Source organism: Orbicella faveolata, unplaced genomic scaffold (genome assembly GCF_042242905.1).
Source record: "Orbicella faveolata isolate gen_17 unplaced genomic scaffold, um_ofav_v1 contig_34, whole genome shotgun sequence".
Lineage (NCBI taxonomy): Eukaryota > Metazoa > Cnidaria > Anthozoa > Scleractinia > Merulinidae > Orbicella > Orbicella faveolata.
Window position 1 is genome coordinate 32,810,868 of NW_028301563.1, and position 60,948 is coordinate 32,871,815.

Below are 60,948 nucleotides of genomic sequence, written 5' to 3' on the forward strand. Positions count from 1 at the left end.
AGAAAGTTGAGGAATATCTACTACAGGCAATTATTTGATATTGATATGTCTTACCAGAACAAAAACCCAAGGGAGGTATGAGTTTGCTTTTTCTTCCCATGATTAAATATTCAGAATATTACCGGAAACGAAGTGAAAATTATCTTTTGGACTAAAAGTTCAGCCGAAGACCACCGATTATATTTGTTCTTTTTTTGCAGTACATCAATAAGACCGGTGTACGAGTTTGTTTAAAAGAGTTGTATGACACAAAGTATGATCCACTGTCTATCTCATACACTGTCCTGTCAGGTACGGACAAAATAATTCATTTTTAATTTTACTATTCTCAAGATCAGTAGTTTAGCTCTTTTGATATTCATATTTTAGTAACTTCTATCTCCTATGCTTTTTAAAAGAGCTACGTCGCGGTTTGCCCATTTTGAAATGTTTAGGTTAAATATTTCAAGTTCGTCGTTTGCAATCCGTGTTAACCTCCATTCTGGCCATCCTTGTTCCTTGATTGTTTATTATTACTTCTTTGAAGTCTGTATCTTAGTATGCGACGATTTTCAGGTTTCCTCCAATTTAATGGTAATTTTTTACGTGGCCAAAAATAACTCAAGATACTGTGACTGTTAACGTCTGCATACGAGGCAAGTGGCCCACCAGGACGGAGCTTATCCCGGTTTCTGTAGCATGAAGCGACTAGGAGTATAGTTATTCCCCCCTGGATGGGATGCTAGTCCATCACAGGGTTACCCCCAGCATTAAGTTCGCCGGTACCCATTTATACACCTGGGTGGAGAGAGGCACTGTGAGAGTAAAGTGTCTTTCCCAAGAACACAACACAATGACCCCGGCCAGGGCTCGAACCCGGACCGCTCGATCCGGAGGCGAGCGCACTAATCATGAGGCCACCGCGCCTCCCTGAGACTGAGCCCCTTTAAAAATAAGATCGTATCAGCCTAAGTTTTTTGCACATTTGATGGTCAGAAGTTGATTTCATAACAAACGAGGTCCAATGTTTCAGTCAGGAGTAAAATGCCAACAGATGTGGAGGTTTTTCAGAAATATGACAAGCAACTATTTCCTTTAAAAACACTCGAGACATTCTTAATGATTTCTCTTACTTTATATGGATTTATTGTTGTTTATATCTGCAGACATTTGCCAGCCCGGATGGACTTACTTTGGTGGTTATTGCTACTTATCAAGCCCCGCATGCGCCACATGGTTGACTGCTGAGTCAAACTGTTCTGAGATGAACTCTGATCTGGTTACAGTGCACAACCAGGAGGAAAACGTATTTATTCAGCACCGTCATGCTGGCGATAGATCATGGATAGGGCTGAATGACCGCAGTGTTGAAGGCTCTTTTGTGTGGACAAACAAAGAAATTAGCAGTTTTAGGTTCTGGGCTCCAAAGCAACCAAACAACTGGAACAACGAAAACTGTGTGCACACTCTTGGCGTGAGGCATAGATACACTTGGAATGACGTGCCATGTGATAACTGCTTCAACTTTACTTGTTTTACAAATGATAAATCTCTACTTTTGAAAAAAATTGTAGGATCATCTTGCGCACTCAAACCGGATCTATGGTTAATTCTCAAAATAATTCGTTTTAGTATTATTTATTTGATATCCATTTCAATTTTTTTTTTTTTGAAATGTAATTTTGCAGACCTGGATGAGTGCACTACCAACACTCATAACTGTGACATGAAAGCAGATTGTGTGAATACCGTGGGCTCATATTCCTGTAAGTGTAGAGCTGGATATACCGGGGACGGAAAAACTTGCAACGGTACGTAAGAGACAAACAAACAAACAAACAACTTCTTCCCCCCACCTCCCTCCCGCCAGCTTAAAAAAAATTTGATGTTGATGCTGAATGTAATGACACAAACTTTATTTTCAACAACTATGAAATTTGTCCTGCATTGACGGGTTAAGAAAAAACTGTAACCAACCGCTCTTGTGCAATGAGAATAGTGCTAGAGAACTTGAAGAGTGTAACCCCGTAATAACTTTAATTTTTTAAACAATTTCGAAGCCGGCGCCAGTGGCTTAGAACCTTGGTAATAAAAATTGTTCAAAAGCTAAGAATGAACAGAGATTGTGGAAAGTAAAATAAATCAATCGTGTTCATTAAAAGATACTGTGCTTACCATAAACTTTCGACGGACTGTCCTCAAGCTGTTTGCTTCTTTGGTTAAATGGTCAGACTAACGATTACTCAACGTTTATCCATATTTAATCCTTTAATCTTGTTTCAGACATAGACGAGTGCTCTTCAAATTCCCATAGCTGTGGTGTGAATGCTGTTTGTAACAATACTCGTGGATCTTACACTTGCGCATGTAAACTTGGATATTCGGGCGATGGCAAAAATTGCACTGGTAAGTTATTTTCACTTAACAAGAACTACAAAGTTATCAGTTGAAAACAAGAACAACAACAACACTGCGAAATGAGTTCCGACGTACTATCATAAAGTAATACTTACATCAATACGAACAAAAACACCTTACTCAAGAACATATAGAGCACTTTTGGTGAACATGCACAACATAATTTATGTTTGTTTACTAACTTTGCCGTGTTTCTTATTCCCCCAGTCATCGATGAGTGCGTCAGCGGCGCACACGACTGCCACCGTTTAGCTTCATGTACAAACACCGTAGCATCCTACACATGTACGTGTAGCCAACCTTACACGGGAGATGGGAAAACTTGCAGGTCATCTGCGCCAGGTGAGTATTTCATGTTAATTGTGCTTCAATTCAGGCTGAAGAAGTTAGAATTAAGCTCAAATTGTCCACCAAACATGATGTCTAAAAAGCAATCAAAAACCTCAGACTTCGTCAAACCCAACAAACTACTTTCTTTTGTAAAACTGTTTTCAAGAAAAGCAATACACCAAACTAATTAGGGAACCAATCAGAATTCTCCTTTCCATCTTGGATCAGTTTGCCATATTGGAAGGACTTACTGCTGAAAATAAAAAAAAGGACACGACGCAGTAATGTTGTTTGCTATCTCCTCGCTACTACGGCACGCTTTGACATTAACAACACTTAGAAAGGACAGGGGTGGGGTGTGGAGCTAAAAGAGCCCACGTGGACTTAAACAATTAAAAACACTTTTCAAAATTTCAATATTTACAAAAGCTGTCAAATTTCGTGACTTTATCTGCCGCTGGTTTTTCCATTGAGAATTCTGACGTCGGCGCGGAGCGTTGGTAATGATATTACGTTTTCCTGATAAATACTCTCCGAATATTTTCCTGTTCAGGATTTAAAATCATCTATTAAGAGTATTGATCACTGCGACCCAAAATTTAAAACGAGATATTCCAGGAAAAAAAAAATTAAGTCGCACGGTGGAATATAACCACCACATATAAAATATCTTTCCGAACAAACAGTGCATCCAGTTTAGTTAGCGTCACATTTACGCTGCAAGCAATGATGGTCATCTTATAACTGGTGAAGATGGCAGTGATATTTGTTCTTAGCAAAACCAACTTTCAACATAGTCCACCAAAACAAGTGCTAAGTACAAAATTGATCCAAAGAACGTTCTTATATGTTATTTTTGCAGCGGGTCTTAAATATTCCAGAATTGTGGGAAACAGCCGGAATTTTTTGACATGGCTGGATAAATGGTTGAAGCCTGTGACTCGCCAATCCTCTTACTGGAATCGCTGTTACCGGGCAACTGTAAATGGCTGGTCTTCCTATACCTTCCATTCAAACTGTGACGGCAAAGGTCCAACTGTCACAATCATCCGTGTTGGGAAATATATTTTTGGAGGATACACAAGTCTCTCGTGGAGTAAGTGACATGATCAATTTCATCTTATCACAGACAAGCTGTGAGTCAGCTGTGATCATATTTCGCAGTAGTGGTCACGGAGAAATATGGGAAACGAGTTTTAAAAAGAATTAAAAAAAAGAAATATTTACAATATGATGTGGGATAGTTAAGTGCTAGAGAAAATTATTAACAAAATGCCTTATCTTACTTCCATGGTGTATTACTTGCTGTGTTTTCGTGCCTCTTTTCTGATTCGTGACGGTTTTAGAGAGATATCGGGATGGAAGAACTTTATAGGAAGCGGTACAACCGCTTCGAATCATTAAGCAAGGAAACAAAAAAGGCAAATAAGTCAATGATATTAAGAATTTTCTGGATAACTCATCGAGACAAACAGGCCGATAGAAACACTTGCATTTTTATATGGCATGGTGTTCCTGGCTAACTGACAGCTTTAAAGCTCGATATTAATTTATAAAACAGGGCGTGGAGATCATGTTCAGTCTGGAACTGGGGCAGCTGTTTCCAGTCTCGCACCGGGCTTGCTTACCCCAGAATTGAAATTATTAAAAACTTAGGAGACAATTAACATAAAGGAACCGGAGAACTTAAGATTAACACTACAAGAAATAATGCCGAGCCAGGAATAATAGTCAAATTTTGCGGGCCAATCAAATTAACGTTGTCGGTAATGCGTCGTTACTAAACTGTCCAAAGTGTCAGTAAACATCATTGATGTTGGACTTTTTTTTCCATTGTGTATTTCAAATTAGGTTACAGTTGTTCCTGGCACTACGATTCAGCAGCCTTTCTCTTCTCATTGGTTAACAAGCCTGGTTGGCAGCCACTAAAGCTGGATCAAACAGGACAGTATAGTTATCGGAGAAGATATTCCATCTACAGCTGCTCTTCCTATGGACCAACATTTGGAGGAGGACACGATATTTACATTGCCAACAACGCTGCATCAAAAACCAACTCATACGCCTATAACCTTGGACACACCTACAGCCCGCCACCTGGCAACAGCTATGGATCCTCCTTTGCTCAATCATTCCTGGCGGGTAGTGGCAATTTCCGACCTGACGAAGTCGAAGTCTTCTATGAAACTACCTGAAGAAATCGCGGAGCTTGCAGTCTTAGTTTTTTACACACACCCTGTACAGAGCAACTAAACCTTTGCAATTATTCAAGTATATATAGAAACTGTTAGTAAATTATAGAAGCGCAATATAATCAGAAAATTTCAATATCACCGATGATATGTCAATCAATAGGTTAGTACAAAATCGAGTAGTCACGTATCCTTAGTCGAAGATAAACAGTTTACTTTGAGCGGCTTACTTGTTTGGTAATTGCCATTAAAGGATAGTTTCATGGCTCCGTGTTATAACAAGCTCTAACGGTAGCCGAGCTACTGACTTCTGCGAGAACTGAATTTCCTTTCAGACTTTCCCCTCAGTCACAGTAACACGGTGATAGCAGTAATGTTTCTCATTAGAATTTCTTACTCTGTGTTTTAATTAATACCTTTATTGTTTATCCACCAATCGAATAAAAGTAGATAACGTGTGTGTGTGTCCAGAGTAAGACCTTAGCCGCCGAATGAAAAAATTTAACGTTTAACTGACTAAACTGAATTCGAAGTTTTGCTTGATAAATCCGCTGACATCTTGATAAAATTTGGGCATCAGTCTTTCTGGTTTCACAAATTATAGTCTGTAATTGCTGAACTACATGTGGCTCAGTAAAAAAAATGAACAAGGTAGTAGTTTATAGTCACGCTACAACTTGTACACGCGCTGAACCGTGAAACTATCCCTTAAGAAGGAGAATCTTGATGCTGAGTTTCAATTGATTGAATTCCACGAACATCATACCAGGATAAGTTGCAAGTTACAGGATTCCAGCTGGTTTTGATTTCTTATTTTATTCAAGTAAAGGATTTAGAAAAAGGATATTGAGAAAGTATAATAGAGTAAGGATTTTTTTTGTGTTTTTTTTTGTTTGTAGTAATTATGAATTGTCTTTTGAGAGTGCTAACGTAGAAAATAAATACGTGTCAGGCACACCGTTATAAAAGCTTGTAACAATAAAATAGAGCAGGGTGAAAATAACGCGTTGTTTTGTGTTTGTGTTCGTTCTTATCTAGGCGAAAAGAAATCTTTTTTATCACTGTTATTGAGAATTGTCAAAGTCTAATTGCCTCTGCTATACCTGCCTTTAGGGAAATCATGGTAGTTGTATCTAATGGCCTCTGTGAAACCCGCCTTTAGGGAACTCGTACTAGTTGTATTTAAAGTTTGCAATGAAGTTTTGAACTTGTTTCGGTACAACATATGGAAAGAACTCTTCAGACGGTGATCAGAGTGATCACTGTGCCAACAATCGCTGAGATAGACCTCAATTCTATCTCACCGATCGTAGCGCGACGGTTGACAATGTAGTTTATCACCAAGTGTCCTTAACTTTTATAGCAAGTAAAAGTTTAAAACTTTCTTTTATTTTAAATTTTGCATCAAAACTTGCTTACGACTTAACAACGATTTCAAATTGACTCGTTTTGCTCTCGACGTCGTGTGTCAGAAATTTAAAGCCCTTAAGAAATGAAAGTGATGTTAACAACTACCACAAAAGACTTTTCTTGGAGTCATGACACTCAACTTTGGACACTGTCGCCTTCCACGGGAGGAAACCGCTCGTACGAGCTTACTTGCCGTCGATTTAAAAAAAACAAACAACAACAATAACAATAAAACGATCGACAGCAAGCGGGGTTATAGCACGAGCAATGACGAACAGAAGACAACGAAAATTCAGTAAAGAAAAGCAACCGGATCTTATTACAAAAGATCTTGGAGAAATATAAATAGCCTGCATGAACAGTTCGCCCGGGCAGGATGTCGTGAGAAGAACTGCCTTAGGTTACCGGGAAATGCTCGAAGATTCTCTTTGCCCATTTAATAACAGTTCAAAATTCAATTGAGACATAATAACCAAAACCCTTCTGGTTCGGTCTATGCTTTATCAAATCGCTGAACACGCGTTACAGCGAGCAAATGATTTCTCTAGTAAGTCGATCAATTGTCACTTTGTTATCGAGGTTTCAATCAAGTTAAAAATTACATGTGTTCGTAAGCTAAACAACTCCTTAAACTATGCAGTCCGCCGTCATAAAGTGCTTTCTTTTCTTTCCCTGAGCTTCGAAAATATGTGTTCTATTTCTGGCTTTTAAAATAAGTAATGTCTTCCAAAATGTTTCTCTACCACTTCACAAGAGACTGTTGTCTGCAACTGCGACTACTATTTTCATATTTTCTCAGAAAACTGTCCATAAATGGGTATTCTTAGGTCAAAGACTGTTCTGTCACAGCGTGTCTGTTATCCTTTGGGCTGCAATAATACTAAGAGGATTTCGGATCAATTTTGGAACGTTTCAATATCTTTTCAGGGTGTCAATCTCAAAGTGATTTTACTTAACCCGTAAAACAGTTGCTACAAAATTAGATCATACTATTAGATTATAATTTCCTAGTTTTCTTGCGTTAATTTTGACTTTTTGAACTAAATATTAGCTATATTTCACGGGTTAAATAAAATCACTCTAGCAAGAAAAATGTCAAAGAATTGAATTAAAATGCGTGACGATAAAAAATGCAGCAATGCAAGCTGATTAAGAAGGCGAGCGCTCATGGCACGGGTACAAAATTTAAAGAGCTTCTACAAAGAAAAAAATACGGCCTAACCTAGAGCATGGATTTCATCATTCATGAACTGACAAACTATAAAACTGCGAGAAAGAAGAAAATAGAAAACCATTCTTTTCTACCCCCTTAAACACTTCCCCAATACTATGTTAACTAGTCCACGTGAGTACCTAGTGCATCATCAAAATGCAACAAGCTAAGATAACCACAATTAAACACGGTGGAATTTCATCGGACACCAGCCCCAAAGTAGAGGCTTCCTGATTGTCTCAGATCCATGCAAACACTCAATCTTTAACCTTGCATAAGTTCTCTCGTCACAGCTCAATTATTTAGTGTCCCCACTGAAGGTCACCGCTTACAGAAAGCTCGCTCGCTTATATATTTAGTTAAATCCACGCAAACTAGAGTCAAAATGAAACAGAACACACATCAAATGAATAAACAAACTCATAAATGATCAAATTAGCCAAGAAATACATCAATCAATTGAAATCCATCTCCTAATGTGATGACCTGGTGTCTTCAAACAATAATTAAGAATAACCGAAGAACTTCAGAAGGTCTACGAACAGGAAGAACAACAAGCGAGTCTGATGACAGCAAAATAATGACGACTCTGACGAAAATAACCCTTTTCAGATGATTTTATCATCTATGGAAGAAAATGATAGAAGAGAACGCCTTCGCAACTTTCAAATCTCCAGTTACTTTACGAGTTTTCCTCTTTGAAAAGATAAGCTAGAATTCGACATAATTTCCTCTATAACGGGGTTGAAATTAAATTGGCATGAAGACAATTCAAAATAGAACTGAACTGAAAATTTGCTGCAAAGTGTAAATTGGAAAGGCGAAAATAAGAACGTTAATCGATCAGAATTGAAATGTGGAAAGTTTAAACTGGAAAATTTGATAAACTTAATTTTGGTTTCTTGTGAAATATACGCGGGCACCGCGGAGGACTGGGCAGAGGGGACATGATTAAAGAGGTGAACGCTCGTGGCACGCTTCCTTACGAGTACAAAATTTAAAGAGCTTCTACAAAGAAAGAAATACGGCCTAACCTAGAGCATGAATATAATTATTCATGAACTGACAAACTATAAAACTGCGAGAAATAAGAAAATAGAAAACCGTTCTTTTCTACTCCCCTTAAGCACTTCCCCAATACTACGTTAAGTAGTCCACGTGAGTACCTAGCACATCATTAAAATGCAACAAGCTAACGTAACCACAATTAAACACGGTGGAATTGCATCGGATACCAGCCCAAAAGTAGAGGCTTCGTGATTGATCCATACAAACACTGAATCTTTAACCTTGCATAAGCTCTATCGTCACAGCTCAATTGTTTAGTGGCCCCACTGAAGGTCACCGCTCACAGAAAGTTCGCTCGCTTATATATTAAGTTAAATCCACGCAATATCTGGCAGAGTCAAAACTAGATTACTTTGTATTTTTAGATTTTGTTTCCTTGTTTCTGTTTGCCTGTGTCTCGTTTCTTGTACCCGTACACAAACTCCTTCCGTCTCCCCATCTTCCATTATTCTTCCCATCTTACCCTAGAGCACTCAGCCCCCAGTAATGACAATATGTCACGAACATATAAACAGTCCTGCACCCTATAGACTAAACGCGATTTTACACAGGAAGCTACAACAAAATAAGCGTACAGGAAGGCAATGGGAAATTCCGCCATCAGCTTCGAGCCAAAGTAAAAGAAACAACTATGGTCAAAATGAATAGAACACACATTAACTGAACAAACTGGCAAATGATCAAATTAGCTAAGAAATACATCAATCAATTGAAATCCATCCCCTAATGTGATGACCTGGTGTCTTGAAAAAAATAATTAAGAACAACCGAAGAACTTAAGAAGGTCTAAGAACAGGAAGATCAACAAGCGAGTCTTATGACAGCAAAATAAATGACGACTCTGACGAAAATAACCCTTTTCAGATGATTTTATCATCTATTGAAGAAAATGATCGAAGAGAGCGCCTTCGTAACTTTCAAATCTCTAGTCACTTTACGAGTTTTCCTCTTTAAAAAGATAAGCTAGAATTCGACATAATTTCCTCTATAACTGGGTTAAAATTAGATTGGCATGAAAACAATTCAAAATAGAAATGAACTGAAAATTTGCTACAAAGCGTAAATTCGAAAAGCGAAAATAAAAACGTTAATCGATCAGAATTGAAGTGCGTAAAGTTTAAACCGGAAAATTTGATAAACATAAATTTTGGTTTCTTGTGAAGTATACGTGGGCACCGTGGATGACTGGGCAGAGGGGACATGGGGTAGAAAAAAAATGTATCTCTACCACGTCACAGGAGACTGCTGTATGCAACTGCGACTTCTATTTTATATTTTCCCAGAAAACTGTCCTTAATTAAATGGGCATTCCTAGTTCAAAGACTGTTCTGTCACAACGTGTCTGTTATTCTCTCGGCCGTAATAATACTAAGTGGATTCAGGATCAATAAGGTGTCAATCTCAGAGTGATTTTACCTAACCCGTGAAATAGTTGCTGCACAATTAGATGCTATTGAATACCAATTTCATGGTTTTCTTTTATTAGTTATGACTTTTTTGACTTACTGCTACAGTAGATGTTGTTTCACGGGTTAAATAAAATCACCCTCCTGCGGAAAAATTTTACAGAATGATTAAAATGCGTTACCATAAAAACAAAAGGGAAAAAAGCAGATTAAAGAGGCGAGCGCTCATGGCACGCTTTCTTGCTGTTACAAAATTTAAAGAACTTCCACGTGCACAAAGAAACAAAAACCACCCGACACTTACAGAATGAATTTAATTATTCTTGAACTGAATAACTTTACAACAGCCGAGAAACAAGGAAATAGAAAACCGTTCTGTTAAACTCCCCTCGAACACTTCAGCAAAGCCTCTCCAGCCGCAAAAAAAAGACACCTGATTATGTTCAGTAGTCCACGCGAGTACATAGTGCATCACCAAAGTACAATAAGCTAAGATAACAACAACTAAACACAGTCGAATCCCACTGCATACCATAACCCGTAAGTAGACGCTTCGCGATTGTCTCAGATACATACAAACACTGAATCTTTAACCTTGCATAAGCTCTCTCGTCACAGCTCAATTGTTTATTAGTGACCCCACTGACGGTCACCAGTTACGGAAAGTTCGATTGCATATAAATAAAGTTAGTCCACATTTCTAGCAGAGTTGAAACTAGATTTTACAAAAAAGCTTTCAATGAATACAAAATACAAAATGCGTCAGAGGAAGGTAAAGGCAAATTCCGCCATTAGCTTCGATCTAAATTAAAAGAAAACGAGACTCGGCCAAAATGAAAAAAAAAAAAAAAAGAAAAACCTAAAACCTAAAATGAACAAACTGGCAAATCACCAAATTGGCTAAAAAAAAATACGTCAATCAATTGAGACCCATCTTCTAATGTAATGACCTGGCGTGTTCAAACAATAATTCAGAACAACCGAAGAACTTAAGAAGGTCTAAGAACAGGAAGAACAAAAGCGAGTCTTAACACAGCAAAATAAATGACGACTCTGACGAAAATATCTTGCGGCCCTTTTCAGATGATTTTATCATCTATACAAGAAAATGATGGAAGAGAACGCCTACGAAGCTTTCAAATCTCTTTACTTTATGAGTTTTCCTCTTTGAAAACATAAGCTGAAATCCGTCATAATCCCCTCTATAACGGGGTTGAAATACAATTTCCATGAAAACAATTCAAAATTGAAATGAACTGAAAAAGCATAAAATAGAAAAGCGAAAACCGAACATTAATCGATCAGAATTGAAATGTGTAAAGTTCAAACTGGAAAATTTGATTAAGTTAATTTTGGATTCTTGTGGAGGATACGGAGGCACTGCTGGGAACTGGGGAGAGGGGACATGGGGTGGGGTCGGTAGTTTTCATTCACAAAGCAACAGCGATAATGATCAGTACAGTGTTATTTAAAACAATTCTTGTATTGTAAATTGATGGAAATAAACTACGCTCCTCGGATAGGAGAAGTATCGTCAATTTCTAAGGAATCCGTCATATTTTTTTACACTGGTCATTTTCCTTCTGCCTGTCATCCTCAACCCATCACTTATATGCGTCATCCCCAAGATAACTCATTTTTGTGAACGTGCTGTTTAAAATTTGTTAATATCCTATAATTCGACATGTCCTAACAGGTACATTCCAGTCACGCATTGCCCTTGTGATGATTATAATGTGCATGAGAGTGAAATTCCCTTTCAGTCGAAGCAAGATGTCGTCTGAGCACCAATACGCTATGCACTTCTTTCTCATTTTTTTGTTGGTTTGCCTGGGCGCTCCAGCCACTGAAGGTACGGTATCTACTCTCAGTTGCATTCTCTGAATGTAAACCTTAATTCAACTTCTCACGGCAAGCTCAGGCGTTTTTATCCCTTGTTTATCGGAGAAGAAGCGAACTGAAAGATGGGGGAGGAGCGCACAGATCAAGGAAATTGAGAATTAAATCTCTTCCTCAAGCAATCAAAATGTCCATTCCTAGGATATCGGCTGCGCATTCAGTTAAAACTTTCTAAGTGCGATCATTTTAAAGAAAAAAATTTTACTTATTCCTTTACAGCACTCGGATTCAAGGCCGGAAAAGAAAACGTAACAACAAGCTCACCAGGGCTGTTCGGTTGTAACAAGATTTACTTCCAAACGCCATTTTACGGCGGACAGCAAGTAACGGTTCTCGCCTCAGTTGGCCATACCGTGAAGAGCCAAACCCCTCGGAACGGCGCTGCAGTCTGGGTAGAAGATGTTAAAGCGAGTGAATTTACAATCTGTGTTCTCGAATATGCTAACGGTTCAAATAAGTCCATTGAGGTAAACTATCTTGCATTTGAAACGAAACCCCATGGATCTCAAACTGGCACCACATCCTTAAACTCTTGGACAACTGGAACGGAATGCAAGAGGATCGATTTCCAGCAGGTTAGAATCTGTTTTGTTAAGTGATATAGAAAGTAAAGAGATATATAAAAATTTCATGAAAAAGGGAGCCTCGATTGCGGATATGTGGACGTAAGAAAGAAAAATACAAAATACAAAATATTAATATCGTCAGTTACCCCTAAAAAATGATGATTGCAGTATACCAGTTAATCTAATCAGTATGACAAAAGATGAAGAAATAGTGTGTAGAAATTGTAGATCAAAGAATTAAACCTGGCCATCCACTCAGAAATTCCTCAAAAATGCAAAAAAGACAAACAAAGAAATGCCAAAAAGTTGTCAAATATATGCAGAAACTGCCTAAAACGGTTTGCCAGTCTTTTTTGTGTGCAGAATTTGTCAAAAAGTTGCTAATATTTTTGAAAGGAATTAGGGCGAAAAGAGCTTTACTTTACGTAAAGAGGTTGTTTACAGCATCAAAAGCGCCAATCTTGGTTACCAAGGCGAGGTATTTAGCGTGAAATTACGACTCTAAAAACGGGTCCTAAAAACGAGAGTTTGCGTGATTATTCACTGGTGCGACAAAAAAAAAAAAATAACAAAAACAAAAGTGACCTTTTAATCATGTTGCAAAATCATTACGCAGTCTACGGAGCTAAAAACAAGCAAGTCTTTTTCAAAGCGAAAATGAAGTTTCTCCCTGCTTTGAACTGAAGTACAACTTTTTAGAGAGAAATAAGAAGCCGCTTACGATTCCGAGTACCAGAAAACGACAAAATCATAACGGCTTGGACACGAAAATGGCCGAAGTAAACGAAGGAAATCCGCGAGGCAAAGTTCAGCAGCCGAAGAAGCTCCAGTGCCAATTGTGACATATGTAGAAGACGAAATGGCAGCTTTCAAGGCGAACACTACCTCGCTAACAACAAAGAAAACCACAGCTACAGTACAGCATTCATTTTGAGTATGTAGGCCACCCCACAATGGTCACAATTAATGTTTCTGGTATCATGTTATCCTCACTCCAGTTAAGAGGCCAACATCAAAATATCTTGTATCAGATGGTTCCACTCGGGCGAAATACACTTGCAAAGTAGACGAACGACATCGCCCCATGGCCAACCGCGTCCTTGGATGGCAAATTCACAAACTCAAGCGGCTGTAAAACAGTCGTACTCAAAGCCTACGCGACGACTTTCATCCGCTTAAAATCTCGGAGCTGACAGGTCACGCTAACCCAGATTCAACTGCAAGTTACAGCCTCTGGAAAAACGACGAAGGATGTCAAACAAGCTGGCTGGGTTTGCATTTAGTGCTACTTCTTAACTGGAGCATCGTTTAACAACTCCCCAGTTAATATTTCTATCAACTTCCAATCTGGTACAACGGCAGTCCACGATCGGAAAGCTTTTCTGCTACGAGAAATACATTTCAACTTTTTATTCTTGACTTGATGTTATTTCGAAGAATTTGAACATTGAAAATTTGGCTGGTATTGAAATTTTAATTTGAGTGTAAAAATAGTTCTTACTTAAAACTGCCCGTTTGCTCAACGTTGTTGAATACCAGTGAATGCTTTCTGGTTACACTTCGCGATTTGTGCGATATCGGTTCCTCGCGTGAAATTTAACGTGGAAATCACGAGTCAGGTAATCAATCTTCTTTACTGAAACTTGTCAATCATCTGCCCTTTTCAAACGTGATTTGTGCAAACGCTGACCATTAAAATATAGCGTGATAGCTCAGCAGAAAGTATTGGAAACAAATAGCGTCAGGGGATAAATATCTAAATTCGGAATATTTCTCGATAACTGAAGAAACACACTAAAGAGCCTCTCTTGATGAGAAGTTGCCTCAAATAAAACAATTGTAATTCAAAAGTTGCCAAGCAATATAAGGCTAAGCCTAAACACAAAACTGTTTCAATGCAATCGAACAACATGATGTTACTATGTTGAAATTTGTTGAAATTAAGAAGCGCTTATCAATTGAGACTAACTACAAAGATTATTTTTTCTCATCAAACACAACTGTTCCTAATGCGAAAGATCAAAACTGATTAACAATAAGCTGATTAGTGGTTTTTGGACTTAGGCGTATTTTTCTCCTTTTGAATAATTAAAATATCATCGGCGGGCTCTCATTGTGAAAACTTTTACACTTTCTACGGCGTGTAACGGGTTGCGTGACTCACTTTTGAATATTAATTTGTTATTTGAGGCATTTTGTATTTTTACCATCCGAAACGTTCCGTCAGTTTTTCAAAAGATCTGTTGCAATCTCAAAATGTCTGTAAGTTGAAGACCATTTGAAGGCTCAAGCAAGCATTTACGTCATTTGCATATTCTATACTGTCCCATACTTACAGCATCACGTTACTTATTGCGTTACTCTTTTTGCCTTGTTTATCTACGTGATCTTTCCTCGCGTTTTCATTGGGCAGCGCACTCAGCTTATATTATGGTCTGTATTAGCGCAATGAGGTAGTTGGAATTTTCAATCGCTAGCGTTCTAAGAGCTTTCTTTTTCACCATAAAATGAATCTAAATTTATCTGTTACACTGGATTCGGTGGACAAGATTCGCTCAGCGATAAGCGAGTTGCGTGGCAGCCGTAAAGAAGGCAGAAATGGAAAAGAAAATGCGCGAAACCGAGGCCCAGTGGGCCCTCCTCTTAGAGCAAGAAGAGAAAAACAAGAGAGAGGAAGAAATGGCCTTCGCCCGAAAGAAACGCGAGGAAGAGGCGCGGATCGCGTGTTTTCCGTTGGAGCAAGATCGAGGCAGCCGTGGCACTGGCTAAAGCGAACGCGATGGATGAGGAACTCGCTCCCACTTTTGCCAACGAATTCCAGCAACCAGATTTGCCACTCATGGATCCATCCCAGCGTGTGCGAGATTTCATCGAGGCACATATAGATGGAGAAAGCACTCGAGGGACTCATCCCAACATAAATTTCAAGGAGGAGCAAACCACCGCTGAGAAGTTAAATCCTTGAGCAGCACAGCATATTAAATCAATTTTCAAATAGGAACTCACCACCCCCAAGTAGTTAGATCCTAAAGCTACAGAGTTTACTCCATTGAAAATTGAAAGCACTCTTTCACCCATGCCTCTCAAACGCCTGAAATCTTATATTCAGTTTATGGCTAGACGGGACGACCGGCCTGAAAACTATCACACTTGGAAAGCGTCATTTGAAAACATGGTGAGAGATGTGAACAACACTGCAAGAGAAACATTAACCCTGTTAATCGAGAATACCACCGGCCAGAGAGTCAAAGAGACTTGTTCAGCTCCTGTGCAATGCCTATGTAGAGGATCCTGACAAGGGTTTAAAGGAGGCTTGGAAGAAATTAGGTGAGCGCTTCGGTTCGTATGCAGTCGTAGCTCAAATGCACATTAAGAAACTGACAATGTTCCCCAAGATCGAACCCGAGGATGATAAAGGCCTTCAGGAACTTGGAGATTTGCTGCTTGAACTGGAATGTGCAAAGAATGATGGAGGACTCAGTGGTCTGAAAGTACTTGATGAACCGGCTTTCCTAAAACCTTTACTCGTTAAACTTCCTGATGACCTTCCAGGAAGATGGCAACGTCACGCTTACCGATATAAAGTTCAGAAAGCCGCAGACTATCCTCCATCAGTTAAGTCAATTCGCTAAGTTCATCCAAGAGATATCACGGGAAGGAAACGACCCTTACCTGGCAATAGAGAACCCTGATGAGAAAAATCTTCACTCCCCAAGAATTCCCTTCAAGCCACCTGAACTTCCAAATTCAGGTGAGGGCTTCACAGTGCAAAACACGGAACTCTCTGAAAACACTCTCAGCGACCTTTTAATCATGTTGCAAAATCATTGCCGCAATCTACGGAGCTAAAAACAAGCACAAGTCTTTTTCAATGTGAAAATGAGGTTTCTCCCTGCTTTGAACTGAAGTACAACTTTTTAGAGAAATATAAGAAGCCGCTTACGATTCCTAGTACCAGAAAGAGACAAAATCATAACGGCTTGGACAAGAAAATGGCCTAAACAAGCAAAGGAAAGCCGCAAGGCAAAGTTCAGCAGCCGAAGAAGCTCCGATGCCAATTGTGACGTATATAGAAGACGAAATGCCAGCTTTGAAGGCGAACATTACCTCACCAGCTACAAAGAAAAGCACAGCTACAGTACAGCATTCATTTTGAGCATGTAGGCCATCCCATAAGGGTCACAATGTTCTAGTTAAGAAACCATCATCAAATATCTTGCATAATATGGTTTCTCTCGGCTGAAATACACTTGCAAAGTAGACGAAGGGCATCGCCTCAACCGTGTCGTTGAATGGCAAATTCACAAACGGTAGCGACCGTAAAACTGCAGTCATATTCAGTAAAGCGTACGCGACGGCTTTCTTCCGCTTAAAATCTCGGGGGTCAAGGTCTAGCTGACACAGATTCAATTTTAAGTTAGGTGACTGGTTTTGCATTTAGCGCTTCTGCGTACTCTAGAAGCGGCTCCGGCTCCACGCAAGGTTTACGAGAAATTGCGACGTCAACAGTGGACCTGCTTTGCCACCAGCAGTCAACGCAACAATCACTTGTGATTTACAGCGAGAGCTCTCAGTTGACTGTGTACTGACTGGGCATCGTTTAACAACTCCCCAGTAAATATATCTATCAACTTGCAATATGTTACAACGGCAGTTCTTGGTAAGCTTTTCTGCTGCAAGAAATACATCTTGTTCAGTACTCGTTGTTCTTTCGAAGAACTTGAACTCTGAAAATTTAGCTGGTATTGAAATTTTAATTTCAGTGTAAAAATATTTCTTACTTAAAACTGTTTGCTCGACGTTGTTGAATATCAGTCAGTGCTTTCTCGCTTCGCTTTCTCGAATTCGCTTCACTTCGCGATTTGTGCGATATCGGTTTCTGGCGTGAAATTTAACGGGGAAATCACGAGTCAGGCAATCAATCTTCTTTACTGAAAATTGTGAATCATCTGTCCATTTAAAACGTGACTTGTGCAAATGTTAACCATCAAAATATAGCCTGATTGCTCAGCAGAAAGAATTCGAAACAAATAGCGTCAGGGGATAAATATCTGAATACGGAATATTTCTCAATAACTGAAGAAAAACACTAAAAAGCTACCTCTCTTGAAGAGAAGTTGCCTCAAGTAGGACAATTGCCTTGTAATTCAAATAAAATTGCCGAGGAACATAAGGCTAATCCTGAACAGAAAACTGCTCATGTCAATGCAATCGAAAAACATGAGTAGAATGTCAGTATGCTGAAAATTGTTGAAATTAAACAGCGTTTTTAATTTATCAATTTAGACTAACTACAAAGATTATTTTTCCTCATCAAACGCAAATATTCCTAATGCAAAAGATCAAAACCGATTAACAATAAGCCGATTAGTAGTTTTCGGATTTAAGCGTATTGTTCCCGTTTTGAATACTTAAAATATCCTCAGCGGACTCTGATTGTGAAAATATTTACACTTTCTGCGGCGTGTAACGTGTTACGTGACTCACTGTTAAAGATCTATTTGGTATTTGAGGTATTTTGTATTTTTACCATCCCAAACGTTCCGTCAGTTTTTCAAAAGATCTGTTGCAATCTCAAAATGTCTGTAAGTTGAAGAACCTTAGAAGGCTCAAGCAAGTATTAACTCATTCTCCCATTATCGGTCATTTGCTTTCCCCTGATCTGTTCAATCGATCATTCACCCACTCACTCGCTTAATTCACTAATCATAACTTCTCTCATTATTTCATTTCAGCGGTTTTCGACTCCACCAACCATATTCGTAACTGCTAGTCACCAAGTTCCCAAGAGACCTCAAGATGCCATGGCCGTGTGGGTGGAGGAGTTGCGCGTGGACAATTTCAAAATTTGTCTCAGAGAAGCGAAGATTTTCGATGGACCCCATAAAGGCATAAAGATAGTGAGTAAATTTAAATTTCGTTTTCTGTCAGTTGTCATTCTAATCGACTAGGCTTTGCCAAAGATATGCACTTCATCAAAGTTGAATGAAAATCATGATGACCCCTGACTAAAGAGCAGTATTCTGAAATATTTACATGCGTTACAATGTTCCAAATATATCAGAGGTCAACTTCCCATGTGACGTGCCTGATTATCGTCCATTTTCAAGCTGTTCCAGATGAGTCTTTTTTGTACCGGTATTAAACATCAAACTCTGGCTTCCAAAAGAAAATAATAGAAAGAAAATATGTTTTTGGTAGCTATCATGATAAACTCTAAGCTACTTATAAGGGGTGGTGAATGGTAAATGCGAGACTTTGCGAGACGGCGAGACCAGCGCTTTTCTTTGCGAGCCCAAGACATTTTGACTATTTTGATTGCGAGACCGAGACTTTAAAGTGTTTTAAGAGCGAACGCGAGGGGCTCAGACTCTTAAAATTCGAGCCCCAGATTTAGTTGAGAGCTTTAAGAATGAGCGAGAATGAGCTTGTACAGAAGTCTTACAAAGGAGTCTGTTGTCGTAATTACTTGTGCCTTTAATTACACAGTTCCACAGGGGACAATAGATATTAAGAGTGGATGTCTCTAAAAATCAAAGAAAAATAAAAAAATCGCGGACATGGTCAAAAATTCGTTTCGTCCCATTTTTTGTCTACAGGTAGCTATAGGTACTAGCTAAAGTGAAATGAGGTTAGTTTGTGTAAATATTCATTTTGACGCGAATAAACCGTTATGAATTGCATGATCGAAAATGAGTGCGTGCGAGCTCGAAATTATGCAGTTTTCAGGCCGACCTTAGATGAACTAAAATGCGACAGCAGGAATTGTCTAGCTATAAATATATACAGTTGGCCTTACTTTACCAAGATATACTTATATTTTTTGTATTATGTCTTTCCTGATGAAACCACGGGTTAATTACCAGAGGACGTCTACGCCATTTTTAGTTCACGTCAAACCCGGCCTAATATATTGTGGCAAAAGTGCATGTGGTAGTGTCTCAAAATTTCCAGCAATACTATCACGAGGGCTTATAAGGTAGGTCTTCAAATTTATCGTTTCATTTTACTGGTATCTTCTACTGTTTCAATATACCAACCAACCAAACTTCGGTAAAATTGTAACTGGCGCCATATTGAAATGAACAAAATCAACATTGCAGTGACACAAGCAAACCATTGTTTGAGTCGCAGCCGCACTTAGCTTGTTATGTTTGCTTTGATATCAATAGTTCCTTACCTTAGAAATCTTTTATAGGCCCTTATTATGCCACTTGGAATATTCTTTCGAAATACTGTCCTCTGCAAGTTGGTGTAAAGGGGGCCGACCGGCGCACTCAATGAAGCCACTGAGCCGGTGATGAGTAAACTTTAAAAGTTACTTGTTTTCGTCATTTTCTATAGCGTGTCGCAGCCCAGTTTCGTTTAGTCTACTTTGATCCTAATTTTGGCTTTTTTTGACGTCCCACACACAGAAGATCCCATACAAGCACGACAGGCACCGCTAGCGATTTGCACAGGTTCCTGTCTACGTGTGGACTGCGTGACATGTGATAATCTGTCACGTAAACAGATCAACTAACAATACATTCTGCAACACGAATAAAAGCTAAACAAAAATATTGCCGTCATGAACAAAAAAGATACAACAAAGAAACAGACTTTACAAAATGTCACAAATTTAAAACGTACAGTGAAAACTTTATGGAACGAAAATAACGATTTAATTTTCCCACGGGATACAAATGTAACCAGTTAACGAAAGTAAACAAAAAGCAAAAGCGTAATGATCGTCGGTGAAAGCAATAAAGATAACGGTTGCTTTAACTCCAGCAGAAAAAAATGTCTTGTTCTTCCCTTGATATTGTTGGTGGCGTTTGTGGTGCAGAGGAACGCGCAAGGCATCCGTCCACTCAGACAGTATCACTGTCATCGTGCAGCAAGGATATCAGAAGCCACAAGCGTTTTTTACAGTTTTCAGGTGTTGAGACAGAAATAGAACTTATCTTAGCGAGAAGCGGGATTTTCGTGAAGCCCGTCAATTTTTCGGAAATGTCTGTTTGCCCGTTACATCGATCAAGCCTTGGAATCGGATGGAGAAGAGCTAGTAGATTATGTTCTGTGCCTCAGGATGTCTCCGGTCACAAAAAGGAATCTGAAAGAGTACCTGCAGCAGAAAGGGGAATTAGTTTGCAGCACTCAATACACATTTTTGAGCTTACGAAAAACCTCGTACCCGTCGGACCAGGTAAACGATTACAATGTTTATTCTCACTTTATGCAAGGATAAACACCCGTATAACTTCTCATTTCACGCAGGGTACTTGGCGGGAATCACAGACTTCATATCCTTACTTCAAATCACTTCACTGCCGCCTAAAATAACGCCAAGTTTAACAGCAAAATTATTTTCATGTCTCACGAGTTTTCAGGATTTTTGCAAATACTTTTACGTCGAAATCTTGTTCAAACACTGGCATCTACTCAGCATTTTCACCTTCTTCAAGACTTATTCAAAAGGGGAACACTCGAATTGAAATATTTTACAAATATTAGAATTCCTTCCAACAATGCTCCGGAAAAAAAGGAAAGGAACTTAAAAGACTGACTTGTGAAAAGGTAAAATACAGATTGCGTAATCAATTTGAGGTTTGTGGGGCTTTTTTCCTGGGCTAGGTTTGTTCTTTTGCCACATTCAGAGCTATTTGTTCAAGGGGGATGTGTAAAGTAGAAAAGAATAAGTTAATCCTTTCTCTCCAAATATTAAAGGAATTTGTGTACGATGTCGACAGTCCCTGGCAAAAACAAAAAATCAGTTAGAATCGCAGGAATTGGGTGCCACAGGAGGTGTAGAAAACATCGTAGAAGGTCTATGTGGTCTAAGCTTGGTGAGTTTCTTCAAAGTGTTTATGAAAAATTTCGATCCAATATAGTTAATGAAAGTGGAAAACCTTGACGCATTCTCTGAATTCTCCCTTCTCTGCCCTTTTCAGGGGTTCAACCCATGCGGGAGAAGGGCGTATCCAGGATAACTTGCATGCGCATCCTCAAAATGCCGCCATTGCCGCCCGTCAACGACTGGGCAAGACCATACAAGGCACAAGAATTGGAAAAGCGTGCCCTGCCCGGATAGCCAATCACATCCCAGAATATAGCCAAATCATAAAGGTTTTAAATTAATATATGGCTTCTCAACTTTTTTTCTAAATGCTCCAAATGGAAAATAATACTGAGTAGTAACTGGATAAAGATATCAGGATAGGTTAACAGTCAAATAAATTAATTATCGAATATTACTTTCCAGCTCGCATGCGACTTGCGCTTTTATACACGACACCCCGCGCTTGCACACGGTTGATCTCATTTTGAAGCCATCCAAAGCAATGTGTCCACTTTTTGTCAGGTTGATGAACAAGCGAGTGACTTTAATATTCCTACCATTACTTGTCCTGTAACTGTTGTTGATGAATCACTGCCAGAAGGTTCCACATCCAGACGGCAGAGCCTTTTTTTTCCGCAAGAAGATTCCGAAGAGAGTGATGAAGGCTCTAGTCTAGACAACGAGTCCCAGGTGCAGCTTAATCGCTTCTTACAGCTTCGAGACGTCAGTCCAGTACGTCACACGTTATAAGTACCGTGGAATACAGCGCACGAGCGTACTAAACGCAGATACCTACGGAAAGCTCAACAATGTATATCTGCAATGCTTGATGTCCTGGCACCTGAAAATTCGCAAGAACTGTGGACGGAGCTTTGTGATCGTCATTTTGTAAGCAGAGAGAGTCAGGTTGTGGTCGAAGGCAGAAGTGAAAAAGAGACGGAGCTTCTTAATGCATTTGCTGAGAGCTACTTGAACGCGCAACACTGGAGCACCAGACGACAAATACTCTCATTGATGGAAGATAAGTTATCCCTTAAGGAGATGAGATAGTTTATTCCAACCGTTACTAGCTATCGCTAAAACATTGCCCAAAGCCAGAGGCTGTTACCTGGAAGAGCTGCTCCTCTTCCAAACCAGGAGAAAAAGAGAATGAGGATTGAACCTGAAAAATTAGAACATTTTGTTTCTTTCATAACGAGTCCACACGTAATTCAAGATGTTCCTTTCGGGGAAAAACTTCTGAAATTGTCAACTGGCGAGATCATAAAAACTGGCGAGATCATAAAAGCACCCAATGTGATCAGAACAATGATACCAGAGCGCATTGTCCAGCAGTATCAACAATATTGCTGTGAAACCAACTTTGAGCTTATGAGTAAGAGAACCCCACAGAGAGTTTTGGCGGTGTGTTCTTCATCTGTTCGCAAGTCTCTGCAAGGACTTGATAACTTTTCAGCACAAGGAGCGGACGCATTTGATCATTTAGAGAAACTCGTAGACAAGCTTGTTGACTGTGGCAAGACTCAGCAATGGGCGAGGGAAATTAAGCAGCAACTTCGTTTGTCGAAGCAGTACCTAAAGGGCGACTATAAGGTGGGTGCATATTTTATAATTATGCGTTGCCTTTGCGTAAGTGATGTAGTAGACTTCTTACTATGATACACGGCTACCTTTTTCTTTCTCTCCAAGTCCTTTTTATGCTTAATTCACGAAACAAGAGTTTGCAATTCACTGTAATACACTTACACACATGTATACAACGCCGAGAATCGGTTAAGTAATCTTTTTGAAATGTCGATGCGCATGCGTTGCTTTGCAAATATGCACTGAATCACGCGGTTGTCATTTTACTTTTTTTTTTAGGTATATGCAGTGGAGTCCTCAGAGGTTCCCGATCATTGTCGAATTTATGCGCTAAGTGATCCAAGCAATGCAGAATTTCAGGGCTCCTGCGACCATCTCCACAATGAGTCATGTGTGCAGTGTTATGAGTTAGAGGAAGTCATGCGTACCATAGAAGATGAGTGTTCAATTGCGCTTTCGTCAGCAGAAGATCAAGCTGACATGCTGCATACTGTCAAACAGGCAAGGGATGATATCATTAGCTGGAAAGCCCATCAGCTACGTTCAGTCCACCAAGCTGAGGTAAAGCATTCAGTTTTAGCCAAACTCGACAGCCGATCGGTGCTGTTAGTCCAGGACTGAGCAATGAAATATATGTCCCGAAAATATCGAGAGGCACAGTCAGATTGGTTTGCGAAGCGAGGATTGCCATGGCACATTAGCGTTGCCATAAGACGGTCAGAGGGCTCTGAGCACTTTGAATCGCAGACACTTGTTCACGTATTTCAAAGCTGCGCCCAAGACAGTGTGACTGTGGCTTCGATAATGCTTGACTGCCTCACTACCCTGAAAAAGGAAATTCCAGACCTGGAAATGGCTTATTACAAACAAGATAACGCTGGCTGTTATCACAGCGGAAATTCAATCATCTCAGCTAAGCTGGCCAGTGATGCAGTAGGAGTGGCTGCTGTAAGAAACGACTTCTCGGACCCTCAAGGTGGAAAGGGGGTATGTGATCGCAAAGCAGCAACAATCAAAGGAGACGTTGGAAGGTATGCAAACGAAGGCAATGATGTCATCAACGCTTTACAGCTCAAAACAGCCATTGAATCTGGCCAAGGAACCACAGGAGTGAACGCAAGCTATGTTGCTGCCAAGCCGTCAAGCACCTTTAATATCAAATGGGATGGCAAAAGCTTACTCAACAATTTTGAGTACGATGAAACTGGCGAACGAGTGTGGAGAGCATTCAATGTGGGTTCCGGTAAAGTAGTGCCATGGGCAAAGTTCGAAGGATTCATGAAGCAGCCCGAAAAATTGGAAATCCTAGAGCCCCCATCGCAGAATGTAAGTGGTGCACCGCCGTTCAAGATTGTGAGACATCGACATATCAAGAAAAGCTCTGTCAAAGCAGATTTCTCAACTGAAAACGAAAACCAAGATCGAAGCAGCACTGGTCAAAATAAGCCAGATGACATGCTTTTCCCGTGTCCAGAGGATAGATGTGTAAAAGCATACAGTCGCTTTGCAAAACTCCAGACACACCTAGATACTGGAAAATACCAAATGATGCTCGAACAGGAAACTCTCTACGATAGAGCTAAAAGAGAATATTCTTCCAAGCAGACGGAGGGATGAAGTCGAATTCCAAGCATTCAGGTTACTGTCCAAGCAAAGAGTGACGCCTTGCCGCCTCTTCCAATGGGATGGGCCCTGAAGACAATTAAGAAAAAGGTGCGTTTTACAAAGAAACAGACCGAATTCTTAACTGACCAATTTCAAAAAGGGGAGCAAAGTGGACGGAAAAGCGATCCACAGGAAGTTTCGAAAGCAATGAGCTTAGCAAGAGACCAAGCGGGGGAACGCCGATTTCAACCTGATGAAGTCCTTACGTCGCAGCAGATTAGTGGCTATTTTAGCCGTCTTTCAGCAAAGAAGCGATTAGAAGTTACAGCCGTCGGTAACGAAGCAAAAGCTAGTGAGGTCTCAGAAGTGGCCATGGAGAGTGCCGACGAGGACGAAATTTCGCCGATGCTGAGAGTCATCTATCTGCTGTGTGTGCAAATGTGATGAAAGATGTGGCTATTCGCCATCCGAGTGTATCTTTCGATCTTAACATCTGCGAACTTGCACAAAAACGTACACTCACAACTTTAAGAGTGGATAGGCTAAGAGACATGTGCATCGACCTTAGGCTGGATATTTCTGACATTGCACCTCAGAAGAGGAAAAAGCCATACATCGCACGACTCACACAATTAGTCCAGGAGTGTACCTGCACTTCCAAGTAACTGAGCACTATACGTTTCACTAATAACTGATCCGCTGATTATAAAAGGCGGTGCGTATACAATTTTTAAGAGGGCGTTGCGTGACAGCAGAGTTCTACATATCGCATTTCAGTCACTCGAGCTCGCCACAATTTGTGGCGTCTCTTGCCATTTGTGTTGACGAGTTTCAGTATGTTCGAAACTGGCGAGTGCAGAAGGCGCAGAAGGGATGCAAATGCTCGAATTCATGTTCACTGGATGCGAAGCAAACGTAAACTAACGACTGTGTGGCAAATTTAACCTGTTGTGTGCAATTCAATTGTTCAACCTGTTGTGTGCAGAATTATGCAGAATTATGGCGCGATTCACCGGGTAGGAAAAGTCGAAATTTGTTTCTCCTGTCTCAGTATATGAAAATAAAGTGTAGTTGTAGACATTTTAATATGTTTCTAGTCATTTCAACGGCCAGTGAAGATGTAACTGACCAAAACAGTTATTTGTGTACAACGCGTTTAATTTTGTTATTATGCATCTCATTACGGCGTCACAGTATTTAACCGAAATACGGCCGGTGGTCATCTTTTGATTGTCAAAGGTCCCAAAGAAATAAAACCCAAATCGTAAAGAACTATCTTTCAAGGCTTCTTGGTAGTGTTATTGTAAACTTTGAGACACTACCACATGTATTTTTGCCAAGCTATTCTAGGCCACCTTTGCCTTAATTTCAGAAGGCCAAAGATGTCGTCTCTTAACAGAGACGTAGCTCCTCCAGGAATAACACGAGACAAAAACTATCACTTTTTCTTGTTAACGCAAGTCCAACTCTATATTTCTATAGGTAGAAAAGTCCTTCTGTAACATTTTTGTTCGTATGACAGCTGCCCGAAAAGTGCATAATTTAAGGATCGCGCTTGGTGAAATTTGAGCAATTGACCCGAAGAAAGTTTTCAACGGTTTATTCCCGTTAAAGTGCATATTTCAAACATCTAACCCCATTTCCGTTACTTCACTATATAAGGCTACCTACAGGCAAAAAATGAGCTAAATCGATTTTTGGCCGTGTCCGCGATTTTTTCGATAATCTTCTATTTTTACTGACATTTACTCTTAAGTTCTTCGACTTCGTGGGTTTCATAATGAGCTATCATGGGTTGTGTGTGGCTTCTTGATTCCCCTTTTAGCCTTGAGATGGATCACAATGTTATCCAGTACTACTTAGCTATGAAGGGCTGTGATTGGATCTTCAATGCTCCCCACTCATAACATGCCAGTGGAGTCTTGAAACGGATGATATGAGTGATTCGTCGAATCCTGGACGCAATGTTTGCTGAAATTAGACCCAAGCGTCTCTCTCACGAAGTCCTCTCAAGGCTTATGGCGGAAGTTACCGCCATCGTGAGCGCAAGACCTCTGGTGCCAGTTTCAATTGATCCTGAAGCGCCAGAGATCCTCACGCCTGCCACTTTTTTGACACAGAAGACGCAAAGCTTGAAGGCTACTCCTGGAAACTTCAGCTGTGCAGACCTACACAGTAAACAGTGGCGGCAAGTTCAGCACCTGGCCAATGTGTTCTGGCACCGATGACGAAAATAGTTCCTTCCTACACTTCAGCCAAGAAGGAAGTGGCAATAAGAGTCCAAGAACCTTGAAGATGGTGACCTGTTTCTCCTCTGCTGGAAAGCCCTTCCAAGGAACAGCTGGCCACTTGCGCGGATAACCAAAACATACAGTGCGGATAGGAAGGTGCGAAAAGCTGAATTGTTAACAGCCAAGGTAGGTTCAAGAAAGAGCTACACAAGACCGGTGAGTAAGGTCATCTTACTGAGGAGTGAGGACGATTTCAAGAAGATGAGAGCCACCATTGGATGAGCTTTGAACAATGCTTCGAGCAGTTAATGCTTCAGCCGTACTGAAAATGAAATTAATCACGTTGCAAAATCATTGCTGCAACCTACGGAGCTAAAAACTGAATGAAAATCAGATTTGCGAACAAGCTGGAACTGGAAATTTGACTATAACACACTATGTTAGAATATCCTAGAACAAAATAACTGTTTTTTGGCGTCAAAATTACGTTGCGGTAAGTTTTGTAGCTTTTTGTCGAATCAGACAATTTGGCAAAAGTTAGGATTAACTTTTTCTCGGAAATTTGAAAGTTGCTTTATTGAAATTCAATATCAAGTGACGAGAAGATGTCATTTGTTAAAACAAACGAACGAATCGGAACTTCGAAACCCTTAACCTTGCAAAAAGTCGAGACTCAGAGAGAGCTTTGTATAAAAATCGAGACTGCGAGACGCGCATAACCGCTAAAAAAAACGAGACTGCGAGACCCGTGAAATTCGACTAAAATTTTGCGAGACCCAGAGTCTTTGAAGGACCATTCGCCACCCCTCTTATAGAAACCATGTGGTAGAAACCGTTAATAGGCTCAACTAATCTTCAAGCAGCTAAATGCATACACAAAGAGAGTTACTTCTTTTACAGAATTTTTTCCTGAAAAAAGGGGCCAGTTATATGGTAAATGATATCTGTTTGCCCTCGCTTCGTAAATATCTTTTGATTTCAGATGAATACGTCGTGGAAAGCTGAAAGTCTGATTTGCACGAGCGTATAAAAACGCTAAGTCCTACTAAATCTTTGCGTATCTTGCTCAAAATTACTCTTATGCGCTGGTTAAAACAATCCTCAGTTAATAGGTCTGAAATGAAATGGCATATGGTTTTATCTACAATTTCTTTCTTTTTTTTCTGCAGAACTGGATGGCATTTACAAATCTGAGTGTTGACAATTTTACCATAACCGACAGTCTCGTGTTTACCAATACAAACTCACCATCTGATCAGGATAACTACGCTTTCTGCCAAGTAAGAATAATTATTGCCAGCCTGCGGCATTATTGTTTCTTATCTAAATCCTCTTTATAATAGGGCATCAAAAGGGAAACAACAACAATGATTTCATAACAATGGAGGAAGTTGACTGTTGAACATGGAACTATTTGAGCTGTGGGCCCACAAAATCTGTCATAAATAGTTTCTGAGACCCAATTTCATCTTCGGTGATCAATTGATCGATCAAACATACTTTTCCTCTTGTTCAAAACAAAGTTGCTCTGTTTCGAATCTAAACATTGGAATCACCGCATGATAAATATCAATACGAATTATTCATTAACCTTACCTCTAAAAGAGACTCGCAGAAATACAGTCGATATTAAATTATTTTTTTCTTTTACATTGCAGACAGTGAACTTCACAAAACCATTTTATGCTCGTCCTGTTGTGTTAGTGACGCCAAAACGCACTGACAACAACAACAATGCTAACCTTTCTGGGTCACGTTGTAACGCTGTCACCACTTGGGTTGAGGTAAGGAATACCTGTTGTGACCTTTGTGTGACTTTCGCAAACACTCAGGTAACGGCACAAATATCCCAAGTTCCTCGAGACCCGTGAACATTATATGACATTGCGTAATAACGTTTATATAACAGTTTGTATGGGAATGTAACAATCGCATATAACAGCTCGAGATATGGAAAGAAAATTCAATAAAAACAATTTAACTCTTCTGTTTGTTACTTGTGTTTCTATGCTGTTTTGGGGGCCGTTTCAAAGCAATTTCAGCAAGTTTTAGTTTCACTGTAACTTTCATTTATATGAGTTCTTTAAAACTAATTGGGCGGTATAGCAACTTGAACCAGGCCGGGTTTAATTCATCTTTGATTTTATTCAGCATACATCTACAACTGATGCACAATTGTGTGTGAAGAATTACAACAGCGACTCCAACAATAAAGATGTTATCACTGTCGACTACATGGTCACTGGAGGTAGGCAAAAAGATTCCATCTGGAGATTGAAAAAACACTTGGTATATTTAGCATTCTCTTTCCTGTATCGATTTTCCCCCTCTGCGATGTTGCTCATTGCAGTAATCTTTGTGAAAGCTTGCAAACCCACACTGGGAGGGTAGAAGTGCGGATAACTATCAAGCAAGTGTGTACTAGAATAACATCAGATCGTTTCGTGAAAAACTGTTTATATGTCTTGCCAGACTTGGATCCTTGCATCGATGTGACATGTCATTATCACTGCCTGTGTAAAGCGTTTGGACCAAATGATGCTCGCTGCGTTGCTGTAGACAGTTGTCCATCCTACCAAGAACCAGTCTGCTCATCAAATGGCACAACATATGATAATGAGTGTTTGTTTCGACAGGGAATGTGCATTCAGCGACTGAATTTCTCTGTGCAACACCCTGGTAGTTGTGAAGGTTAGAAATTTTTTTTAGGCTGAAATTTCTGACACTGTCGAAGAGGATAATGATGACTACGATGAAAAATTCTGGGTAGTTTAAATTGTTTGTTCTGATTAGTGTTTTGTACTATTATGTTTTTTAAAGGTTTTCCTTTCCAGCGAGGTCGCCGTCACATGCCACACATTCCTTCACTCGGATATTCTCATTGTGAAGTAATTCGCCTCAAGCCTTATGTGTTTTATCCTGACAAACCACTTGAAGTTCAGATCACTGTCAATCATATTGACACCAGTGACAAGTCATATGTACATGATGCCGCTGTGTCGTGGTCGAAAATGTCAGGTATGACCAATTCACTGCATGTGTGATGGTGGCAGGCTACAATGAGCGGAAATCAAAGGCTAACGTGACAGTTGATTGGATGGCGTACCAAGGGGCTCCAGTGGGTGGTGTTGCCGGGGAAGTACGGATATCACAATGGTGGACTGGAACGACTTGTAAATCTGTCAATTTTCCATCGGTAGGTACTTTTTCGTTTCATTTTACAACTCAAGCTCACGAAGAATAATTTTGAATAGCTTACAGTTATCGGATTTCGTTCAATATAATATGATTTCCTTTGGACTAATTGGACTAAAGTGTCACCTATCACTCAGCCATTAGAGCACTAACCCGCACTAAGTTTCCAAATCCTCGTTACTGTTAAACAGCACTAGGGCAACAGCAACAACAACATCAGTAAGCTGAACGTCAACGCTAACAGCTTGTTTTTTCGTTTTCTATGCAGGGAAAGTTTTCAGTCATACCTTCAGTGTTTGTTACCGCAGCGCACTATCGTGCAGGACTCAAGCGTGACGCTGCGAGTGTGTGGATTGAAGACGTCACACAATCCTCGTTTAAAGTTTGTTTGAGAGAGCTTCAGAACTACGCAGGATCTCACGACGATGTTTATACTGTAAGTGTCTACACCTTTTTTTTTTTGTACCATAAGGTACTGAGAGATCTTGATCACTTACTTTAGCCTCAGTTAACATTTATTTATTTTTGTCTTTTAGAAATGGTTGGCATTTTCTTCTCTCCACAAGCCTCTTTTTACAGAACATGATTCAGTCTATTTTGCTAACGCCCAACATCCACCTGCAGATTACAACAATGCTTATTGCAAGGTTGGTATCTTTTTCGTCTTACAAGAGAGCTTGCTTAGAATTACTTTGTTAAAAATTTTAAGAGTTAGTGTAGAGATCCCACAGAACGGCGTCAATTTAAACAATACTCACTCAGTACGTTATTGTAAAATTCAGTTTGCTAGTGGTCAAAGTTGAATAACACCCCGCTTACTTAATGAGAGTTTTTCTTTAGGATATACGCTTTACTGAAAAGTACAACAGCACCCCGAATGTGTTCGTTTCCGCGAACCATTCGTCTAGCGGTGGAAATCGACAACCAGTACACAATGGAATAACTGCTTGGGTGGAGGTAATTCTCTTTCTTCACTTCTTTAGGCATTTCCAAAGCAACTGCATTTTTGACACGCCGGTCGAACCAAATCTCTTCGATTTGAAAGAGTTCTTGGTTTCTTGCAACTTTCTTAAACGTCAATGCAGAATTAGTATCGTACCCTTTTACATCCGTTATTTTCCATCAAATTGAATGTGGGGAAAACTGTAAAATACAAGATGGCGTCTCCACGACAGCCGAAGTCATAATCGACAAAAACATTTCCTGTTGTACAGAAAGTTGAGGGATACCTACTAGATGCAAATGATGTGATATTGATATGTCTTACTAAAACGAAAACCCAAGGGAGGTATGAGTTTGCTTTTTCTTCCGAAGATGAAATAATATTTCAGAATATCACCGTGAGCGTTGTGAAAATTATCTTTTCGACTTCAGTTTAGAAGACCACTGATTATTTTTGTTCTTTTTTTTACAGTACATCAATACGACCGGTGTGCGAGTTTGTTTAAAAGAGTTGTACGACACAAAGTATGATCCACTGTCTATCTCATACACTGTCCTGTCAGGTACGAACAAAATAATTCAACGTTACTGTTACTATTCTTAGGATCATTAGATTAGCTCATTTAGTGTTCGTGTTTTAGTAACTTCTGTCTCTTACGCTGTTAAAAATAAGATATTAGCAGCCCATTCTTGAATTTGATGGTCAGAAGTAAATTTCAGTCAGGAGTAAAAATGCCAAAACATGTAAAGGCTTTGCAGAAACACGACATGCAACTATTTCCTTTAATAACTTTCACTTAAGACGTTCTTAATGATTTCTCTTACTTTATATGGATTTATTGTTGTTTATATCTACAGACATTTGCCAGCCAGGATGGACTTACTTTGGTGGTTATTGCTACTTTTCAAGCCGCGCTTGCGCCACATGGTTGACTGCTGAGTCAAACTGTTCAGAGATGAACTCTGATCTGGTTGCAGTGCACAACCAGGAGGAAAACGTATTTATTCAGCACCGTCATGCTGGTGATAGATCGTGGATAGGGCTGAATGACCGCAGTGTTGAAGGCTCTTTTGTGTGGACAAACAAAGAAATTAGCAGTTTTAGGTTCTGGGCTCCAAAGCAACCAAACAACTGGAACAACGAAGACTGTGTGCACACTCTTGGCGTGAGGCATGGATACACTTGGAATGACGTGCCATGCTATAACTGCTTCAACTTTACTTGCTTTACAGGTGATAAATCTCTTGTTTAATGTGATTAATTAACATTGTAATCTACTAATGAAAAATAGTAGACTCTCCAGAATTTAGCCAGAATAGCAAAATAACAAAATAATTTTGTTACAAACCAGTACTGTAAGCATTATTTGTGCATTTGTGGACTATTTAATGTTTTCCCAATTTAATTTTTGCAGATCTCGAGGAATGCTCCACCAACACTCATAACTGTGACGTGAAAGCAGATTGTGTGAATACCGTGGGCTCATATTGCTGTAAGTGTAGAGCTGGATATACCGGAGATGGAAAAACTTGCAACGGTAAGAAATCTACCAACCAGCCAATAAACAAACAACATTTGATGTTGATACTGAATATAATAACAGTCTCACTTTATTTTCAACAACTATGAAATTTCTCTTGCATTGATAGGCTTAGAAAAAACTGTAACCAACCGCTCTTGTGCAATGAGAAGGCTCATAGAAAAAAAAAGGTTCAACCCTGTAATAACTTAAGTTTTTAACAGTTTCGAAGCCTGCGCCAGTGGTTTATAACCACGGTAATGTAAATCATCCAAAAGCAGAAAATGAGTCAAAGAGCGTGAAAAGTAAAATTAATCGTTTTTTCATTAAAATATTCTGTGCTTTCCGTAAATTTTCGACGGATTGTTTTCAAGCTGTATGCTTCTTTTTTAGTTTCGATGAAATAGTCCGACGAACGATAACACAACGTTTATCCATATTTACTCCTTTAATCTTGTTTTAGACATAGACGAGTGCTCTTCAAACTCTCATAGCTGTGATGTGAATGCTGTTTGTAACAATACTCGTGGATCTTACACCTGCGCGTGCAAACCTGGATACTCAGGAGATGGCAAAAATTGCACTGGTAAGTTATATCTGCTTAACAAGAACTTCAAAATTTGATGATTGAAAAAAAAACATTGCGACAGGACGCCACATGAAATTCAGGCTATTCGCCCAGAGTGTGGGACAAGTTTTTTTTTGTCCTAATTTTTGCAATTTTCAAGTTGCATTTTTTCCACGATTCGCACACAAAATTTTCCCGTAATACTCCATTTTTGAAATTATAAAAATAAGCCTCATACGCAGAATGTTGTTGATGCCATTTATTTAAAACATCTCTTTAAATAAAATGATGAAATTGCTTATGGCACACGACAGGTGTAGTTGCTAAAACTTGACAGAAAAGAATCATCTGAAGGCACTATAAGCCACACTGGGGCAGAAATCTGAAAATTGCAAAAATTGATACCCAGCACGAAAAACCAGTCTTTTACAATCCCAAATCTTTTGATATGCAAACATGTTCTATTGACCAGGAACAGCAATATGGCTGCCGTGACAACGCTCTATAACAAGGGTTACTTCCCTTGAGAGGTTTTATTCATAAACATGGTGAGCCTCTATTCACGACACGTACCACCAAATTTACGATAAAGTACTACTAAAGTACTACCAACGAAAACTCCTTACTTTAGAACATAAAACACTTTTTGTGACAAAGTACAACATAATTCATGTTTGTTTCTTTCCTCTGCCCTGTTCCTTATTACCCACAGATATCGATGAGTGCGTCAGCGGTGTACACGACTGCCACCGTTCAGCTTCATGTACAAACACTTTAGGATCCTACACATGTACGTGCAACCATCCTTTATCAGGAGACGGAAAAACCTGCAGGTACACCGCGGCAAGTGAGTATTTCACGTTGATTGTGCTTCAATTCAGGTAGCAGCTGTTAAAATTAAATTCAACTTGTCCACCAAATATCATGTCAGAAAACAAACAAAAAACTGAGATTTCGTCTTCAGTAATTCGTGAACGGTGCATCTCAGCCGTCGATGTTGCAAATTCGACCCGCTGAGGGAACCAATCAGATTTCTCCTTTCCATCTTTGATCAGCTTGCCATATTGGAAGGACTGTTACTGTTGCAATTAAAAAAAACAAAACACGACTCAGTAATGTTGTTTGCTACCTCCTCGCTACTACAGGCACGCTTTGACATTAGCATTAACCCCATTTAGAAAGGAGGGGGGATGGGGGTGGAGAAGAAAGCCCACGTAGACTTTAACGATTAAAAACTATTTTCAAAATTTCAATTTTTACAAAAGCTGTCAACTTTCGTGACTTTATCTTTCGCTGGTTTTTCCATTGAGAATTCTGACGTCGGCGTTAAGCATTGATAATGATATTACGTTTTCCTGATAAATACCATACGAATATTTTCCTGTTCAGGATTTTAAATCATCTATTAAGAGTGTTGATCACTGCGACCCAAAATTTAGAAGGAGATATTCCAGATAAAAAACATTTTAATTTGGACGGTGGTATATAACGATCACATATAAAATATGTTTCCGAACAAACAGTTCATCCAGTTTAGTTAGTGTTGTAATATTAACTTGTGGATACCCCTCTGTGGAGTCCCTTACGTTTTCGTGGGCCGCCCCACATCGCGCGAACATGTGAGTTGGCTTATGTCGGACATTGTGTTGACAGTGTTTAACGTTGCGTTGAGTATTTGAGCCTTATCTAAAGCTATCTTACAACATGGTGTCAGAAGTGAAAACCTTTTAGAGATTGCAAGGAGTTTATCAGGGCTTGGCTGAGTTACAAACCGCGATGGCTGAGCGAGATACGAGAACTACAGGTCCTTTGGTGCTCGATGCAAACGCAGCGGACAACTGGAGAAAGTTTTTAATGCAGTTTGAAATTTATCTTGTGGCGAAGAGCAAAGATGACAAACCGGACAAATTGAAGGTAAACATGTTACTTCACTGTGCTGGATTGAAGAATATAGTCATTTTGTTTACAATGCTGGAGAAGACAAAGAATGTTATGCGGATGTTTGCAGCAAATTTAAGGCACTCTGTGAGGGAGCAAGGAATGTCATTTATGACAGGTTAGTGTTTAATAAGCGTAACCAGAAAGAGGGAGAGCGAGTTGATAACTTTGTCAGCGAACTGAAACGGTTGTCGCTAACATGTGAATTCGGCGAACTGCGAGATTCGTTAATAAGAGATCGAATTGTGGGAGGTGTATTATCTGATGAACTGAGAGGGGAACTGTTAAAGAAACCTGATCTAACCCTACAGAAGGCTCATGATTATTGTCGTACCTTTGAAGCCTCAGAATTACAAAAGTTCAAGTTCAACATTCAAGCGAGTGCTGGAACTGAGCATTCATTAGGAATTCAGCCTGTTAGAAAGTCAAAAGAAGCTGACAAGACAGCTACTCGTTCTTGTAAGTTTTGTGGTTACAAGCACCCATTTACTCGACCATCTCGTTGTCCCGCATTTGGAAAACAGTGCTTAAAGTGTAAGAAAGAAGGTCATTTTGCCCAAGTGTGCCCAGGGAATGTAAAAGAAGGTTCGAAAGTTGATTTAGTGCAACAAGAAAGTCCACCAGACCTAGACACTCAGAATATGAAAAAGGAGGTACATACCTATTTTGGATCTATTGAACTGGACAGTGTTTCCGGTTCCAGGAAATCAACAAAGAGCCTTATCACTCTTAAGATTGAAGGGCAGAATGTTGAAGTAAAAGCAGACACAGGTGCAGAGGCTACCGTCATACCCTTTCATCTGTATAAGAAAATCTCCAAAAAAACCTCTCCAAAAGATTCAGCAGCCCTTGAAAGGCTGGCTTGCAACTAAGCCCATTCATCCAAGAGGCTGTGTACGCCTTCAGACTCAATACAAGAATCGTCAAATGAACCTGTTGTACCTTGTTGTTGACGGGAACTTTACACCCTTATTGGGATGTGATGCCTGTTTGGATTTCGAAGTCCTTCAGTTTATGAATCTCCAACTGATAGATACACCAGTACCTAATCCAGCCATGCCGGATACGCCAAGAGCACGTGGAGACCAGACCATCTTCCAGAAGGACCCAATATTGAAGGAGTACCCAGATTGTTTCAGTGACAAACCCGGCACACTTCCAAACAAAGTACATTTGGAAGTTGATGCTTCAGTACCCCCAGTTGTTCACCCTCCCAGGAAAATTCCAGTTGCTATGCTGGAGCCAGCACGAGAGAAACTCAAAGAGATGGAAGAAGATGGTATTATCGTGAAAGAGGACGAGCCTACGTCGTGGGTCTCATCAATGCTAGTTATTGACAAAAGAAAGGTGAAGGATAAAAGAAAGGACACTCCACTGTCAGAGGATGATGTCAGAATTTGTATTGACCCAAGAGATCTTAACAAGGCCCTGAAAAGACCCCATTATCCAATGGTTACCGTAGAAGAAGTTGCAAACCGACTTTCAGGTGCAAAGAGTTTCACATCACTTGATGCATGCAGTGGGTACTGGCAACTCCCCGTAGATGAGGAGAGTTCTAAGCTCTTGACTTTTAACACACCGTGGGGGCGATACCGATTTACAAGAATCCCTTTTACAAGAATCTCACCAGCCCCTGAAATCTACCAAAGAGAGATGGACAGACTGTTTGAAGGGGTTCCTGTTGAAATCATAGTGGATGATTTCCTGATACATGGTAAAGATCAGCTTGAAGTTGATGACAAATTGAGAAGAGTACTTGACAAGAGCAGGGAGGTAGGATTGAAGTTCAACCCTAAAAAGGTGAAGCTTAGAGTACCAGAAGTAAGTTATGTTGGACACCTGTTCTCATCTGAAGGTTTGAAACCAGATCCGGAGAAGATCAGAGCCATTAATGAGATGCCACCCCCAGAAGACAAAGAAGGTGTACTTCGCATACTAGGAACTGTGAATTACCTGGACAAATTCATCAAGCACAAGGCTGACATACAAGAACCCATATCGCAACTTACCCAAAAAGATGCAGCATTTGTTTGGGAAAAGCCACAACAAGAGGCCTTCGACAATCTGAGATCAGTCATCACGAGTGCACCTGCACTAGCTTATTTTGACAACAGCAAGGAAACAGTGCTAAATGTAGATGCAAGTAGTAAAGGCCTTGGTGCAGTGATCCTACAGGACGGCAAGCCGGTTGCATTTGGATCCAAAAGACTAACTAACTGTGAGAAAAGGTATGCAAACATCGAGAGAGAGCTGCTTGCAATCGTCTGGGGCGCACAGAAATTTCACACCTATGTATATGGGCGCAGAGTAATTGTAGAGACAGATCACAAACCCTGCGATATGTCCCTGGAAAACAGCAAGTCATCTCAGACTGTCTTAGCAGAGCACCTCTCAGTGATACGGAGCCAGTCAGTAAATCAGAAGATGTAATTGGAATCAATCTTATTGAGGAGCTCGGATTTGAAAGCAGCACACTGAAGAGATTTAAGGAGACCTCCAGCATTGACGAAACCTCGAAAGTAGTGATGGAGTATGTCTTGAAAGGGTGGCCGTCTGAGAAAGAACAGGTTGATGAACTTGGTAGAGAGTACTGGAGTTTTAAGGAAGAGCTGAGTGTGGAGGATGGATTGCTGTTTAAATCAGACCGAATAGTCGTCCCAAGACCACTGAGGGCTGAGGTGCTGGATGAAATCCATGGAGCTCATATGGGAGAAAGTAAGAGCCTTAGCTTTGCCAGAGATTACGTCTTCTGGCCCTCAATGACAGCCCAGATCAAAGACAAAGTCAGCTCCTGTTCAATTTGTAATGCCTTCCGCAACCGACAACAAAGAGAGTCATTGCATCCACATGACATCCCTGGATTACCTTGGCAGGTAGTCGGGACTGACTTGTTTGAATATGGAGGCCAAACATACTTGTTGGTCACTGACTTCTATTCAAAATACTTTGAAATTGAATTACTGCGTCAGAACACTGCCACCTGTGTCATTAACAACCTGAAGAAAATATCTGCAAGGTTTTGAGTCCCGGATAAGGTTGTGAGCGATAATTGTTCCCAATACAGCAATACCAGGAATCTATTCGACAGCACTCATGAGTTCAAGCAATTTGCTGAAGATTGGGGTTTTTGCCACACAACGAGCTCTCCAGAGGACCCCCAATCAAATGGTGCAGCGGAGAGAGCAGTGCAGACAGCAAAGCGCATTTTGAAGAAGGTTGCAGCTGACCAAAAAGACCCTTTTGAAGGGTTGTTGAAGTACCGCAACACTCCATTTGAAGATATCGGCGTGTCACCTGCACAGCTGCTGATGAGTCGGCGCACACGCACAATGATACCAACCCATCGACGTCTCTTATTACCGCAGGCAGTGGATCCTGATAGAGTAGTGAAAGCGCTGCGGCTACGTCAATTTGTCTCTAAGAAGAATTACGACGAACAGAGTAGAGATCTGCCTCCACTTGAAGCTGGGGACAAGGTGCGAATTCGGCCAAATAGAGATAGAGAATGGCGTGAAGCAGAAGTGTTGCCACGATCATACTTAGTACAGGATGAACGAGGGTGTGTCTATAGAAGAAATCGAAGGCAGATAATCTCAGTCCCAAATGATCATCCAATGAGACCACGGCTGCATGATCCTCCTTCAAGTCCCCAGTGTGCTGACTCTCCAATATGTCCATCATCACCTTCTATAAAGGACTCAGCACCAGAACCAATGGAATCAGCAGAAGGACCAAGAAATGCAGAACGATCACCTATTACAACCAGATCCGGGCGACAAGTTAAAAAGCCCCAGAGACTCATTGAATCCTGTTAGAGGGGAGATGTTGTAATATTAACTTGTGGGTACCCCTCTGTGGAGTCCCTTACGTTTTCGTGGGCCGCCCCACATCGCGCGAACATGTGAGTTGGCTTATGTCGGACATTGTACATGTGTTGACAGTGTTTAACGTTGCGTTGAGTATTTGAGCCTTATCTAAAGCTATCTTACAACAGTTAGCGTCACATTTACGGTGCAAGCAACGATGGTCACCTTATAACTGATCAAGATGACAGTGTTATTAATTCTTAGCAAAACCAACTTTTAACATGATCCACTAAAACAAATGCAGGTACAAAACGGATCCAAAGAACGTTCTTACATGTTATTTTTGCAGCGGGTCTTAAATATTCCAGCATTGTGGGAAACAGCCAGAATTTTTTGACATGGCTGGATAAATGGTTAAAGCCTGTGACTCGGCAATCTTCTTACTGGAATCGCTGTTACCAGGCAACTGTAAATGGCTGGTCTTCCTCTACCTTTCATTCAAACTGTGACGGCAAAGGTCCAACTATCACCATCATCCGTGTTGGAAAATATATTTTTGGAGGATATACAAGTCTCTCATGGAGTAAGTGACAAGATCAATTTAAGAAATGGTAAGCGTGCAGCGAGCAACTATCGAGTTATATATGCACTTGGGAGGTTTGCCAAGCACTCAAGAAGCTTCTTTCGTGCTTAACAACCTCCCGCGTGCATATATAACTCGAAAGTTGCACGCTGCACGCTTACCATTTCTTTGATAACATTGAGACTTTTGAGATAGTATATCGTGAAAATCGTCCGGCTTACATGAAGTCAAAAGCGCGATAAACCGCGCCAAAATGTTCATTCAAAAATATGACAAAGCGACACAAGAAAGTAACGTTTTTCTTGGATCGCGGCGAGTTTATAGTTTGCATTTTCTCGATCGCGGGCAAACAAACAACTTCAAACTGCTCGTTAAACTAAATATCAAGCTTACAACAAACGAAAATTGCATTCCGTAAAAGTGTTTCTCAAAAGTTAGTCAAGCTTAAATTTGGATCACTTTTCCGAAGAATTGAAAACCAGCTGCACATGGGTGAAGCTTTTGGTTGCTGAGCTCTCTTTCCTTCACAGCCTCTTCGACAAAGGAAAAGAACAATATGGAACCAGACATTTCTTAAAAGCGAGAGTGGAGAAGAAAGCGAACAAACACCCCTGGCTTTGAGCTGTTTGAGATGCTCTTATTCAGTAAATTTCGTAGCTCGCAGGAATAATCTTCCTCGTGTCCAGAGGAATGATTAAATCTTTCCATATTTTAGGAGAAAAAAAGTAAGAATTATGTTTAAGAAGTGCCAACATCGATGAAAAGTACAAATAAACAAACTGACGTGAGCGTGCAACCCACGGGCAAATGGATCGAGCGTATTAGCCAATCAGAACACGCGCTTCGCTAAGGCTATGTTATAATTCATGCTATCACAGGCCACCCAAGCTCAAGCTGTGAGTCAGCCATGATCATATTTCGCAATAGCAGTCGCGGAGAAATCTGGGAAAAGAGTTTTTAAAAGAATTTTGAAAAAGGAATATTTACAATATGGTTTGGGATAGTTAAGTGCTAGAAAATTGTTAACCAATCTTACTTCCATGGTGTATTACTTACTGTGTTTACGCGCCTCTTTTCTGATTTGTGACGGTTTTAGGGAGATATCGGCATGGAAAAACTTTATAGGAAGCGGTACAACCGCTTCGAATCATTAAGCAAGGAAACAAAAAAGGATAATACCAAAGAAAGGCAAATAAGTCAATGATACTAAGAATTTTTCTGGATAGCTCATCGAGATAAACAGGCTGATAGAAACACTTGCATTTTTAAACGGCATGGTGTTCCTGGCTAACTGACAGCTTTACAACTCGATATTAATTTTGTGAAATTTATAAAATAGGGTATGGAAATTATGTTCAGTCTGGTATGGGGGGAGCTGTTTCCAGTCTCCCACCGTGCTTGCTTATTCCACAATTGAAGTTATTAAAAACTCAGAAGACATTTGACATAAAGGAACCGAAGAACTTAAGATTAACACTACCAGAAATAATGCCGAGCTACGAATAATAGTAAAATTAAATTTTGCGGGCCAATGAAATTAACGTTACACGTTGTCGTAATACGTCATTACTAAACTGTTAAAAGTGTCAGTAAACATCATTAATGTTGGACTTCTTTTTCCATTGCGTATTTCAAATTAGGCTTCAGTTGTTCACATCACTACGACTCAGTAGCCTTTCTCTTCTCATTGGTTAACAAGCCTGGTTGGCAGCCACTAAAGCTAGATCAAACAGGACTGTATAGTTCCTACAGATATTCCATGTACGGCTGTTCTTCCTATGGACCATCATTTGGAAACGGGTTCGATATTCACATTGCCAACAACGCTGCATCAAACACCAACTCATACACAAACCTTGGATACACCTACAGCCCGCCACCTGGCAAAAGCTATGGATCCTCCTTCACACGATCATTCCTGGCGGGTACTTCCTCCTTCCGACCTGACGAAGTCGAAGCCTTCTATGAAACTACCTGAAAAAATCGCGAAGCTCGCAGTCTTAGTTTTACACACCCTGTACAGAGCAACTAAACCTTTGAAATTATATAAGGGTATAAACAGACTGTTGGTAAATTATGGAAGCGCAATATAACCAGAAAATTTCAATATCACCGATATGTCCATCAATAGGTTATTACAGAATCCAGTAGTCACGTATCCTTAGTCTAAGATGAACAGTTTACTTTGAGCTTTCTTGTTTGGTAATTGCCATCAAAGGATATGGTTTCATGGCTCCGTGTTATAACAAGCTATAACGTTAGCCGAGCTACTGACTTCTGCGAGAACTGAATTCTCTTAAGACTTTCACCTCAGTCACGGTAACGCGGCGATAGGAGTAATGTTTCTCATTAGAATTCCTTTCGTATGTTTTGATCAATACAATATTGTGTATCCACCAATCAGATTAAAGTAGATAACACGTGTGTGTATTCAGATTAAATCCTTCGAGCTGAATAACAAAATTCAATGTTCATTACTAAATTCGAGATTTTCTCGATAAATCCGTTGACATCTTCAATGAAATTTGGGCTTCAGTCATTCTGCTTTCACAAATCACAGTCTGTAGTTGTTGAACTACATGTGGTTCAGAAAAAAATTAACAAGGTAGTAGTTTATACTCACACCATAACTTGTAAATGCGCTGAACCGTGAAATTATCCCTCAAGAAGAAGAATCTTGTCACTGAGTTTCAGTTGATTGAATTTCACGAGCATCATACCGGGATAGGTTCCTAGTTACAGGATTCCAGCTGGTTTTAATTTCCTATCTTATTCTAGTGAAGTGGATTTAGAAAAAGTGGATTGAGAATGTAATGATAGAGTAAACAGTTCTTTTGGTTTATGTTGTTATGAATTGTCTTTTGAGAGTGCTAACGTAGAAAATAAATACAAGTGTCAGACACACCGTTATAAAAGTTTGTAACAATAAAATACAGCAGGGCGAAAATAACGCGTTGTGTTTACGTTTGTGTTGAACTTCGTGCTTATCTAGGCGGAAAGAAGTATTTTTTCATTACTATTACTGTAAATTCCTAATGTCCAATTACCTCTGTGAAACCCGCCTTTAGGGAATCATGGTAGTAGTCAAAGTTTCCAGTCAAGTCTTGAACTAACTTGTTTTGTTGAATACATATATGCCATGATTATTTGATGGCGCGAGTTATTGAAGAAATTAGAAATTCCACCAGCAAAAACGTTTTTCTTTTCAGTTAAAGATTTAGCTATATGAAAGAGAAAACAAAAAATATATTATTTGGGATATATCTGCATTTTGATTTTACTAAAAAACATTTTTAGCATATTGATGATAACTTACCACAGAAACAAGTAGCTTTGCCTGGCTCATTCTTGTCCCCAGAGACTCCGTTTCTTCTGGTCACGTGGTCGGCGAAATGGAGGAATCTACTCGTCAGTGACATTTTAAGACGAGTAGTCTGGGGACGAGAATGAGCCTGGCTTAGCCTGTGTGCATGTGCCATACATGTCGTATGTATTCAAGACAAAAATAAATGTACAAGGTTACGTGCTAATTATTTACAGCCATTCATTCTTCTAGCTTCAGCACTACAGGATAAAATGTAACGTTACAATAAACAATGTATTTGAACACGGAGTTTTTGCAGAAAAAGAATACAACATAGTATTTTGAGCATTTGAAAATAGCCTTAAAGTAAAGCTCTCGTTTACAAAAGCTGTCTTGTGTCATTAGCTTTCAAAATTTGCGTGAAGTTGCTCTTTCTTGATCCATTTTGGCCGATTTGGGCATTGAAAAAGAAAAGAGAGAAAAAATTGCGTCAAAAAGGACATATGTGGCAAGAAGCCTAAAGGCTTTCACTCGAAATGCTTTGGCCGATGTGATAATGCATCAGCTTTGAATGACTACAGCGTAGAAATAAATCCAAACGGAAATGCTAACATTCAGTTTTACAGGCGATGTCCTTCAACAAAAAGATTGCAGAGGGTGGTTTGCGTTAATTAAAATTGGTATTGATAGCACGAGTAACGTTGTTACTGTTGAGATTTGGAGGCAATGGGATCTTTTGAGGCAACTGTTATGGATATTTTCCGCCTTCGGTAAATTCGCTGAGCTTCGCGATGGGTCGCGATGAAAAATATCTGTGAGATTTGCGAGCTCTAATTCCCACTTAGCGCAGCGGGCGTTTGCCGGCGATTAAGGAAATCAAAAGCAATGCTGGAACTTGCCTTCGCGGTTGGTCTCGCCATGAAATTTATCTGCAGGATTTGCTAGCTTAATTAAATTCTCACTCTGCGGAAGTTTGCATGAAAAAGTAGCCGCGAGAATTGAATTGCGAGCTTAAATTCTTCCTCGGCCGGTGAGGGTAGAAAAGTGATGGTTAGGGTAACAATCGAGCATGTTATGTTCTTGGTGAAATCTCGAGGCGATGGGAGCTTTTGAAGCAAATTTATGTCCATATTCCTCCCGTGTTCCTTTCGTTTAATGTTGTTTCAACTTCGAATGCATACCAAAGACCATGTGGTCCCGAGGGATACGGGAAACTTAGAAAAAAAAAAAAACGTTTCAATCTGTGACTACGAAGAAAATTAAAAAAAGAGGAACTCGACCGAAACTTCGACGCAGTCTGCCACAGGCATCCCGCCTAAAAATCGTCCTTTAACGACAGCATAGCCTGCGGCGCAGACTAACAAGTCAAAGCCCGTAGACATTATTCAACATTCCTTGGTCACTTTTTTCAGCACATTTATTATCTGGTTAATCGTCGTTCCAAGCCACATTCTAGAAACAAAACAAAAATTCACTTCGTTAACACTTGCCATAAGTTTTCCCTTGTATTGTGTTTGGTTGACCGTCATGCGTCACATAATCTCAAAAATTGATACACGTTTAATCTGGTCTGTTTTAATTAAAATTTTATAGAGAGCGTTAACACCATGTAACGCAACGTTGTAAACTGCATATTTACATCAGTTCTTCAGACACCGCTCTTTGGAAAGTCCAGTCGTTATAATTTAGACATCATTTTTCGTAATTTCCTTACAGGTGAAATCTTAGCCCGTTCTATGCTACCGTTAGTTGGGGACCAGCGAAACAAAGAGGGCGAGTGAGAGAAAAATACGAGGGGCCGTATTTGAATCTCGGCTTGAGTAATCGAAAACGAAAACGCTATTTGCATTTAAATAAAAAAACAAGGAACAATCCAGCTGTCAAAACAACTCCATTACAAAGAGACAGCGACATTGCGATTGACATACATTCATGGATCATAAACCACCAACAGCAAACCTGTTGTGAGTGATACGATTATTGATTATTGTTAACTACTATGCCCTAGAAACCTTGAACTGACTATTTAGATTTGTGAGCTGACGGAAGTAAAGCAAAAATAAGAAAACACGGCCAACAATCAAAATAAACGAGACATGATAGCTTAGTACACAATCTTTTGATAACTTCGAGAGAGATAATAAAGAAATTCTTTCAAAACCACACGACGTATTTAAAATTCATAGCTGAAATTCAATAACAAAACATGTTTAGGATGAGACATCATCCATCGTTAGCACAAGAACACTAATAGAAAACGAGCAATAAATAGTTTCAGACTGCGTGATGAAAGTTAGAACAATTAAGATTTTAAGGAAAACGACCAAGACCAAAACATCTTCAGAATTCTGAACGTTGTCGCTCATTGTGTTCAATAGACTGCTTTCATATTTTAGATCACGCCACTACCAGCTTTCAACTCAAGATAAAGGAGGCCATCCATATTCAAAAAGAACTACCTTGCCTCAATCAGCAATTACACCATGTAAATCTAAAATTATCCTTTTAATTTACACCTTTTCACGTTCTGTTTTTACTATATGTCTTAATTAGCATTTTTGTCTACTTATTATTCAACTTGCTTTGTAATCATTCATTCAACTGAAGATGACAGAAGTTCTGTCGAAACATGTCTTTTAAACTTAAAAAAATTGGTCGTTTTCCTTAAAATCTTTACGTGTCTGCTGCTATCTAGACCTTTAAGAACAATTAAGGATTAAAGCGCGAAACAGAAAAAAGTGAAAATATAACACTAAAATTATAACAGGCTAATTATATGAAAAAGATAAATTAGGATGTTTAACTTGGGAATTTACAGAGTCTGTTTCATTATTTAATATCAGATATAAATTTCAAATACATCGTGTTGTTTTTCAAAGCATTATTATACTTTGTACCCTTAAGAATTCCTTAGTAATAAAGAAATTTCTTATTATCGTTATTTTTTTGTTCTGCGTGGATGTGACTATCTGATGGTATGTATATTTACGTTAACTTGATTCATTCTAAAACCTATCGAACGTTGAATCGATCTAAAACGCTTAAAATCTGATTCTTTTGCCATTGGTGGAGAAAAGGTATGTATCCTCGAATATTACGAGAACTTTGTAGTCATCAATTGTATAATATACAGTCGACCCTTCCGTAAGCGACCACCAAAAATGTCAAACCTAGGTGGTCGCTTACGGGAGGTGGCCGCTCACGAAAACTAAGACCATATTAGGCTAAATGTTTACCTCAGTAGCGTATGCCACTTCAAACTGAGAAATTTCAGTCTCTTGTACTACCTAGGAATGCGATAATGTTGTAACAAACAGGAGACCTCATTTTCTCTCGGTTGCCAAGATCGCTTTCGCACCACAAAACAGAAGTAAAAAGGTCGGATAAAGAGGTCATCACTCGAAAATACGTATATAAATATATCCAGATATAAATGGAAAAAGAAATTGAAGGTAAAACGTCGTTAATATTAATGTTTTTGTATCGTAATTTCTCGACTACTTAATACTCCAAAGTATGCCCTAAAGGTATTTTGATTACGGATTGAAGGCGTAAAAGTGAACCCTGTGGAGGGTGGGGAGGTGTACCTTTGTAAGTGACAGAGTTACGATCCGTAATGTCACTGACCACTGAACACAAATGCAAATAATAAAGTAATGTCTTAATCTCTGAAGGAATTTTACACTTAGGCGGAGGAGGTTTACTGTGTAATTGTGTGATTCAATTGATCTTAGATTTGAGCACAATTATAGCATATGCGCACAACACCTGCACCCACACATCAATTTCAGACAGATACCTGCAGGGCAAATGATTTAACAGCACGTGCTGTCTGAAAATTACTCTTGTAGATACAGGTACAAATGAAGGCCACGTATGATAAAAAATAAATATACATAACGGAACATTTTTCTTTGAGTTGAACCAAGATGTCTTACGATCGCCAACTCTCGCTGTGTTTGTTCTTCGCCTTCGTCTTATTTCTCCGTGCACACATCAGTGAAGGTATGCGACAAGAAACCACTATTCCGATTTTTATCAGTCTATTTTATTCTCATTATGCTGAGATAAGATTAATTTGGTCTCTAGGAAAAGATAGGAAAGAATGTGTGAATGGTAAATATGAAGGTTGCATAATACAAACACAGAAATCGTTCAAGGGAATTTGTTTTCCTGATCTTTTCACAGCGTACGCTTTAGAAGCTGGGAAAGACAAAGTAGTCACCGTCGCGCCAGGACTGTTTGCCTGTAAAAAGATCTCATTCCAACATTCATTTTACGGTGTGCAACAAGTAAACGTTTTTGCATCAATTGGCCACACGGTCAAGAGTTCACTTCCCCGCAATAGCGCGACTCTGTGGGTTGAGTCTGTTACCACAAGTGGATTCAAAGTCTGTGTTCTGGAATATGGAAAAGGTTCCAACGAGACAGCCGAGGTTAATTGGATAGCGTTTCAGACTACACCATCTGGATCGCAATTTGGCAGTATCACGTTCAACTATTTGATAACTGGAACCCAATGTAAAAAGATCGGTTTAATACAGGTGAGAAGTATTTTCTTATATCCCACCCCTTTCCCCTTATCCACTTGCCCCTCGTTATTTATTCCCATTGTTCCTTTGCCCCATTAACCCCTTTCTCGTTCATCGCTTGTCCCCTGGTTGCTTTGCCAACTCGATCCCTTTCCCTTGTCCATTTGTTCCTGTGTCGAAGCGACCACTTCTTCCCCTAATTCCTTGCCCCCCCTTTAACTCTGTCCTCTAATTTCCTTGTCCTGTCACCTGGTCCACTTGTTCCACTTGTCCCCTTACCCACTAATTGTCCCATTATCCCCTTACCCCCTAATTGTCCCCTTAACCCGTTGTCCCGTTGTCCCCTCGTCATTTGGTCCATTTTTCCCCTTGTTCCCTTGTTCCCTTGTCCCCTTGGCCCCTTGTCCCTTTGTCCACTTGTCTCCTTGTCCGCTTGTCCTCTTCCCCTTGTCCCCTTGTCCCCTTGTCCCCTTGTCCCCTTGTCCCCTTGTCCCCTTGTCCCCTTGTCCCCTTGTCCCCTTATTCCCTTGTACCCTTGTTCTTTTGTCCTCTTGTCCCCTTGTCCCCTTGTCCCCTTGTTCCCTTGTTCCCTTGTCCCCTTGTTCCCTTGTCCCCTTGTCCTCTTGTCTCCTTGTTCTCTTGTCCCATGTCTCCTTGTCGTAAGCGTCCAGTACTGGCAATGAAATCCCTGGTTTCTACACTTTGATATAATTCCACACTTCTCTGTGCGTGGAAGTGTAGAATACCCTGCCAAACTAGGGATTTTCCCGACCTTTTTCCCATCTTTATTGCTGTTGTCATTCTTAGTTCTTCACCGCTCCATTTTTTAAAAAGTGTTGAATACCGAGGAAAACTAGGCATTTTCACGACGTTTTGGCTCTTTCCAAGCCTTTCCACTGTTTTCATTCTTTCCTTTATAGTTTGATTCCTTTTTCTCTTGATTCCTTGTCTCCTTTTTACCTTGTCTCCTTATCCTCTTGTCCCGTACTCTCCATGTCTCCGTTTTCCCCCCTCCCCTTGTGTCATTGTCCCATTGTCGGCCTGCCCCCTCCTCTTCACTTCTTCACTTCTCCACTTTTTCACTTCTCCACTTCTTCACTTCTTCACTTCTTCACTTCCTCACTTCCTCACCTCTTCACCTCTTCACCTCTTCACCTCTTCACCTCTTCACCTCTTCACCTCTTCACCTCTTCACCTCTTCACCTCTTCACCTCTTCACCTCTTCACCTCTTCACCTCTTCACCTCTTCACCTCTTCACCTCTTCACCTCTTCACCTCTTCACCTCTTCACCTCTTCACCTCTTCACCTCTTCACCTCTTCACCTCTTCACCTCTTCACCTCTTCACCTCTTCACCTCTTCACCTCTTCACCTCTTCACCTCTTCACCTCTTCACCTCTTCACCTCTTCACCTCTTCACCTCTTCACCTCTTCACCTCTTCACCTCTTCACCTCTTCACCTCTTCACCTCTTCACCTCTTCACCTCTTCACCTCTTCACCTCTTCACCTCTTCACCTCTTCACCTCTTCACCTCTTCACCTCTTCACCTCTTCACCTCTTCACCTCTTCACCTCTTCACCTCTTCACCTCTTCACCTCTTCACCTCTTCACCTCTTCACTTCTTCACTTCTTCACTTCTTCACTTCTTAACTGCTTCACTTCTTCACTTCTTAACTGCTTCACTTTCTCACTTCTTCACCCTTCACCTCTTCACTTCTTCACCCTTCACCTCTTCACTTCTTTAACTTCTTCACTTCTTAACTTTTCAATTTTTTCCTTTTCACTTCATCACTTCTTCACTTCTTCACTTCTTCACTTTTGACCTCTTCACTCGAATTTAGTTCTCTTAATAGTTTACCTTTTTTATGTCATGATCTTTTTGCACAGAATTCCTCCACTGCTCCAGCTATATTTATAACCGCCAGCCATCAGGTTATGAAGAAAGCTCATGAGGCTATTCTCCTATGGGTGGAAGACTTTCCCAAACACAGTTTCAAAATTTGCATTCGAGAAGCTAAGGTTTTTTCTGGACCACATAATAATATAAAAATAGTGAGTGTATTTTATCAATACTATCATTGTCTGGAAGAATCTAAAGCGTTATCTTGTTCCAAATGGAACTCATAGCGAAGTTCTTTTCGTTCAGTTTATGAGACCAGTAGTTTATGAAGTTAATGAAGATTTCGTTATCTTTCAGCGGACGCCCTTGTAGAGCTAAAAACGAAACAACTAGACTTTGTTTGAGTTCATTACGTTTGTTATGAGCGTCCGTAGACAAACACTATTAAATTTTGCAATTAATCACTTAACAATTTAAAAGGAGCAACAAATTTATGCCGGTTAGGCAAACAATGTGTAACAGCTATAAACTGACCCTGGGAAAATGAGGTGGAAATTTTCCAGCGGTCGCATATGTAGCTACGTAATTTTTTGGAATAAAGAGAACCAGCGTTGACCAACTTTCCATAACATTTTTCTTTTTTTAGCTGGCAAAACGTACTTCTCCTTGATTTGTTAACAAAAGGATTTCTCTTGCTGTTTTGGTGTTACCTGTGAATGTTATAAATTGGAAACAACAACTCTGAACTTGGATTGTACTACTATGTATTACAATAGGCTGTAATACGCTGATGAAATAATACTATGTATTACAATAGCCTGTAATACGCTGATGAAAATAATACTATGTATCACAATTCTAGCAAAAACTCTCCCGCCAGGTGATGATTATAATATACAACAGAGCATCTAAGGTCCATTGATATCATGTTTTCCTTCGCAGAACTGGATGGCATTTACGGATCTGAGGGTTGACAACTTCACCATAACCGACAGTCTTGTATTCGAAAACACCTCTTATCCGTCACACCAAAATAACTACGCATTCTGCCAAGTAAGAATTAAATAATATCTCCTTGATAATCATCTTCCTCCTCATCATCATCATCATCATTATGGATATCATCACCATTATCATTATCAAAAACTTTGAAATAATCGCTAGGACTGAATTTTTATTTGAAACTTTTGCCAGTCTACGCGCTCATTAGTTTATTTCAACAATTTCGAGTCTTGAAATGCCAGAAGCCGTAAATGTCCTTCTTTTAGTCTCTTCTCAGGGATTTGACTGTCCAAGTTACTCAGTGTTCCTTCAAAACGTCGCGGAAACTAGCTAGAAAACGTGGTCATTTATGTTGAAGAATACAAAAGCAAAAACCGACACAACGTAGAATGATTTTTTGAAGGTGTATTACATTTCGGCTGGTTTGGCAGCCGAAATATAGTACACCTTCAAAAAACCATTCTACGTTGTGTCGGTTTTTGCTTTTGTATTCTTCATTTTATATGTAAAGCCGATTAGATCACTATTGATCCAACGTAAACCAGCAGGATCATCGTTCCGGTTGCTTCCTTAAACATTTTATAGCCATTTATGTTGATCACATTAAGCCACCACACACTATATATATGCCAATGCCTAATAGTGTGCAATGACTCTGCCAATCAGATTGCAGCTTTCGCAGTGGTATACGAGCTCGAGTAGAATTCTTCTAATGATAGTTAGAACTCAAAGATAGCACGAGTATTTTGATGTTTGAGTCTCAGATACATCTAGAGTAAGAAAATGTTTCGGACATTAAAAAGGAAATACCCCAAAATCGATTGAAGAAAATACTGTTAATGAAAATTAATCAATAATATAACACTCTTAAACACCATCAAATAGCGTTTTATAACAAGAACAAGTCCTAATACGTTTACTTTTACATTGCAGACAATAACATTCACAGAGCCATTTTATGCTCCTCCAGTTGTGCTAGTGTCGCCAAAGTACAGTTTCGATAATAGATATTCACATGTGTTTGGAAGCCAATGTAGCGTTGTTACCGCTTGGGTTGAGGTATGCCAATATTCAGTTTCGTTTCTCTTCTTAAATTTCCAACTGCAATGTACTTAACAAAAGTAATTAATATGATATTTATTTATTTATTTAGCACACGTCCAAAAAGGAAGCAAAGGTGTGTGTAAGAAATTATAACAGTTACGCCAGCAAGGACTCCATTACATTGGATTACATGGTGATTGGAGGTAGGTATTCAGCTGTCATTAGGTTAGTAGAGATCCCTTGTTCTTACCTGGTCGCACTTGAAAGTTACCAAATAATCATAAATTGCGTTTTGTCTACAGATTCACCTCCGTAAGATTTATTTATTTCAAAGGCTTGACCCATTATTCCCTAAAATGGTGTGAAATTATTTTAAAAATCTTCAAAATTCTCATATATATACTCACTCATCCCACTGCTTTTACTCGTTATCTTTTAAATTTGCCGAGATTTTCTTAAATTATATTCAGTGTCTAAAATTCTGAAAAAAATTCCCGAATTATGTATCTAGCCTAATTTACATAGCAGATAATATTGAAAAGAAACGTTCTATGACTGACGCACTGTCTCCTCGTAACAGACTTGGACCCATGTTTGAATGTGAAATGTCAATACCATGGTCTGTGCAAGGCGTTTGGACCCCATGATGCTCGCTGTGTGTGTGTGGACAGTTGTCCATCCTACCAGGAACCAGTCTGCTCATCAAATGGAACAACATACGACAATGAGTGTTTATATCAACAGGAAATGTGTCTTCTTCAACTAAACTACTCTGTACAACATCCGGGCAGCTGTGAAGGTCAGGATCGATTAATTTTGATTTTCGTGGTATACACCTTGAGGACGCTGATGGGAAGTAAATGACAAAAAACTTTAACAGATGGGGCTAGAACACAAAGACTTTTTGAAAGATTTAGTTACTTAATTAGATATATAAAAATGTTTCATCATGTTTCTCTTTAATCAAAGCTTATTTGAACTAATTTGCATGCGACAACCCGGACAGATTTAAACAAAAATAGCCTCTTCCAGCCGTTTAGTTAAAGGTGTTAATTAAATTTTTAACCGAAACGGAAAGCGCAAAATAGTGGTAAACCCTATGTACTAATTAATTACTTAGTCCACTTCGTTTCTATCAGGATTTCCTTTCCAGCGAGGTCGGCGTCACATGCCACACATTCCTTCACTGGGATACTTTCCTTGTGAAGTAATTCGCCTCAAGCCTTACATGTTTTATCCTGACAAACCACTTGAAGTCCAGATCACTGTCAATCATATTGACACCAGAGACAAGTCATACATACATGATGCCGCTGTGTCGTGGGTTGAGAATGTCGGTTATGATCGATTCACTGCCTGTGTGATGGCGGCGGGCTACAATGAGTGGAAATCAAAAGCTAACGTGACAGTTGATTGGATGGCGTACCAAGGGGCTCCAGTGGGTGGTGTTGCCGGGGAAGTACGGATATCACATTGGTGGACTGGGACGACTTGTAAATCTGTCAATTTTCCATCGGTAAGTACTTTTTCGTTTCATTTTACAACTCAAGTTCACGAAAATAATTTCGATTAGCTTACAGTTACCGAATTTAGTTCAATATAATATGATTTCCTTTGGACTAATGGACCTAAACTGTCACCTATTACTCAGCCATTAGAGCATTAGCCATCCCTAGATTTTTAAATCTTCGCTAATGTTAAACAGCAGTAGGGTAACAACAACAACAACAGCACTAGTAGCATGAGCAAGAGGAACATCAGCGGTAACAGCTTGTGGTTTTTTTGTTTTGTTTTGTTTTGTTTTTTCTATGCAGGGAAAGTTTTCAGTGATACCCTCAGTGTTTGTTACCGCTGCGCACTACCGTGCAGGACTCAAGCGTGACGCTGCCAGTGTGTGGATTGAAGACGTCACGCAATCTTCCTTTAAAGTTTGTTTGAGAGAGCTTCAGAACTACGCAGGATCTCACGACGATGTTTATACTGTAAGTGTCTATACCTTTTTCTATGTACCAAACATAAAGTACTGAGAGATCCTTATCACTTACTTTAGCCTCCTAACACTAGTCTTTAGCATTGGTAGCTAAGTCTCTAGCATACTTTAACATCGGCACATATTAAGATGAAATAGAATCTTGATTTAGACGTTTGCTTATGGTTATCTCGCTTAATTTTTCGAAAAAATACTATTTCCATCTCAATTTTCTAGTTAACATTTATTTATTATTCTTTTTCAGAAATGGTTGGCATTTTCTTCTCTTCACAAGCCTCTTTTTACAGAACATAGTTCAGTCTATTTTGCTAACGCCCAACATCCACCTGCAGATTACAACAATGCCTATTGCAAGGTTGGTATCTTTTTCGTCTTACTACAGAGCAGAATTACTTTTATTTATTAAAAATTTCAAGAGTTAGTGTAGAGATCCTACAGAACAGCGTCAATTTAAACGTACTCACTCAGCAGGTTATTGTAAAATTCAGTTTGCTAGTGGTCAAAGTTGAATAACACCCCGCTTACTTAAGGAGAGTTTTTCTTTAGGATATACGCTTTACTGAAAAGTACAACAACACCCCGAATGTGTTCGTTTCCGCGAACCATTCGTCTAGCGGTGGAAATCGACAACCAGTACACAATGGAATAACTGCTTGGGTGGAGGTAATTTTGCTTTTTGTTTTTTTTTTACTTCTTTAGGCATTTCCATAGCAACTGCATTTCGACACGCCAGTCGAACCAAGTCTCGTCTATTTGAAAGAGTTCTTGGTTTCTTCCAATTTTCTTAAATGTCGATGCAGAATTAGTATCGTACCCTTTTACATCCGTTATTTTCCATCAAATTAAATGCGGGGAAAATCGTAAAATACAAGATGGCGTCTCCAAGACAGCCAAGAAAGTTGAGAGATACCTACTAGATGCAAATGACATGATATTGATATGTCTTACTAGAACGAAAACCCAGGGGAGGTATGAGTTTGCTTTTTCTGCCGAAGATTAAATAATATTTCAGAATATCACCGAGAGCGTTGTGAAAATTATCTTTTCGACTTCAGTCAAGACCACTGATTCTTTTTGTTCTTTTTTTTTCTGCAGTACATCAATAGGACCGGTGTGCGAGTTTGTTTAAAAGAGTTGTACGACACAAAGTATGATCCACTGTCTATCTCATACACTGTCCTTTCAGGTACGGACGAAATAATTCAACGTTATTCTCAAGATCAGTAGTAGTTTAGCTCATTTAGTATTCATGTTTTAGTAACTTCTGTCTCTTACGCTGTTAAAAATAAGATATTAGCAGCCTATTCTTGAATTTGATGGTCAGAAGTAAATTTCAGTCAGGAGTAAAAATACGAAAACATGTAAAAGGCTTTGCAGAAACATGACAAGCAACAATTTTCTTTAAAAACACTCAAAACATTCTTAATGATTCCTCGTACTTTTTATGGATTTATTTTTGTTTACATCTACAGACATTTGCCAGCCAGGATGGACTTACTTTGGTGGTTATTGCTACTTTTCAAGCCACGCATGCGCCACATGGTTGACTGCTGAGTCAAACTGTTCTGAGATGAACTCTGATCTGGTTACAGTGCACAACCAGGAGGAAAACGTATTTATTCAGCACCGTCATGCTGGTGATAGATCATGGATAGGGCTAAATGACTGCAGTGTTGAAGGCTCTTTTGTGTGGACAAACAAAGAAATTAGCAGTTTTAGGTTCTGGGCTCCAAAGCAACCAAACAACTGGAACAACGAAGACTGTGTGCACACTCTTGGCGTGAGGCATGGATATACTTGGAATGACGTGCCATGCAATAACTGCTTCAACTTTACTTGTTCTACAGGTAAAAAAAATCTCTTGTTTTACGCGGTTAATTTACATTGCAATTTTCTAATAAGAAACAGTAGAGAAAACAGAATCCCCAGAATCTGGGCAGGATAATCTTGCGCACACAAACTGGTTGCATGGTTAAGTTTCAAAATAACTCGTTACAAACCAATACTGTAGATATTATTCATTTGATGTTTTTTCATTGGTTTTTCAAATTTAATTTTGCAGACCTGGATGAGTGCACTACCAACACTCATAACTGTGACGTGAATGCAGATTGTGTGAATACCGTGGGCTCATATTCCTGTAAGTGTAGAGCTGGATATACCGGAGACGGACAAACTTGCAATGGTAAGAAACAAACAAACAAACAAACAAGCGACACCCCTCCCCCCTCTTCCCTAAGAGAAAACTGACATACACACAATTGATGTTGATGCTGAATGTAATGACAATTTCACTTTTTTTTTTAACAACTATGAATTTTTTTCCTGCATTGATCGGCTTAGTAAAAACTGTAACCAACCGCTCCTGTGCAATGAGAATACTGATAGAGAAAAGTTCAACACTGTAATAACTTGATTTTCTTACTAATTTTGAAGCTGAAGCTAGGGGCTTAGAACCTTGGTAATTTAAATTATCCAAAATCAGAGAATGCGTGGAAGAGTGTGGAAAGTAAAATAAACCATTTTTTCACGAAAAGATACTGCTGTATGCCCCCGGGGTGTACTCTCAGGAAAATTGGTCGGGGATGTGTGGCCTGCTCCCTAAACCCTTACCACATTTAAGACCAAGTTCTGCAATTTCCCTACCCCATTTATGATCTGACCAAAAATTTTGATTCGCTATTTTTAAGACCTGACCCTTAAATCAATACCATGTTTCAGACCTGCGCTATAAATGAATTACCTGGGCTCAGAACAATGTTAAAGGCAATATTAGGTAGGGTATCTTTTTCTAAAAAAAACATACCCAACGCAAGACTAGAGTGTAAAAACGATACCCGATTTGAGACCAAAATGGCTAAAAACGATACCCTATTTCTGAGCCAAGCGGCTAAAAAACCATACCCTTTGAGGCCGCACATACCTATACAGCCCACATGAGGGAGTAACTCCCCAGATGTGTGTCTCTTTCGTCAAATGGCCAGACTAACGATAACTCAACGTTTATCCATATTTACTCCTTTAATCTTGTTTCAGACATAGACGAGTGCTCTTCAAACTCTCATAGCTGTGATGTGAATGCTGTTTGTAACAATACTCGTGGATCTTACACTTGCGCGTGTAAACTTGGATATTCAGGAGATGGCAAAAATTGCACTGGCAAGTTATTTTCACTTAACAAGAACTACAAAAGCTACTGGTTGAAAATAGAAACAACAAGAAAAAAAAAACACTTCGAAATGACGTCATATGAAAATCAGGCTATTCGCCTAACAAATTTATAGCGTGTAAAATATAATTATGATTTTGAGTGGGTTTTTGGATGTAAAATAAAAGAAGGGTGGCTCAATTCACGGAATAATTCCTTTGGAAAATAGGTTCTTTTGATACATGCAAACATGCTCTTCTGACCAGGAGCAGCAATATGGCTGCCACGACAACACTCTACAACAAGAACTATTTCCCTTGAGAGGTTTTCTTGATAAACATAGTGAGCCTCTAATCACGACACGTACTATAAAATTTACGATAAAGTACTACTTATATCAATATGACGAAAACTCCTTATATTACTTCAGAACATAAAACACTTTAAGTGAAATATGTACAACGTAATTTATGTTTGTGTTCCTTATTACCCACAGTGATCGATGAGTGCGTCAGCGGCGTTCACGACTGTCACAGTTCAGCTTCATGTACAAACACTGTAGGATCCTACATATGTTCGTGTAACCGTCCTTACATAGGTGACGGGAAAACCTGCACGTACTACCTAGCAGGTGAGTATTTCGCTTTGAAATACTCAGCAGCGGTTAGAGTGAAGCTGAAATTGCTCATCAAATATGATGTTAATAAAAACTTGGCCTAAGAATTCTTCTTCCATCTTGAATCAGGTTGCCATATAGGAGGGACTGTTACTGATGCAATCAAAAGAAACAAACCGACACTTTAACTTCGGCCACCATGATTAACATTAACGCAGAGAGGGGTGGAGTGGAAAGAGCTTACGCTGATTTTAGATAACCGTTTATAACTTTTTCAATATTTGAGAAAAAAAATTTAACTTCACTTAAGGGCAATTCTTTATTTGAGAATTCTGAAGTCTGTATGGAGTAGTACTTTATTCATAAAAAATAGTATCCGATTTTTTTCTCGTTCGGGAATTAAAATAATTCATTAAGAGTACTGATCATTGCGACCCAAAATTTAGGACGCGATTTTCCAGATAAGAGTATTTAGTGTTGCTCGGATGGCATTAAATACATGTATCTCGCTTGCTGTTTCATGCAGGACAAACGATACAACTTTAGGGTGCGTATGATATTGAAGACCCAAGTAAAGATGATCACTTTATTGCTGGAAAAAGATGAGTGTTAACTCTTAGCAAAAAATTCAGACAAACTAATAAAACATATGTTCGTGACAAACTGGATCCAAGAAACATTCTTATACTTTATTTTTGCAGCGGGTCTTGGATATTCCAGCATTGTGGGAAGCAGCAAGACATTTTTGACATGGCTGGATAAATGGTTAAAGCCTGTGACTCGCCAATCTTCTTACTGGAATCGCTGTTACCAGGCAACTGTAAATGGCTGGTCATCCTCTACCTTCCATTCGAACTGTGACGGCAAAGGTCCAACTATCACAATCATCCGTGTTGGGAAATATATTTTTGGAGGATACACAAGTGTCTCGTGGAGTAAGTGACATGACCAATTTCATCTTTTACAGGCAACCCAAACGCAAGCTGTGAGTCAGCCATAATCATATTTCGCAATAGCGGTCACTGAGAAATATGGGAAAAGAGTTTCAAAAAGAATTTTAAAAAGGCATATTTGCAATATGATGTGGGACAGTTAAGTGCTAGAAAATTCTTAACAAAATGCCTTTTCTTACTTCCATGGAGTATTAAAATTTTACTTACTGTGTTGACGCGCCTCTTTTCTGCTTCGTGACGGTTTTAGGGAGATATCGGGAGGGAAAAACTTTATAGGAAGCGGTACAACGGCTTCGCCTCATCAAGCAAGGAAACAAAAAAGGGTAATACCAAAGAAAGGCAAATAAGTCAATGATATTAAGAATTTCTGGATAACTCATCGAGATAAACAGGCCGATAGAAACACTTGCATTTTTATATGGCATGGTGTTCCTGGCTAACTGACAGCTTTAAAGCTCGATATTAATTTTATGAGATTTATAAAACAGGGCGTGGAGATCATGTTCAGTCTGGAACTGGGGCAGCTGTTTCCAGTCTCGCACCGGGCTTGCTTACCCCAGAATTGAAATCATTGAAAACTTAGGAGACAATTAACATAAAGGAACCGGAGAACTTATGATTAACACTACAAGAAATAATGCCGAGCTAGGAATAATAGTAAAATTTTGCGGGCCAATCAAATTAACGTTGTCGGTAATACGTCATTACTAAACTGTCCAAAGTGTCATCATTGATCTTGGACTTCTTTCTCCTTTGTGTATTTCAAATTAGGTTACAGTTGTGGATATCGCTACGATTCAGCGGCCTTTCTCTTCTCATTGGTTAACAAGCCTGGTTGGCAACCACCAAAGCTAGATCAAACAGGACAGTATAGTTATTGGAGAAGATATTCCATCTACAGCTGCTCTTCCTATGGACCAACATTTGGAGGAGGATTCGATATTCACATTGCCAACAACGCTGCATCAAACACCAACTCAAACTCAAACCTTGGACACACCTACAGCCCGCCAGCTGGTTACAGCTATGGATCCTCCTTCACACGATCATTCCTGGCGGGTAGGTACACCTTCACGCCTGACCAAGTCGAAGTCTTCTATGAAACTACCTGAAGAAATCGCGGAGCTTGCAGTCTTAGTTTTACACACCCTGTACAGAACAACTAAACCTTTGCAATTATTCAAGTATATATAGAAACTGTTGGTAAATTATAGAAGCGCAATATAATCAGAAAATTTCAATATCGCCGATGATATCTCAATCAATAGGTTAATACAAAATCGAGTAGTTACGTATCCTTAGTCGAAGATAAACAGTTTACTTTGAGCGGCTTACTTGTTTGGTAATTGCCATTAAAGGATGGTTTCATGGCTCCGTGTTATAACAAGCTATAACGTTAGCCGAGCTACTGACTTCTGCGAGAACTGAATTTCCTTTCAGACTTTCCCCTCAGTCACAATAACACGGTGATAGCAGTAATGTTTCTCATTAGAATTTCTTACTCTATGTTTTAATTAATACCTTTATTGTTTATCCACCAATCGAATAAAAGTAGATAACGTGTGTGTGTGTGTCCAGAGTAAGACGTTAGCCGCCGAATGAAAAAGTTTAACGGTTAACTGACTAAACTGAATTCGAAGTTTTGCTTGATAAATCCGCTGACATCTTGATAAAATTTGGGCATCAGTCTTTCTGGTTTCACAAATTATAGTCTGTAGTTGCTGAACTACATGTGGCTCAGTAAAAAAAGTGAACAAGGTAGTAGTTTATAGTCACGCTATAACTTATACACGCGCTGAACCGTGAAATTATCCCTTAAGAAGGAGAATCTTGATGCTGAGTTTCAATTGATTGAATTCCACGAACATCATACCAGGATAAGTTGCAAGTTACAGGTCTCCAGCTGGTTTTGATTTCTTATTTTATTCAAGTAAAGGGGATTTAGAAAAAGGATATTGAGAAAGTATGATAGAGTAAGCATTTTTTTGTTTTTTTTTTGTTTGTAGTAATTATGAATTGTCTTTTAAGAGTGCTAACGTAGAAAATAAATACGTGTCAGGCACACCGTTATAAACGCTTGTAACAATAAAATAGAGCAGGGTGAAAATAATGCGTTGTTTTGTGTTTGTGTTCGTTCTCATCTAGGCGAAAAGAAATCTTTTTTATCACTATTATTGAGAATTGTCAAAGTCTAATTGCCTCTGCTAAACCTGCCTTTAGGGAAATCATGGTAGTTGTGTTTCATTGCCTCTGTGAAACCCGCCTTTAGGCAAATCGTAGTAGTTGTATTTAAAGTTTGCAATGAAGTCTTGAACTTGTTTCGGTACAACATATGGAAACAACTCTTCAGACGGTGATCAGAGTGATCACTGTGTCAACAATCGCTGAGATAGACCTCAATTCTATCTCAGCGATCGTAGCGCGACGGTTGACCATGTAATTTATCACCAAGTGTTCTTAACTTTTATAGCAAGTAAAAGTTTAAAACTTTATTTTATTTTAAATTTTGCATCAAAACTTGCCTACGACTTAACAACGATTTCAAATTGACTTGTTTAGTTCTCGACGTCGTGCGTCAGAAATTTAAAGCCGTTAACAAATGAAAGTGATGTTAACAACTTCCACAAAAGGCTTTTCTTGGCGTCATGACACTAAACTTTGGACACTGTCGCCTTCTACGGGAGGAAACCGCTCGTACGAGCTTACTTGCCGTCGATTTAAAAACAACAACAACAACAACAATAAAACGATCGACACCAAGCGGGGTTATAGCACGAGCAATGACGAACAGAAGACAACGAAAATTCAGTAAAGAAAAACAACCGGATCTTATTACAAAAGATCTTGGAGAAGTATAAATAGCCAGCTTAACAGTTCGCCCGCCAGGATGTCGTGAGAAGAACTGCCTTAGCTTACCGGGAAATGCTCGAAGATTCTCTTTGCCCATTTAATAACAGTTCAAAATTCAATTGAGACATAATAATCAAAAGCCTTCTGGTTCGGTCTATGCTTTATCATATCGCTGAACACGCGTTACAGCGAGCAAATGATTTCTCTAGTAAGTCGATCCCTTGTCACTTTGTTATCGAGGTTTCAATCAAGTTAAAAATTACATGTGTTCGTAAGCTAAACAACTCCTTAAACTATGCAGTCGACGTCATAAAGTGCTTTCTTTTCTTTCACTAAGCTTCGAAAATATGTGCTCTATTTCTGGCTTTTAAAATAAGTAATGTCTTCCAAAATGT

General features: G+C 39.5%; 2 protein-coding genes and 3 pseudogenes across 3 annotated transcripts in view; all 5 read left to right on the forward strand.

Annotated features, from left to right (window-relative positions):
- Positions 1-5,922, forward strand: part of LOC149105834 (uncharacterized) — a 13,223-nt gene extending 7,301 nt beyond the window's left edge. Inside the window, exons 12-18 of the mRNA XM_089271549.1 lie at positions 201-291; positions 1,146-1,517; positions 1,665-1,790; positions 2,263-2,385; positions 2,605-2,739; positions 3,590-3,823; positions 4,579-5,922. Of these exons, the coding sequence (XP_089127675.1) occupies positions 201-291; positions 1,146-1,517; positions 1,665-1,790; positions 2,263-2,385; positions 2,605-2,739; positions 3,590-3,823; positions 4,579-4,922 (1,425 nt within the window). The 3' untranslated portion in view covers positions 4,923-5,922. The remainder of the gene's footprint in view (positions 1-200; positions 292-1,145; positions 1,518-1,664; positions 1,791-2,262; positions 2,386-2,604; positions 2,740-3,589; positions 3,824-4,578) is intronic.
- A 5,861-nt stretch (positions 5,923-11,783) lies between these two features.
- Positions 11,784-41,338, forward strand: LOC149105835 (uncharacterized; annotated as a pseudogene). The gene is made up of 17 exons (XR_016201489.1): positions 11,784-11,868; positions 12,135-12,490; positions 18,217-18,381; positions 27,892-28,002; positions 28,381-28,506; positions 28,874-28,970; positions 29,195-29,413; positions 29,543-29,918; positions 30,186-30,353; positions 30,454-30,564; positions 30,758-30,874; positions 31,332-31,422; positions 31,718-32,092; positions 32,275-32,397; positions 32,843-32,965; positions 39,041-39,274; positions 40,915-41,338. The product of XR_016201489.1 is annotated as an uncharacterized LOC149105835 (transcript).
- LOC149105836 (uncharacterized) lies at positions 23,187-25,747 on the forward strand (annotated as a pseudogene).
- On the forward strand, positions 34,567-35,710 carry LOC149105837 (uncharacterized; annotated as a pseudogene).
- Positions 41,339-46,507: 5,169 nt separating the features above from the next.
- On the forward strand, positions 46,508-59,813 carry LOC110043245 (uncharacterized). Its single transcript, XM_089272390.1, has 18 exons — positions 46,508-46,583; positions 46,668-47,122; positions 48,998-49,162; positions 49,893-50,003; positions 50,886-51,011; positions 51,106-51,199; positions 51,577-51,795; positions 52,136-52,512; positions 52,811-52,978; positions 53,231-53,341; positions 53,533-53,649; positions 54,082-54,172; positions 54,459-54,833; positions 55,049-55,171; positions 56,023-56,145; positions 56,631-56,765; positions 57,452-57,685; positions 58,475-59,813. Exons 1-18 carry the CDS (start codon positions 46,508-46,510, stop codon positions 58,813-58,815), a joined length of 3,441 nt encoding a protein of 1,146 aa, XP_089128516.1. The 3' UTR covers positions 58,816-59,813.
- Positions 59,814-60,948: the final 1,135 nt, after the last annotated feature.

Excerpts from the sequence above, each read along its gene's own strand:
- LOC110043245 (XM_089272390.1), top strand. The coding sequence starts at position 46,508 with ATGTCTTACGATCGCCAACTCTCGCTGTGTTTGTTCTTCGCCTTCGTC. Across the intron at positions 54,834-55,048 it reads CAACTTTACTTGTTCTACAG|ACCTGGATGAGTGCACTACC; the intron begins GTAAAAAAAATC and ends TTAATTTTGCAG. Across the intron at positions 56,146-56,630 it reads AGATGGCAAAAATTGCACTG|TGATCGATGAGTGCGTCAGC; the intron begins GCAAGTTATTTT and ends TATTACCCACAG.